The 72,089-nt window shown below is 37.4% G+C and overlaps 3 protein-coding genes across 9 annotated transcripts in view; 1 reads left to right on the forward strand and 2 right to left on the reverse strand.

Moving 5' to 3' along the window:
• The first annotated feature begins 2,836 nt into the window (after nucleotides 1–2,836).
• Nucleotides 2,837–12,142, forward strand: LOC122147690 (dual specificity protein phosphatase 14-like). Of its 3 annotated transcripts, none has more exons than XM_042771031.1 (2): nucleotides 2,837–3,095; nucleotides 10,431–12,142. In XM_042771031.1, the coding sequence occupies exon 2, from the start codon at nucleotides 10,549–10,551 to the stop codon at nucleotides 11,203–11,205; it is 657 nt and encodes a 218-aa protein (XP_042626965.1). In that variant the 5' UTR covers nucleotides 2,837–3,095; nucleotides 10,431–10,548; the 3' UTR covers nucleotides 11,206–12,142. The 3 variants fall into 3 exon arrangements, with proteins under 3 accessions (XP_042626965.1, XP_042626966.1, XP_042626964.1); XM_042771032.1 differs by lacking the exon at nucleotides 2,837–3,095 and adding an exon at nucleotides 10,081–10,329; XM_042771030.1 differs by lacking the exon at nucleotides 2,837–3,095 and adding an exon at nucleotides 10,273–10,370.
• An 824-nt stretch (nucleotides 12,143–12,966) lies between these two features.
• Nucleotides 12,967–56,264, reverse strand: LOC109103748 (synergin gamma-like). Its single transcript, XM_042771033.1, is given in 20 exon segments — nucleotides 12,967–14,086; nucleotides 23,036–23,146; nucleotides 24,020–24,168; nucleotides 25,549–25,645; nucleotides 28,178–28,231; nucleotides 28,402–28,565; nucleotides 29,927–30,445; nucleotides 37,273–38,229; nucleotides 39,102–39,164; nucleotides 39,451–39,569; nucleotides 41,108–41,244; nucleotides 41,328–41,567; nucleotides 42,483–42,679; nucleotides 42,777–42,851; nucleotides 50,471–50,582; nucleotides 50,957–51,062; nucleotides 51,140–51,267; nucleotides 51,373–51,509; nucleotides 51,626–51,666; nucleotides 56,155–56,264. Coding segments are annotated over 20 exon segments (3,573 nt in total). The 5' UTR covers nucleotides 56,190–56,264; the 3' UTR covers nucleotides 12,967–13,954.
• Nucleotides 56,265–63,080: 6,816 nt separating this feature from the next.
• Nucleotides 63,081–72,089, reverse strand: part of LOC109103750 (hepatocyte nuclear factor 1-beta-A) — a 12,069-nt gene continuing 3,060 nt past the window's right edge. For 2 of the 5 annotated variants that reach the window (XM_042771035.1, XM_042771039.1), the window contains exons 3-8: nucleotides 71,407–71,677; nucleotides 71,085–71,320; nucleotides 67,524–67,684; nucleotides 66,422–66,806; nucleotides 66,196–66,314; nucleotides 63,081–64,601 (exon numbers count right to left, since the gene is read on the reverse strand). In XM_042771035.1, the coding sequence (XP_042626969.1) occupies nucleotides 64,581–64,601; nucleotides 66,196–66,314; nucleotides 66,422–66,806; nucleotides 67,524–67,684; nucleotides 71,085–71,320; nucleotides 71,407–71,677 (1,193 nt within the window). In that variant the 3' untranslated portion in view covers nucleotides 63,081–64,580. The remainder of the gene's footprint in view (nucleotides 64,602–66,195; nucleotides 66,315–66,421; nucleotides 66,807–67,523; nucleotides 67,685–71,084; nucleotides 71,321–71,406; nucleotides 71,678–72,089) is intronic. The other 3 variants (XM_042771038.1, XM_042771037.1, XM_042771036.1) reach the window with 3 other exon arrangements.

Consider the following 72,089-nt stretch of genomic DNA (forward strand, 5'->3'; position numbering starts at 1 on the left):
TGCAGTGCTTTGTAGTCAGTTAACATCAGAAGGATCAATTAATCTAGAGATTGTGTTACAGCTGCAGGCAATGGATCTGTGAACTCATTTTCTCAAGATGTCTAGATGTGTTAGCAGATGCCTGAGGCAAGGCCAAACCTCCCAACTTCAGCCTGTCCATCTGAAGAGACATTGTGGAAGATGGCAGGGTGTCTGTCTCTGGAGAGCTGGGATACTCTGGATCTCTTCCAGCATGCCTGGCACACCATCTATTTCTGGTCCAGCTCTCACATAGGGACAGTGGACGGCTTTACTGCCATGTTCGAAATTCTTTTCCAGTGATTTAATTAGATATTGGCCTAAATACAAAAGTGATGAGTTGCCGTGGTCTTGGTGAAAGGATGGCATCTGAACTCTGAAGGTGTGTCATGGTTTGTTTTCAGTAGGTCAGATCTGTGTTTTTATTCTCTGGTAGAGTACGGCGTTGAGTAGCTCCATTTAGATCAGATTATGGGTTGGCTCCCCTGACAGCATCACAGTAAATTTTCTGCCTCCATTCAAGCCAGTGGAAATATATTAAGGCGCACTGTCTCACTGGAACGACTGTGACTCATCTGACATTTTAGTCTCGTCTCTGTGGCTCAGCTCACTCTCTCTCTCTCTATCTCTCTCTCTGTCATTTTTTTTTAAACAATGATCATTCTCATGCCAGCGAGTATCACATTCCTCTTCAGCAATCATGTTTCCTCTAAAACTGATTCTTATTAAGGTATTTGGCTTCTTAGATGTACAAGTGCACATTGGTTGCATTGTTTTGTGATATAATTAATGTAGCAACAGCTGACTAGCAACACTGAATTCTGGATGCCATAAATACTTTACAGTAATATGTTGAAGAAGTTTTGCATATGTCTGCAAATGTCTAACCATATAAATATTTTAAAATGTACTTCTGTGATGCAAAGCTGAATTTTCAGCTTCATTACTCCAGTCTTCAGTGTCACATGATCCTTCAGAATTCATCATTCTAATATGCCGATTTGGTTGCTTTTCAAAATTCTTATTATTACAAATTTTGTAAACAGTCGTGCTGCTTAATAATTTTGTGAAAACCATTTTCAGTATCAAAAACAGCATTCATTTGAAATAGAATAGCTTTACTGTCACTTTTGGTCAATTTAATGCATCCCTTGTAAATTATTTTATTTGTTTTATTATCTTATTTAAAAAAATTACTTAACCATAACTTTTGAGGATTAGTGTATATTTGCGAAATGTTTGTTAACTTTTAGTAGTATACTAGCATATAAGTGACCTTAGACCTAATAGACATGAATTTAGCCACAAACCTTTCATTTTACTTTCATGTGTTCTTTAAAAGAAATCGGAAGAAATTACAGTATCCTGCATCATCCTTTACACAAGCTGTTTTTTACCAGCAGTCTCGCTGTCTGTATTGTTTAGGGCAACAGAAAAGCAGTGACCCTCCCCTGGGCTTGAGCTCTCTCTCTCCTGCAGAGACTATCAGGTGTGCCACTGACTTTTTCAGTCTTTGTCCTCTCTCTTTTCAGATGGTTCCTGCCTCTGATGCCACTACAGTTATGCTGGAAATCCAAACAGTACAGCTCTGTGTTTGCCTCTGAGGTTAGATATATCAAATAAAGAGTTTGATTTCTGTGCATCAAATGCTGGCAGCACTGCGAGGGCAAAGCAAAGCATCTGAGACTGAAGCTTAGGATTAAATTGCCTGCTGTTGATTCTAGTGTTTTTACCGCGAAAAGCAAGATGTTTGTGTTTGAGATGTGATGCATTCCAGAAACTGCTCATGCCAATATGTTCTGTCTTACGTGTTAATGATGCAGTTGTAAAGTGTTGCACTTCCAGACATGAATCAACAGATGAAAATGAATTAAAATGATCTTGCATGTTGGAATTAGCTTCAGCCTCACTCTTTAAGCCCTCATGTTTAATTTCATAATTTATTTATGTATGAGTCAAGGATAAATCCATCCATTCATTCGATGGGTGGGCAGAGAAATAGGAATAATTCTTCTAAAAATGAATCTTCTGTCATCATTTGCTCACACTCATGTCATTTCAAGTCTGTATGACTTTATTTCTTCCACAGAACATGAGATGTTAAGCAGAATGTGCAGGCTGCTCTTTTTTTCAGCGTTCTCAGTAAAGGCCTGTTCATATTAGCTCTCCACAGCAACAGATGATAACATTCTGTTAATTATAAGCAAGTGTTGCAGTTTTGTCATCTACCACTGTAAATTCTAGAGCAGGATGGATTCTTATTGGTTGATGTTTTTATTGCTTATCAGCTGAAAATAAATTAATTAATTCTGAAAGTATCCCAAAAATATCATTCCTCTGTGTTGTTCTCGTTATAGGGTGGACTCTGCTATACTTTTACATTTAGAACCATTTTTAAAACTATATATTTAATCATTATAGTTATCGTAGGTGTGAACCGGCCTTAACACTTTATAATAACTTTCATTAAAATGACAGAATTTTAAATTCTGAGTTAACTGTTGCTTTAATGGGCTCTATAAATTGGCATTAAGAGGAAAGTTATGATTCCTTGCTTTGTTGTTTATCTGACAAACTACTGGCAACTCTAAATAATACATAATGAATAATCCAGCAGTAATTATTAAATCAGTTTAATATAATGATTATATTTTAAATTTCAGTCAGATGTTTATTTGCATCACCCTTATAACTATGATGCGACTGCTGCTCTTTAAGTTTATACAGTGGCGTCATGTTCAACTGCACATGATGTTTGTTGCTCAGAATGTCTTGTCATATTTGTAGCTGAGTGTGGATCGTGATGTGTCAGTATGAGGACTGGCTGGCTGTAGTGTTGGACGGGGGAGGCGCTTCTGTGCTCTTTAAGCGTATGTTTTCCCAATAGAAAATTTCCTGTTGTCATACGCACCATAGATACGCGCGCGCGCTCACCTCCATCACGGGGAAGCGCGTGGAGTTGTCAGAATTTACGGAATATTCCCGAAATAGCAGCTTGTTTGCGCGGAGATAAATTCTGCCTTCAGCTGAATGTGTGACCCGTGTTTAATTTCAGAGGACAATATTTTGTGTGTGAGGTAAGTTAAGTCTGTTCTTTGGGTCAGAGGAACGCGAGTAAACTGAACACTACGCAACAGTGTACTAAATACGCAGCTTTTGTGATGTTTTATGTCTTTACATTTCGTAAATGTAACGCATTTAGTGGGTTTGTCCGATATAATTGCTTGTGTTGTGCGTATTCGGGTTGAAATTGAAAGAAAAAGAAAATGCTCGTTACAATAACGTACGCAAAGTGAACACCAACAGTTCGCGTGCGTGGTGCGGAATAGTAGTAATTTTCCGCGAATTTTTTTATTTATTTTATTTTTTTTTTTCATGTTCTTAATGAATCTTCAATGATTTTCCGTCACTAGAGTTTGAACAACGTACTTCTTTTGTTGCACATTAGATAGCCAACAGGTTCACCATCGGAATCAGTTGTAGACATTCTGCATTATTTCGCATTCAGATGGCTTTTTGAATTTGTGCCATTGATGGAACAGTTTGATGTGCGTGACTGAGCAGACATGAAGCGCTCAATGCAACAAAATACGATCTACACTCAGTCACTGGCATCAACCTGTTCCTTACAGCACAGTGTTGGCTTAACCATTATTATCATCGCTTAGGTTCAGCCAGATTTCTTTAATGAATGTTTTCCATCAACCACGTTGTTCATTCTAACATATTTGCACTAGAGAAACTAATATTAGCCTAAATAAATAGGCTACCTTTGACATCTCAGTAGCCTACAGGTTTCTAAGACTTCTCACAACCATTAACACACGCAGGATAAACCAAATATGCAAGTTTTATTTCCAAAAATATTTTACAACTTAAAATCCCTATAAGCTGTAAACTAGCTATGTCTGATTTATGAACCAATCTTTGCGTTGGATCTTTTAAATGAATCGATTCATTCACAAAACAGTCCAAGTGTTTTTTGAATAGGCTATTTGAAAAACTAATTTTATAAATCAGTTTTTATGCCATCAACCAACCTGCTGCAATTGTAAAGCACATATTTGTCAACCACTTAAATAATATTTGGTCAACCATAAAATAAGAATTAGGAATGCACAGAATGTAGAAATGAACAGAGTGCAGTTTTGCGTTTTCCATGATTCCCCTAGAAAACCCATTGTTTTAGGAGGAACTGGGCTGATGGATAATCCAGATTTTATCTGTAGTAAATCAAAATGTAATCTTTAAAATGTTTGCATTTGAAATGCCACTAATGCTTTAGGTTGCAGCCACTTGTTGAATGAGCATGCTTTGTTTCATTAGGACACTGACAAGATTAAGCTGGTAGAATAAACAAGGCTAAGGTTCAGTTTCCTGTTTTCCACATTTGGTGTGGAAGAAGGGCTGCCATTTTGGGGCTCGAGTTTCTCAGCAGGTGTCTCTCGTTCCCATTAATGCTTGCGGAGGTGGAATCAGACTCTGGAGAATTTCTACACACGGCATCTGAGACCTGCAGCACTGAATCTGTGATGTGCACTAGTGTTGACAGATCCACAGACTGAGCGATGTGTGTGTATGAGGTTGACACAGCAGCCCATTACTGTCATGCCAAGAATATATTCATGCCACTCCACAGGTGGAGAAAATGAAGTACTGTTTGTAGCAGACTTGCTTGGCTCCCAAATCGAGAAGACATTCAAGATTGAGTTGTTGCATCTAATTTACTTGTAATATACAGGGTAATGTTTTTGTGTGTGTGTGTATGTGCATTTTTATAGACTTGTCCAAAATGTGTTTTGATAAAAAATAATAATAATAATAATAATAATAATAAAACACTAGAAGCAAACATTTGGCTTAAAGGAATAGTTGCAACTCTGTCATGATTTACATGTCATACCAAACCTGGATAAAATTCTTTCCCCATGGAACCCGAAAGAAGATACTTTATTGGATTTTTCCCCTGTACATCTGACTCATACACAAATATGATGCAGCAAATGTGAAAGTACAGAAATGAAAATCAGTTTTGAGAACCACTGCAGAGTATTGAGTCATATGGACCACTTGTGTAGCTTGTTTTTTTTGCATAGTTTTTCAAAATTTCTGTTGCAATATAAAAAAGAAATCTAGTCATATGGATTTGGAATGACGTGAGACTGTGTAGATGACAAGATGTTCATATTCCAAGATATATGCTATATGTTTAGAAGCAATGCACACAGCAAAAAAAATCAGGCCTCTGATGTTCCTCCTTTTCCTCTCTCATTCTTCTCTTCCCACTTCTCCACTCAGTCACTTGTATAAATAGCTGTGATAGTCAGCAGTGAGGCCTTTGACTCTATCAGCACTTTGTGTTGCTGAGGTTCATCTTTGCTCTTATATATCAAGCCGTTATTTCTCAACACCTACAGTAGTCACCGGGTCACGGCACCATAAATGAATCTTATAAACTGTTATACACAAAAAATCTTCCCATCCACTGTAGTTCTTAAAGGGTTAGTTCACCTACAAACAAAAATTCTCTTATCATTAACTAACCCTGATGTTTTTCAAAACTTGTATGACTTACATTCCTCTGTGGAACACTTAAGATGGTATACTGAAGAATGTTGGGACCAATTACAGTAGTTCTGCTTACTATTAACTTCAATTGTATAAACAGAAAATTCAATTCAATTTATGTTTGTGTAGCGCTTTTCACCATACAATTTGTTGCAAAGCAGCTTCACAGAAAATGAAAGTTTCTAAATTACAATGATTATATGTTGTGAGGAAAATGTGGTCGTTTTCTATGTTGGTTCAGGGTTGGCGTCATCTGAGGTCCTCAGAGGGGTTAGAATCTTCTTTTCTCAGGTGTCTGGTCATCTCAGATCTTCGTAAGGGCTCCAGAAAAAAATACTGAGACATTTTTCAAAATATCCTCTTTTATGTTCCACAGAAGGAAGAGAGAATTTTGGAACAACATCAGGGTGAGTTACTAGCAGAATTAAAATTTTTGAGTGAACTATCTCTTTAAAGGGATTGTTCACCCAAAAATGAAAATTCTGTTATTAATTACTCACCCTCATGTTGTTCCGAACCCGTAAGACCTTCGTTCATCTACAGAACACAAATTAAGATATTTTTGATGAAATCCTAGAGCTTTCTGACCCTGCATAAATAGCAACAGAATTACCACATTCAAGGCCCAGAAGACTGACATGGAAGAGAAGAAATTGTTGAATAAAGTCATTATAACTTTATAAAATTATGGTTGAACCACTGATGTCACATGGACTATTTATCGATGTCCTTACTACCTTTCTGGGCCTTTGACATGGTAGTTCTGTTGCTGTCTATGCAGGGTCAGAAAGCTCTCGGATTTCATCAAAAATATCTCAATTTGTGTTCCAAAGAGGAACAAAGGTTTTACAGGTTTGGAAGGCACGCGGGTGAGTAATTAATGACTGAATTTTCATTTTTGGGTGAATTATCCCTTTTAAGTCAAATATGCACCGAAGACATTAGTTCACAATATATGCAAGAACAAATGTCATCTGAACTTGCATGACCATGTCACCTTATTTGTTTTGAAAGCTACAGCTTTTGGGTTGACAATTCAAGTGGATTTCACACCAATTTACCCAAAAACACAGTCACAATGTCACTGACTGCCCTTTTGTGTTAAGCTCACAAACTGTGAAGAACAGTTTTTGGGGCACCACACATGGCATCCAAACTCCGTCATTTCAGTGTGAAAAAAATGAGTGACAGCCAGAGAGAGAGATGGTGTGCCCTGTTTGAAAGGATGTTAGAGACTGTAGATGTTATTGCGATCAGAGTCCCATGAGAGTGGCAGGCGGGCTGTTTTTCATTGATGTAGAGGAAGGCTCAGGGAGACAGCCAGCACGAACTGGGGCAGATGGGTTTTATTAATGCAAACACAGTAGCAGACTACTGGGCACAAGGACACTGCCATAAATTGATGGTCCTTTTACCAATGTGCACCAAATCTTTACACATTGTAGGAATATGATAGGGCTGTCAATTTAATGTGTTTATTAAAATATTACAATTATAAACTAATAACAATTAAAAACTATTAAAATACTACTAATAATAAGTAAATTATATTTTATTAACAAGGTTTGGGAAGAGCATGATTAGATTATCAACTAATTCGGCACAGGTATTACTCATTCAGTTAATCAGCTTAAATAGCACAATACTGTACATATATATATGGAGAAACGTACAGAAGATCCGGTCACATGTTGATTTAGAGCATCAAGCCAGCTGTAGCTCTGCAGAGGGTGGAGGAACTACCATCACAGGTTCTGTTTGCACAGACATCAGATGTAATTCTTATTTAACATGACTGTTTTGATATTTGTGGCATGCTAATAAAGGTCAGAGCCCCATGCATTATATTGAGAGGAATGAATGATGCAGAGCCCTCAGGCATGATGGGGAACAGTAAACAGCACACAAGCCATAAGTAGACCATCTGTCCTTCAATAAAAAATGCTGATGTATGAAAGGTAGGCGACAAAAACAGATGCTCTAAATTATTGTTTTTCATGCCTGCCAGCAACTCGACCCCCAGTAATCGGAGGAAGCAGATTTCAGCTCACTTGGAATCCACAGGGGCGTCTGAGGGCCAAAATTGACGGCTGAATGAACGTGTTACCTGAGAACATCACTGGGTCCAGGACACAAGCTTCAGCTGTGTGCATTTTTTTTTTTTTACAGCAATGTTCCTTTGCCTTTGCTCTAAACACAATGAAACATTTTTTTAGAGTAACAAAGTAATTTTACACATTATCTTAGTGTGTGTGATTTGAATATGGACATTGTAGAGTTTAAGCAAGGGTTTTAAATAGGTATATAAAAATGCATGCATTGTGATGCATCAATCTGACAAAGTGCATCAATTATAATATAGTATTCTTCAATTAGGGGCACTTTTGACAAGAAATCTTGAAAAATTAAAGTTTTTCAAACTGATGTTCATCTGTGTTAAAACATTTATTGCATATCTCTGAATAAAGATCTGATCATGACCTTGGCTCAACCTCAAAAGGAGGATTTTGGTATAATGTGATGGGAATGACGTTTTTCCCTCTGTGAAGAAAAAATGGATAACCTTGGACTTGCTGCCAGGTTAGCTAGCAGTTATTGCATTCATAACAATGAATTCATAAAATAAAAAGAAACAGACTGTATCTGAAGTAAAATTCTTTATTTTTATAAGTTCTTAAAACAGTTATAAAATGGATATTTCCCATCCTTGATTATGATTGGCCTAGCTGTATTCAAAGTCATTGTAAAACACTCTATAAACACACACCTGTCAACTCATTACATCAGTATTGCTTTGCCAAGTATGCTTTCCATTGATGCCTGTGTGATGCATGGTAAACATGAAAAAGAAAATCAGTAATTAATACATTTTTGTTTCTGTGTTTATTTTATGAAACCTTGATATGCATATGTAGTAACCTTATATAAAGACAGTAAGCACTGAAGCTGTGGTTTACAGTGATTCTCCACTCTCCATTGTGCCTAACAAAAACTTTTTAGGGCATATTGCTTTATTAAATGTCTGCAAAACAAAATCATTTAATTAAACTGTACCAAACCATGACAAAATTTAAAGTTTAGAATGCATGCATTTTTTTAAATAAATCATAATTCATAATTATTTTTAAAGAATCGGTTATTGTGAGAGCAAATTTTACAACCCTATTTTAAAACTGAACTTTCAAAAATATTTATTTCCTTCCAGAATACAGGGCTGCCCTCTTGTTCTGTGTGATACATAAAGCTTTCTGTCTGACCAAGAGTATTCGCTTATAACAGGTCCTTGTTTTTGGATTGATTAATAAGATTCTCCTAGGCTCCAGTAAACACTTGCTCCGCATGGCCCCCACACTCTCATGCACAGCTCAAGGGATGGGAGTCTGACAGAGGGGCACATCTTCTCGGTACATACAGTAATTAAGTCCATTAACGCAGTATTCAGCCATGCCAATGTTGTCTTTTACCATCAACAAGGAAGCTTCAGTCATCGACTCTGAAAAGGTCCTCAGTTTAAAACATATACAGTACTTGTTTCCATGGTACAGTGGGTGAAGTTCTGAAAATGTGCATAGAGTGATCCTAACTGAACGCTAGTCATGGACACTTTTTAAACTACTTCATTTGTTTGGAACCAGTGATTCAGAGTGCTTATCAAACTGCTAAAGTCATGTTATTTCAGTTAATGAGGATTCATTACAGCACAACTGTTTTGAAATTTCGATGGTTTGCTGCTAGGGGCGATCTCTGTGAACGCATGAACCAGTGTTTTTTCCTGATCTCGGATCAATTTTATAAATTTGAACAAACAAAACAAGCCCTACAAATGAATAAAATAACATACTAGACGCTTCGCATTTACTGGTATTACAGGATTTGGTAATTGCATTTAAGAGGTTACACCTAAAGCAAAACGTTTGCAATTGGATTATAAAAGGTGTTTTTTTAGCATGTTTGAGATGAGTTGTCATTGTGTTCACACCGTTCTGCAGTAGGCGTAAACATCACATGGCATTTCAAGCACTTTGAAAAAGTGAATCATTTTTCGAAGCAGTTGGTTGAATTAATTCAAAGTTTAGATATTGCAGAGGAGGGAGAATCGCGCATGGACTCAGTACAAGGCAACCGTGCCTAGTACACCCTTATTATCTGGTATATATAAGCACAAAAGGTTTGTACACATGCTCTTCAGTTGGCATATTCATAAGAATATTTATATGCCAGTTTTTTTTTTTCTTTAAATCCAGATTTGTTTCTCATTTTTGGTGTAGGATGAAATCTATGGAGTCAAGTATAAAATCCAATTGTACATGTGTTTTATAAATGAGGCTCCTGGACTAACCAGAAGGTTGTAGGTTCATAACACTACATATGCTGTTAACCAGGGGTCTCCAAACTCGGTCCTGCAGAGTTTAGCTCCAACCCTTATTAAACACACCTGAACCAGCTAATCAAGGTCTTACTAGGCAAACTAGAAACTTCCAGAAAGGTGTGTTGAGGCAAGTTGGAGCTAAACTCTGCAGGTCACCGGCCCTCCAGGACAGAGTTTGGAGACCTCTGCTGTAAACCAAGGTCCTCCAACCCTGCTCCTGGGTATCTACCATCCTGCATACTTCAGTTTCAACCTTGCTCAAACACACCTGCCTGTAATTATCACATAACCCTAAACACCTTGATTAGCTGGTTCAGGTGTGATTGATTGGGGTTAGAGTTGAAACCTGCAGGATGGAAGCTCTCCAGGAACAGGTTTGGAGACCCCTGTTGTAAACACTGTCTGCCTGTGCAAGGTACTTGCTCCAGAGGTTTGACTAGTTATTCCAATCAAACTGACTCTTGTTTTGTTTTAGGTGTACCCAATGATTTGTATGACATCACCATTCGCTTTGAGATGACCATGGAGAACTAAAAGACACCCTGGCGCCACCTCAAGGTTTCTATTTCTCTGTCTCCTTCCTCCGCTCCTCTATGGGTTCCCGAAGTCAGGGGTTCTTCCACCACCAAGATCACCATCACCACCACCATCACCATCACCAACACCGCAGTTCAGTGGTGCCCACGGCTGTCCCACGACTGCTGCCTGAGACCAGCAGCCTGTTGGGGGGCATCGCCCAGATCACTCCTTCCCTGTTCCTCGGCCGGGGGAATGTGGCGTCTAACCGCAGCCTTCTCCTGTCTAAAGGGATTACCTGTGTGGTGAATGCCACTATCGAGCTGCCCAACTTCAACTGGCCACATATGGAGTATGTGAAAGTGCCACTGGCCGACATGCCTCATTCTCCAATCTCGCTTTATTTTGACAGTGTGGCTGATAAGATCCACAGCGTGGGCCGGAAACGGGGGGCTGTGCTAGTACACTGCGCAGCTGGGGTGAGCCGCTCCGCCTCGCTCTGTTTGGCCTACCTCATGAAGTACCATAGAGTTTCCCTGGCCGAGGCTCACGCTTGGGTCAAAACCCGCCGACCGGTCATTCGTCCTAATGGAGGGTTCTGGCGACAACTCATTGAGTACGAGAGGAAACTGTTTGGCAGGAACTCTGTGAAAATGATCCAGACACCATACGGGGTCATTCCCGACGTGTACGAGAGAGACTGCAGGAATTTGGCACCTTACTGGGGCTTGTGAAGAGGGGTTTGGACCTTGGTTCAAACATAGAGGACAGGTCCCCTAAGCGATCTTTGACTCCATTGTCTTCCGGCCTCTTTGTGTACATCCATGTGTCCCTCTTGCCAGAGAATAAAGCCAGATGGGAGTGCTTATGTCTATTTTCAAGATGGAAAAAGTCACTTTGAGTCCATATTTTATAAAGTCAGAAGTGATAATCCATCCTTGAATGCTGAAATAAATATTGGCAACAATTATGTCAGTTTTAGGAGCACTTTGGGAATCAAGTGTGATGCTGGGAATCAGGAATTCAGTCCTTGGATAAGACTTACCAATCGTAATATTGTGAAGATATTGTTTCAGTTTAGCTGTCGTCTTTGTTAAGAGGCAGCACTCTGATTCTGATTACTAGTACAGTAGCATTTATATATATACATACATTAAAAATATTATATTCCAAGGTGTATTTAAACTTGTGCATACATAAAATTACAAAAAAAAAAAGAGAGAGAAAACTATTGGAAGGTTTTGTGAAGAGTGACAAAGTGTTTAACAGAAAGACGCTACAATATTATCTAAGTTTAGCAGATTTATAAACTATTTATGTAAATTAAAAAAATATATATTGAACGCCATGGAGGACAGTGTTGGTATTTGTAATGTTAGAACTCTTACAGAACGGGCTGTTTCACAAAAAGTAGAACAATAAATATGGCAAAGTAATTTTTTGAATGAATTATATTTTATCTATTTGGTAACTCAAGATGTTTCTTTCAGATGTTTTCTGCAGTGAAGCAGTAATTATAACCAGAGGACATCTGTCAGAGGACTCCTAGCAAAGCTTTTAATACATGTAAAAAAATAAATAAATAAATGAATTCATGTAAAAGAGTTCAAATTTAATTAGTGCGTTAAAATGAATAAAGGGTGGAATATTTTAATGTATTCCTTGTGCTTATTTAAGGCTTGGTTTACTTTTTTTTTCAAAGTAAAGATTTTTAATATGTTCAAAATAACAGTGAAGCTACATAGTAGTAATATTTGTACATATTAAAAATACCTTAATACTTGTTGATAAAAGTAATTTCTACTGTATATTTACTGTATATGACTGATGGGCAGGCTGTTGTATTATGGTTTAATGCATTTTTAATGGATGATAAATCCATTAAAAATAAAGGTTCTTTATTGGCATCAATGGTTCCATGAAGAACCTTTAACATCCATGGAATCCTTCCATTCCAGAAAATTGTAGAGAATCCAAATGGTTCTTCTGCAAAAACATTTTGAAAGCTTTATTTTATGAGTGTAGGATCATAAAAGTAGTATTAAATCTTCCAATGCATCATAGCACATCTCCCGTTCAGCGACGGCAAGGTGGATAAAGGTTGTTAATCACGTGTATAAAGACAAGGACAGAATATTATCCACTCTAACAGCCTGTCAAAACAACATCAAAATCGCAAGTCAGCTCAAATCCATATTTTAAACTACTTTTGCCTTTAGAATTTCAACAGGCATTTGATGAGCAACAGGGTGGAAAAGATTATCTGACTAAAGTCACTCCTCATCTTCTGTACGTACAGATGGGGACTAAATCATGATGTCTTTCAACAATCATACAAATTCTAAGTCCGGCATCCCTGGAAACCGTTTTCAAGGTAACACTTCTGTGAATGGCAGCTATTAGCGACGAGTCAGTGCGAGGGAAGTGCTGTGTCTAGCTGGCCCTTATACATGAACCAAACTAATGAAGTGGGACACAAAAATTTCACATTTGCATCCAATACTAACATTCAAATATTTAATTTGCATTTACCGACTTGAATCATAAACAGAAAAACATGATCATTTTAGTACAAAACGCTCATAAATGAAGTAGAATTAAGTTGAATGATACAATGACAACAATAAAGACATTAAGACAATGTTAAGTCCTCAGTAAAACACTGACAATGACAATCATGTACTCAAAGCCATTTAATCTCAGTTGGATCATTGTCAATTCATTACGAGTGCCTCAATGAAAAGAAATGAATTCATAATGAAAGCTTATGTCGCTCTTATAATAACCGCTTGGGTTGGAAGAAGGAAAAAGGCTTCGCTTTGCACTTCTTACATCCCCAGACTTTTGAATTTCCTTCAGTTTCACAAAACAAAGTCCTTCAAAAGAGTCACATCTGAATCCAGAATAGTAAATATCACAGTGTTTAAGAACATCTTCCAGGCTTTTTAAAAGGTTCTCAGAAAATCACAACCAGTCAAGAACCGTCTCCAGACCCACTAATAAAAGTGACTTGTGTTCCAGCACAACCATAACAGAAAACAATGACATAAAAGAAGATACCAGCATCTAAACGTTTGCAAAAATGCTTTCAAATATTTTACCTTTATTATTTTATAGATTTTATATTACAAGTCTGCGATTCGTAACATGAATAACAGCTCTGCAGTATTTACTTCACATGGTAGAGAAATCAACAGCAAAGAATCAACCAACCAGACACTTTTTTTTTGTGCTTGAGAGTCAGACCCAAAAAGGTAGAGACAAAGACACATTTACAATATTTAAATAAACTATTATTCAGTACTACATAATTTATCTGATCTTCCAACAGACAATGGCAGATCTAGACAGTTGCGTCCCAAATTCAAGTGATGAGAGCTGAACTGTTTCAAAGACAAAACAGCTAAAGTGACAAGAGTTCTGAAGGACTCCCATGAAGCTTCAGACAGCGGCTCAGGGTTCAGCGCTGCACTGCGCTCGGTTCTAGAGCAGGTCGGGCAGGATGAGACCTGGCGGTTTGGGTTCCACACAGTTAATCCAGAAGTTAGCACAGCTGGCGTGGTACTGGTGACCTCCATACATGAGCTTGAAGTTGTCCGTCTCCGAATTAAATGCCTGCAGAGGATATGTACAAGACAAGGTGAGAGAAAAGAAAAGAAAAAGAAAAAAAAAAAGATTTATAGGATAAAGTCTGATGTGATTGTAGGGACAGGTTGGGGTTGAACTACTAGGACTGAGTTTTTAAGGTGGTTTTATTGTGTTGTGTCTGAGTTCAATAATTTTTTTTTTTTTTTTTTTTTTACATAATATATTATTTACCATATTAGTTACTGGACGATATTAGATAAATGTTTGCGGTCATCTAAAACCCAATTTAAGCGAACCTTTAAAAACACTAGTAATTTAACATTACCGTTGAATATAATCTTTAGAAAATATAACATTTTCATCCTGTAGCATTTTACACAATTGGTTTTTAGTATTTTCAGTTTTATTTTCAGGAAAATAGTAAAAAATATAATTTTAATACCAGCCATTTATCAGTTTTCAGCTACAATATGAAAATAATTATCGGCTGTATTGTATTTGTTTGGGCCAGAATTTTAACATCCCTAGCTAATAGACTTCAATATTATGCTTGTTACCATAAAACTAATGTGATAAAGATCCTACTAACCTCTTTCTGATATAATATCTCAACTTAATCTCAATATTAAATGAAACATTTAGTCAACATTTCTTCGTTATGCGTTAGTAAAATAACTAAGACAATATAAACTATATAGAAATATATAAAATATATAAAAATAATAATAATAAAAATAACTAAATCTATATTAATAGAACTGTAAAATTTAATTCCAACTATGAATGGACAGTTCACCGAAAAATGAAAATTTTAAAATGAACATCCTTAAGCCATGTAGATGAGATGGTATGCAGATGAGTTTGTTTCTTCAGCAGAACAGATTTGGAGAAATTTAGGGTGTGTTCACACTTGTAGTTCGGTTCGTTTGGTTCATTTGGTCCAGACCAAAAAGGAAAATGATATATTTGGTCATGGTCCGCTTAGCGTTCACATTGGCATTTTTGACAGCGAACCTAAAGATACGGAACCTAAAGGCATAGTGATACGTTCACAACCTAATTGGTTGGGTTGAATGACATGAACTCATGAACACTTAGACTTAAAGCGGCACTCCGGGTGTATGATATCAAAGCACCCATTAACCGATCGGTCTGCTCAGTGCCACTTTAAGTCGAACGCACCTTATGCCATCATCTGGACTAAGCGCACTCATTCTTGCATGTACATATAATTTTATTTTCCTCACCTGCAAACTCACAATGAGCTCATAAAAGGCACTTTACCTCATCGGTGCTCTCTTTACCTCTGCTCATTTTGTTTTGGTTAAACTGCGTCTTCAAATCATGTCGCATAGCCCCGCACCTTGTCATTACTTACTGTTTTTAGTTCGTTTAGAAGTATTTGGTCCATGTTGCATTCATATATAATTCGAACCACACCAGAGTTTATTTGGTAGCAGACCGAGACTCTTCTTTTTAGCGGTCTCGGCCTGCTTGTTTGGTGCACACCAGGGTTCGGATGGCAGCGTTCACACATGCTCAAACGAACCGCACTAACAGAGCAATCGCACCAGGGTTCATTTCAATTGAACCACACATGACAAGTTTGAACGCACCCTTAGAATTATTGTAAAAGTGTTATTATGGATTACAGACTCATATTTTGGCCAGTAGTGGTAGTTTAAAGTTAGAATACATTAATGATGCATTTATTTCTTATAAACTTACAACTTTTCACTTTACAAGATGTTAACTGATGGACTGGCATCATGTGGATTACTTGTGGATTATTGTAATGTTTTTATCAGCTGTTTGAACTCAATCTGACGGCACCCATTCACTGCAGAGGATCCATTGGTGAGAAAGTTCAATGCTAAATTTCTCTGAACCTGTTCTGATAAAGAAACAAACTCATCTACATCTTGATGAAAACACTGCTTATTGAAGAATTCACATACACAACTTAAACAACCTGCTTTTGTTAGTGTAAAAAAAAAAAAAAAAAAAAACCATCAAAAATACCTTGTGGCATCTCACAGCACGTCACAGATGCTGCCGATTAAAGCTTAAACTGTATTGAACCCAGAAAATTACTACGTAAGCAGGGTCTCTATTAGTCACTGACTTGGCTCAACAAGTACTACATTCAACCTGACTGCAGTGTGGCATAAGAGAGACAAGAGCTCAACACCATACTGACATAATTTGTAGGATCAATAGAGAAAAAGAAGTGTGCAATCCTCCCACATACACCCTATATATAGAAAAGAGAAACAAGAACCTAGTGAACTTCACTCAAAATATCGATGTGCAGTGTGCGAGTGTGCTTTCATTCTGAAAGGCACAGCTGTAGTCGTGCATTTGTGATAAGGCAGTGATGATATGGATGTTATGCAGAATGAAGACCTAAGAAAAATCTCGGAGCTGATGCTGGAAGGAGAAATGACTCATGTTGTGAATCCCACACTTGTACTATGCGCGCACACACACACACTCCATTTCTTTCATATGCTCTTGACAATACTGTCCTCTTTAAAGGATTTGTTAAAATAGCAACATGAAGATCACAAGGACATTTTGAAATTTGTATCTAATTATGCATACTTTGCTATGTTACAGTTCTACATCGAGATCTGTTGTAAACCACAGTAAACTGCTAATTTATCTCACAAGTTTTGCCTTTACTTCTTGTAATTGCAACTTTGTCTCATAATTTAACAATTGCAACTTCTCTCATAATTGCAATATTATGTTTTGCAATATATATGCAATTATATGTTTTGCAATATTGCAATGTTACTTCACATCTTGCAAATGACACTATTTCTCATAACTGTGACTTATCTCACTGTGTGACTCTATATTCCACGATGTGACTTTTTTATTTTAGACTTAATTTCTCTCACAATTACTTTTTAGTTTATGTTCAGAAAGAGAAACAGGCATCCATAGTGCTACAGCTCTTGTCTAAAGTGCAAAATCTGAAAGCAGCATTTTCCGTGCGGTCAGAACTACTTCCATACATTTGCTGAATTATAAAATGCATTTTTTACATATATTTATATATATATATTTATATATATTTATATATATATATATATATATATATATATATATATATATATATATATAGTATATATATAGATATAATATATATACTATATTATATTTAGTAAAAAAGAAAAAGAAAAATACTATATTATTTTTAGGTCAGTAATCAATTAAGCACATTTTTTGCATATTTTTAAAATTCAAGTATATATATATATATATATATATATATATATATATATATATATATATATATATATATATATATATGCATATTTACTTTTCACTCAAACTGTTGTGCTGATACTATAATTTGATTCATATTAAATAATCAGTATTATAAAATATTAATAAAAAAATTTTTAAACTGTACAAATTTAAAAATAAAAACACATGCTGAAGTCTGTTTCAGAATACATGTAATGTAATAAACATAAAAGAATATGTGAACTGGATTGCAACGTTTAGGGTTCATTCTAACAATCTGAAATTGACTTGGATTGAGGAAAATTACTGCATGTAAACATACCTAATGTCAACTGTATTGTAAGGTAACTGGCAATATACCAAACCCTATGCAAAGTTATTTTAAAGCATTCAAGATAATATCAGATTTTGAGTTCTCTGTCAGTCTGTCTATCTTATGTACTTGCACTTTATCAATTACTTTTTGCCTGTCCTTGTTGTAGTACAGAGATGTGTGTCTGAGTGGACATATAAATAATGCTGTGTGATGAAACGGCTGGTCCCGTGGTGTGTGTGTGTGTGTGTAGTGCACAGAGGGGCAGCAGCTGCAGCACAAGCGCTGTTTCTCTGCAGATGAACAGGTGGCTCAAAGTCACTGAAAAGGTCATCCTTATTCAGCTGACCTTGTTTAGCTGGCAGAAAGGTTAATTACTATCTGACTGCAAACACAGAGGGCATCCTGCCTGCAAAGATGACAACACTTGTTAACGAGCAGAGTCTGAAGCGTTTGAAGGCCAGTGAGGGACACTCTAGCTTTACCTACATTCACTACAGAGAAAAATACAGTGGAATAGTTACCCTTAATTTGGAGGGACTGTCTTTTGTCAGTGCCTGCAAGTAGCACAAAGAAGTCTGCATCAGCACTGGTATAGAATTTGGTTTCTGGTTTTGTTAATGAGCAAAACTACAGCACCAGAAAGCCCACAGTGGAGGAAAGTGTCCATGTCAAAGCAGAGGCTTATTGCAAATTAGCCACAGTAGGAGACAAGAAGGGGCAACTGTGGACATGAAAGCATAAAAAAAGTTACTTAGAGTGAACAAGTGCTAGAAATGCATGTACTACTTGTCAAAGTTTATACGTTTTTTTTTGTTTGTTTTTTTTCCTGTAAGATAATTTATGTTCACCAAAGCTGTTTATTTGAGTAAAAAAAAAAAAAAAAAAAAAAAATATTAATATTGTGAAATATTATTACAATTTAAAATGTTTTTTGTTTGAATATATTTTAAAATGTTATTTTTTCCTGTGATGGAAGCGCTGAATTTTCAGCAGCTATTATTCCACTCTTTAGTGTCACATGACCCTTCAGAAATCATTCTGATATGCTGATTTAGTGCTATCATAATCACTGTTGAAAACAGTTGATACATTTTTTCAGAATTCTCCGCTGAATAGAATTCAGAGTTCAAATAAAGTTCAAAATAACTGCATTCATTTGAAATACAAATCTTTTCTCATATTAAAAATGTCTTTACTGTCACTTGATCAATGTAATGCATCCTTGCTGAACAAAAGCATTAATTTCTTTCAAAAAAAAACCTCACACTTGAACTTTTCTACAGAGTATTGTTTACATGATGAAATGGCCTGACTTACCTATGAAGATATTTTAACAACCTTTATGTATGTAGCAAATCAATAATGCATAATTACAAATGCATAAAGGCCAAATAGCCATCAAAGACTGATGAAATACAAGGTTATGTTTCTAAAAGCTGAAATACTGAAATGTAGTACTCTTCCTGAGCTCTTACTACATTTGAGATAGCCTGACTGCACTAATGGATGACTTTGCTTCAGTAGATACAGCTCAAAACTGTTCACATTAGGTGCATCCAGCTGTGCTACAGGTTCTTGAATTAAATAACCTGGCATCTATTCTAATTTTAGCATGGACGCCCATCTCACAAAGTTTGGACCTTTAATGGGATGCTGCATTAGGGTGACATTAATCCACATTAACACACGGAGTATAATCTAAACACTGCTAAGTAAACATTCATTATAACAGTTGTTTACTGCACAAACAAAATTGTCTTCTGAGAACCCATAACTACTTAACTGACTTGAAGTGTGCCATTTTAATGTCAAAATACTTAAATACGTCCTCCTAGTTTACAGTGCAGAGACAAGTATAAATATATAATATTTCAAAAACATCTTATAGAGTGTTTAATACAGTCATTTAATATTTTCTTATATGAGTCTTATAAAATAAGTTTCAAATTGGCAAACAAGGTTTTTTTTATGATAAATTGAAATTGTATTAAATTTGTATTTTTTGTGTGTGTTTTATTACTACTATTATAAAATATTAATTGTATCAAATATTTACATGACCATTTGGGGGTCAATATGTTTTTATAGACAATAATAATTAATAATCAGCAATAATACATCAATTTGATCGGTGACAGTAACAACATGTATACAGTTAAATAAATGCTGTTCTGTTCATTTCTCTTTTCATCAATCTTCCTGAATAAAGCATGTAATATGGTTTTCTGCAAAAACATTAATCAGCACTACTGTTTTCAACATTGATTAAAAAAAAAAATAAAAATACATGAGGGTGAGTCATTAATGACATAATTTTGATTTTTGGGTGAACTATCCCTTGAAGACTGGCGTTATGATGCTGAAAATTCAGCTTTGCATCACAGGAATAAATTACATTTTAAAATATTAGAATAGAAAACAGTTACTTTTAATTGTAGTAATATTTGTCAATATAGCGTTTTTACCGCATTTTGATCAAATAAATGCAGCCTTGGTGAGCAGAAGAGACTTTTTCATAAAAAAATACGTAACCTCAATCTTTTTAATGGTAGTGTATATACAATCTTGTTTTAGATAAACAGATATGCAAAGTGTTAAGTCAATACACTGTTGCCCATTCCTGTGGACAAATCCTGTTAGCAGATTCAGCAGGATCACATCCCTCCCCAGCGGGGACAGACACTGAAGACAGAAACTAGCCCAAGGTCAGAAGAGTGAATCATCCACAACCCAGTGAAATCACCTGTAGCCCAACACCACCACCTTTAAACACATCTCCTCTCAGAGATGCTGCTCCACCTTCAGAACCCTGATTTCAGTCCCACCCAAACATGGACGCTGCCCCCAAACCCCCTAAAACCATTAAAAAGTGGAATATTAATCGGATGTCAGGGGCAGACGGAAACAGCTCTATTAATCTGCAGCGGGCTGGATGTGTTCGGCGGATCTATTAGCACCTGTGTTTTTGGTCACAGTGACTGATGGCTGAGCTGCATCTGCTCCTCAGACATCCATCCCATGACTCCTTGCTGCTCTGAGCCCCTCCTTCCCTGATTGCATCTGAAGTACTACGAGCAATGTTTACACCCCTATTACATCAGCAAATCTTGCCCGTTGCATTAATACAAGGAAGATTTAGGAGGGTTTTAGTGAGACGAGGAATCTTAATGAGCAGATTATCCATTGTGTGTTAACGAGGTGAATGGCAGTGTGTAAATTACGTGTTTAAACCAGTGCAGGATTGGATTGGATTTATGAATAGAAGAGTTTAAAGGGATAGTTCACCCAAAAATTGTAATTCTGTCATCATTTACTCAAAGTTATTGTGGTCTAAACTACTTGGGTACCTGGCAGGATTATCATAGTTAACGAAAGTTTTTTTTTTTTTTTTTTTTTTTTACTTGAAATAAAGCAAACATTTTAGCTAGCTACATTTCTTATTTTCATTTAGTTTAACTCAATGTACTAAAAAACTACAACTGAAATTAAATTAATAAAAATTTAATCAACATTTTAAAAAAAAAACTAATAAAAATGACAAAAACAAAAAAAATTACTATAACTTTTAATTAAAATGGAAAATACAAAAATAAAAACTAATATTACAAAAACTGTAATAGCATCTCAATGTATCTAAAATAATACAAAAATACTAAGAAATGTAATGTCTGGAATAGATCAGCATGGACATTCTGTTAAATATCTCTATTTGTGTCCCACGGAAGAAAGAAAAAAAAAAAACCCAAAAAAACCAATGGTTTAGAGGAAAATGAGAGCAAATCAATGACAATTTTATTTTTGTGTAAACTATTCCCTTTATTATGATATTTCCTTTGCCCCATACCACTTTTTGGTTTGTTCTCCAACGCCCCGGGGTGCCAAAATGACGAATACGTCACCTATTTGTTGCCTGCCTCATGCTTTTTGGCCATCCGTTAGACTTACTCACCGATTCAGCAAGACAAGCTTGGATTAGGGATGTAGAATAAGGTCATGCAGAATAAGGCATTAAATATGTGCTTAATTAGCACTAATAAATGGCTAATATTCTAGTAATATGCATATGAATAAGCAACTAGTTAAGAGTCCCTAAAATAAAGTGTTACCGATTTCTGTAAATGCTGAGAAAACGGGAGCTAAGAGCTTGCAGCCAAATTAAACACCTAAAGCTACTTGAATGAAAGCGTGGCTTTGACCAAGCGTCTGTAGATTTAGATGCATGAGTCAGAGCGTGCGCCTCTGAGAGCTGTTTTTGGCAGTCTGTAAGGAGACAAGTGCCGAGAGGTGAGTTTTGGTCATTTTGGCAGCACAACAAGGGAGCGTGTGCCTGCCTGACCCCTGCAACAAGCTGCAAATTAGAGTTGAGGCAGTTTAGTGAATCCTACTCTTTTGAACAGGCGTCCAAATGTATTCTTGTCTTTCTTCTGCAAAATTGTGAAAATCAAAGTAATAGTCAGTAGGGATGTTTTTTGGTTTCTTTTGAACAGATTATTCATCTGTTTAATAATTTAAAGCAATAGCTCACCCAAACAATTTCTATGCAATTACAACGAATGAGGAATGAAATTTGAAAAGGAACATAAAAGCAAAAGTATCATAGAAGTATCTCAATATGACTCGTACTCTAGATTGCAAGTTTTTTTTTTTACAAGAGCTTATTTTATTAATAATATTCCTCTACAGTGAGTTGTTAAACTAGTGCAACCAGATCACTGATTCAGACAGATGGAAGTCGAGATTCATGAACAAATCAGTCTGACTGATTTTGAGAAATGGATCAGGGTATTATTTTAACTAAAACAAAACTAAATAAAAACATTTTTCTAACTCAAATATAATTAACTGAACTGAAATCAAATTAAATACAATTATTAGATGAAAAACTTCATAAAGTTTTTATTTACTAACTAACTAAACATTGAGGCACTAAAGATACTATTACTGATATTAAGTAAAAAATAATTAAAATCAATATTTGAAAAGATGCAAGTCAACAGAGCTATTATTTTATAAATCGGACATTGCTGCTACTTTCACGAATGACCAATGGAGAGATGGAGCAGATGTTAGCATTTTCAGTGAATAAAGACTTAGTTAATTGTGGCTTTTATTATGTTTATGATGCTGTTATAGTGCTTTTATATCCTTTTCTGGGAGCATGAAAACTCTGGTTCTCATTCACTGTAATGGCATGGAAAAGAGCAACCAGGACATACTTCAAAATTCCTGCTTTTGTGTTCAGCAGAAAGAGATTTGTCAAAAGAATTTGGAAGAATAAATAATGAAAGAATCGTTATTTTTGGGTGAACTATCCCTTTAATAGGCAATATAGTGTATGTGTTTTGTGTGTCAAAACAATGGTTGTATGCAGGTGTGTGTGTGTGTGTTTGGGGTGTACAGACCTTGCTGCGCGAGTCCACGTTGAGCAGACACACTCCACACGCCAGCTCTTTGGCGTTCTTAATGCCGTGCCTCAATATACAGGAGGAGAAGTCCAGTGAGCTCTCATCAGGCTACAGAAAAACACACACACATCATGAATGCAGTTCATAAAAAGCAATGGTGATTCCATTGCATCCTCCACACAAATCCCTGGCTGTCAGTCAAACTTCAGTTCACAGAGGCCACTGAACCTCACAGCGGATGATTGGCGCTGCAGATCAATACATCAGCTACAGAATCTGTCCTAAACAGCAGGATTCAGGTAGAGAGAAACCGTCAATGCTCTAACTACGTTCATTTTTATTATGCTTCAGAGCATTTGTGGTTTCACGGCAGTGTGCCGAGACTTTATTCTCCCAAGCTGATATTATCTGACCGCATAACTCTAATATTATCTGCTGACGTTGATATTCTCCCATGAGTACACTGCATGACAAAGCTCGGTCCAACACTCAGCAATCTGTTCCGTACTACTGCACCTTCCACAAATAATGTACTATTTGGTGTCTCATTACTTGTATCAAGATGCATGAATACCACATTTTTTGAGAGAACTGAGATATTATTTATATATTATCATCAGACATAAAATTACCCCAACAGGGAAGTCAATTAAAAGTCGGCAGGAAATGCAAATTTACCCCATCTATTTCTTAAATGCATTTTCATAACTTAAGCTACCTGTAAAAATTACACCAAAAAAATTGTGTACATACATAATGTGTATGTATCTATGTATGTGTGTATATATTATATATAATGCTGCCCTATTAGTAGAAAGTGCCTACTGCTCCAGAGCTTACAGCTCACATAAACCACAGTTTAACTCCTCATATATAATCATAATTCATCATAAATAAACCAGACTTTTCTCTGTTGCACTGTAATAGAAATACTATTGTACTTAAAAGATGTGGTAGATGTTTATTTCATTAAAAACTCACAGTGAGGTTTGCCAGTGACATGAAGCCCATCAGGTTGTTCCACACGCGGCTGATGTCTTTAAGCAGCTCCTGTAGTTTCTCCGAACAAACAGCCGTGGCTTTGATACCCAGCTCTACACGCTTGGTCACGCGATACACCTCCACCACACCTATACACAATATACACCAGAAAAATCTTCTCGAAAACAAGAACACAATTCAACGTAATTCAAAGCCAAGAGATGACAGCGGATATCAAGAGATGCAATGATAATGAGTGTTGTGATTGTTATGGTACGAGAAAAGGTAAAGGCTGTTCATCATAGCAGCCAACTCACAATAGAAAAATTAAAAAAGATGCTTTTTTTTTCTCCATAAATTAGACACTAAAAGAAAAAGTGCAAGTACACTGTGGCTTTGTTCAAACAGAGAGCAAAATGATAGATGTGTAACATGATGGATGTTACAAACACACAGCTTTTCACTGTACAAGATTTTAATTGATGGACTGGAGCCGTGTGGATTTCTTGTGGATTTTTCTGATGTTTTTATCAGCTGCCGTTCACTGCAGGATCCAGTGGTGAGCAAGTGATGTAATGCTAAACTTTTCTAAATCTGTTCCGATAAAGAAACAAATTTATCTATATCTTGGATGGCCTGAGGGTGAGTAAATTTTTTTTTTTAGCTAATTTTCATTTTTGGCTGAACTATTCCTTTAATAAAAAAAACATTTCAAGTCACCCTTTGGGATGCAACACTTAGGTAATGTCAAGCAAAGTGTGCAAAATTGTCTGAAGCGGTGTCCACTAATATATGTCTTTATCTCTTTTCATATGTGACATTCACCATTTAGTGAACAGTGAGTCAGTTGTTGTGGAAACAGTATTTCCATTTTTCTCTTGGCATCATTACTATAGCAACCAAAGGAAAAGTATTACGGATATTAACAACACTGTATGAACAAATGGATCAGTAAAGACAATGAGTTCTGAAGATCAGATCTGAAATCCAAACTGGATTTGTGTGCAGTGCGAACAGAGCCTGTGTGTTCGTGCTGAGAGAACCAAACAGGAGAAACAATAACCCAGCTGTACTGTTCCCAGCACACCTCAGTGCTGAACGTCCTTTTACACTGAACCCATTAGAGTGGCCCAGAATAGTTGCTCTGCTCTGTAACAAACGCCTCACCCGGTCAGACCCAGAATTCTCTGCTCGGTCTCCAGTCACAATTGCTAGAGCTGGATCAAAGAGCTTTAACAGTTTGTTTCTACGTAACAACAGCACCCCATGTTCCCCTCCCGCTGGCATGAGCACATACAGCTCATTAAGCCGCCCTGTATGAGAGAGAGAGTACAGAAATAGGAAGCAGATAACCAGAACACCTGGCCTGTCTGTTTGACTGAAGACTGCAGGGGCGCATGAGGAGCAGGTATGAATGTGGATGAAGAGATTGTGTGACGGAGCTGATCTGGAGTTTTACGGATGCCTGTTATGATGGGTAAAGCTGGTCTCTGACCAGTTAATAAAGTGTGACTGTAGTCTAGTCTCACCCAGCAGGTACTCCATCCCTTGTGCTGATTGGATGACCTCTGTGCACACCGTGGAGCTACTGATGCCATTAAGGGTGTTATTGGCAGTGGTGATGACCTGGAAAAAGGAAAAAATACAAAGCTGTAAAGTGATCATACTTTATATTATATTTTTACATTTAGTCTTATATTTTATGAATAACCACAAATAATTTCATATGTTAATATTTTCTGAGAAAACACCCCAAATTAATTCAAAGATATTACATAAGTTGGAAACAAGTAGATCTCGTTATTATGTCGTTATTATTAAACTTGCAGGTCCTGCACTTTCACTGGCCTACAATCTAGTCTGAACACAAAATTGCAACCTACATTAATTATTTGGAATCGGAAGAGATATTTCACCCAAAAATGTAAATTCTGTCATCACTTATGCATCATGTTCCAAAACTGAATGACTTCAGTGGAAAGCAAAAAAAAGAAAAAGAAAAGGATTTGAACAAATGTTTTAATCCATACAATGAAAGTCAAGGTGGTCATTGACAATTTAAAATATCTTGTTTCACAGAAGAGCCATGATGCCCAGACACACCAAACCAGCTGCACTTGAAAACACTGCAAAGACTGCAGCCAATGGCCAAAGAGCAGTATGTTCTGTACATGTGTGAGAAGAAATAACTCCATATCAGCAGATAGCAATAGTGAGTGAGTATTAATTTAAAAATGCAAACTGAACCTAGGACAGCAGATGTACAAACCAAAAAGCAGCTCTGCTAGTCAACAAACCCTCAAAGATGGCCCGACATTGGCTGACCATTAGCTTGGCATGTCACGATCTATACGGGTTTGGAGAAGTCAATGATAAAAGGAAATTTTTTTGATTAACTGTTTCTTTAAGTAAAAAAAAAAAAAAAAAAATCAGAAATTTGTATAAAGAATTTTAGTTAGAGAAAAGATTGTTCAGTGTAAATTGTTAAATTGGCAGATTGAAATATTCGGCAAGGTTTCTCACACCGAAACCCAACCTCCTAACCACAAGTTATGCAATAAAGCGATAAAAGTTGGGTTGCCCCTCCCACAGTGAAATCTCATTAACCCTAAACCTCTCTCTCAAATGGCCCATTAACACTCTATCTACAATCTCAATTAGGAGTGTCAATGGTCCACTTGAGAAATAGGTAGGGCTGGTCCGAATACCATTTTTTGAGCTTCGAAGCTTCAGTAGTAATCAACACCAAATATTCAAAGCTTCGGAGGAGAGGGGGCTGACCATATTCTTCTCTCTAACACAGTGTCTACACCGGACACAAGTGGCGCAGCGTGACAAAATACAATAGAACCTATTATGCTGTCTACACTCACTGCGGCGCGGCTGACAAATTCCCGACAGTAAACTGCTGCTGCGTTCTATTTACTATTTACTTTATGTACTGACACAAATTTCAAACGATTTTCAACGGTCGCTTTTTCGCATCCAGTGTAGACAGACTTTAGCTGTCGCGGAGCGTCGCGACACGAGAACTGGCCTTCGGTGTTTAGATTTTGCTGTTGCGGCGCGACACTATGTGTGTTTGTTTTTGTTTTTGCGTTTTTATTATGTCGGTGTATGTCAATCCAATCGACTTCACACGTGGCGGGTGTGTTGCTGTGGACCCAAGGGAGTGTAGTGTCGCATTTTGGTGCAATATGGACACACGACACGTTCAGAATTAATCGACTTTTAATAAACTACAAAACAGCGCGAGCCAGAAGCGGCGCGCCTCATGTGGGCAGTGCTTATATGCTCCGAAAATAGACACTGCATATTTGGCACACTGCCTTTGTCTTATCCTCACTCAATATAAAATGCTCTCATACAGCTGAGGTCTTCGGAATTTTTCTCTTCTCTTTCAGATGGACTGAATCATGACGTTCATGACATTCAGTCATAGGCGATTCATATTCAAGGGTGAATAAGAACCATTTCGCGGGGGATGCCAGGTGTAAAAAAAAAAAAATAAAAGATTATTTGAATCTCAAATTTGAAAATTGAATGCCAACCCACTGAACGAATATTCGAATAATCCAGCCCTAGAGATAGGTGGCGATAATGCACTTATAAGTCTGTGATCTGCCATAAAGCAAGAAGAAGAAGAAGATGCCTTAGGTGCCTGCTGCTGTGAATGCAAGTTCATCACAAGAGTTCTAACAGTTCGGACATTGCGAGAATCAGAGGTAAAAAAACGATTTAAATACTGTTCAGTTTCTTGCACAGACCGATCGTTTTGTCTTTACACATCAATGTATCGTCATGAGCTGCAGGGTTTAATTTGGATTTGTCTGTGCATGTTTTTTTCTCTCTCATAGATTGTTACCATTGGCCAAGCATTGTACAGCTGAGAGACTGCAACGCCTGAAGCTAAAAATCATAATTTGTGTTCTACTGAAGAAACAAAATCACCTACATCTTTGATACCCTGGGGGAAAGCTGATAAACATAAAATATTCATTTTTGGGTGAACTATCGCTTTAAGTGATTAGATCACACTTTTATGGTAGTATTGGTATAGTGATCATAATATGACACTTCTAAAACTATTAATAGACTAATACAATTTTACGTGGATGCCAAGCTCTTTATGAACGTGTGAGTGGAGGTATGTGTTACCTGCAGAGCGCTCTCCAAACACCTCTGCCATTCATACGCATATCGCTCACTCTCCTGCCACAAGTGTTTGGATGAGAGACAGTGGGAGAAAAAGAGAAAAAGATGAAACAGAAAGAGAGCTTTGTTCACTGAGAAACCTCAGGCTGTATTCAACAAGGAGAACCTGTCTGTGTGCTCAAAGAGAACGTATATACCAGAGAGAACCGAGAGAGTGAGTGACTGACCTCCACCTCTCCTGTGAGGTCCTTGTACTTGTCCCGGATGATCGGCAGCGCAGGTTTTTCATTTAGGGTGTTGGATCGGTCTCTGAAGGGCTGCTCAGGGGCAGGAGAGGGGATGGACCGTACAATTTCTTTCTCTCCCAGACTGTGGCTACGCTTATGGGAACCTTTGCACAAACAAATGGGTCAGTGATAAATGGGAGTGACCATGTTAAAGAAAATGAAACCTCTAGTTTAAAACATGGGACAAGCTCTTAGACACATGCTCTTGTCAGATTTTTTTTTTTTTTTAAATACTTAAGAAAAGTTCAAATTGAATGACTGTAAAACAATGTAGTGTAACTACCAAGTAATAACATTTTTCTTACACCTTAAAAAACATGTAAGAAATCGTTTTTAAATGTATTATCCAAGGAAATAAAAAAATATATATTTTACAAATTTTATCAACAATGTTCGGATTGTTAACTAAAACTAAAAAAAATATTTTAAATAGTTTTCAGTAATTTAAATAAATTTGAAATGAAATAAAATAAAATAAAACAATACTACATAAATAATTTAGAGATAGAAAAAACTATAAAGATAAACAGTAGAAATGTGGCCTTGTCAGCTAACTGTAATAAGTTGGAAGTACTAAAATTTTACATCACAATCCAAAAACATACGATGATTTGAAAAAGGGGATGACACGTCTTACCCCACTACTTTCTCTATATTTAATGTATGAGTTTAATTGTCGGTCCTGCTGTATAATTAAAAGCTCTCAAATTGTCATCGCTAATCCACGTGGGGCCACAACACAAACCACAAACACCTAATTTGCAACAAATGATAATTATGTGCAAAAGAGCAGCATAGTAATACAGGCATGCATTATTCATCAGGCACACAGTCAAACTGGCACAAACACACGCCATGCACACATAAGCAAGGAGATGGACAGCGGCACGACAAACTCATAAGACGCAACGTCAGGTAATCACGCCCCCGCTGGGAAGCACGAGTCTCTGCAAGGTTTCAGGCGCTAATCCATTCCTGCACGAAACCCTCTCCTCAGATTAGGAGTAAACCCTCTTTTGTTTGAACAAATCAAATTTAGTGGATGTGGGTGGGGATCAATAAGAGGCAAATAAGCGTTTCTGTTACTGAGTAAGTGCTAATACATTATTGGGGAATGAAGATGAAAAAGCAAAGGGGGAAAGTGATGAGGGATTTGGGTGGCAGTGTTTATCTATTGACGTTGCTATGTGCTTCTGACGCCACTCTGCCATCTGTTGACTTTCAGAGAGAATGCACCTGTGGACATGCACCGGATCCAATGCCCTCATTCACTAATAATGCTGTGGATTATTTTGTATTCGAGTCCTGATCACGAAAATAATTCCACCTACTGTACAACACGTGCATATGCACATTAGTTCTTATCTGTGTATTAATGCTAATGGATTTGGAGTATTGTAAATAATAAAGAATGAGAGCCATTGTCTGTTTATATCTAAGCATTAAATATTGCAATGACACTTACCCTGAACAGACAAATCAAAGGTGGCGAGTTCGTTCTTGATCATCTCTTCACTGGATTTCACTTTGGCCTGTGTGCTGGCTTTCAAGAAGTCTGACTTGCCAAATTTGGGCTTGTCACCTTGGAAAGCTCCAAACTCATCCGTCAATTCACCCTGGTTGCCCTCTGCTTCTGTGGTTCCAGAGTTTTTAGGAAACGTTGTTGGAAAGTTCAAAAGTTATTTTTGTTGTTTTGAGGGGTGTTCTATGTGGAGAAAATATGAGAGGGGTTTTAGAAGTCTTTCAGTGGTGGAGCCACCATCATCGATTGGGAAGGTGGTCACCTTGGCAACTGTGGTGTGGGTGATGTTCTCCGAACTCCCGAAAAATGTCTCTTTCTTCTGGACAACAGCTGAAGATGGCAGTCCTCCCTGGAGCTTCTTACTTTGACCAGATGAGAGTTCTTCCTTGTCGGACCAGTCGTAGCTGCCAAGACTGCTGACGGCGGATGTGCCAAAGGGGTCAAATTTAAAATCATCAGACTCTGTAATGACAACATAGGACATCCCATTAAAAAAACAAAATAATAATTTAGGTCTTAGCGCTGTAACAACTGTACTACTTTTGTTATAGTGCCTTTTTACAATTTAGTACATGTCTTAGTTGTAGTAAGGATATTCTGGGTTCAATAAAAGGTTAGCTATACTGACAGCATCTGTAGTTAAAGTAGCATTTTAATTTCATACATTTTCAAAAGTCTATGGAGCAAAACACTCCAGAGTATTTATATTAATTCTGCATAAAAAGGCATATTTGAGTGGTCAAGTTATATGAATTGCCCATTCAATGGTGGGACTACTGTTCTAGGCTGATTAACTTCTAATTGTTACAGTTTAATTCTTTCTAAAGCAGTGGTTCTCAACCAGGGAGTCTCAAGATGAAAAATGCATTTAAATTAATAAAAGTTTCATTCATACATATGAGAAAATTTCTATATATATATCTATATATAAATTTTTCTTGTATAATAGTTTATAAAAATAATTTAAATATATTTATTTATATATATCATTTTTATTTTTTTGATGCAGTTTTTAAAACTTCTGAAATCACAAAATAAATTGTGGTTAATTTATTATATATATATATATATATCCTAGTTTCTGTTAATAATAATAATAATAATAATAATAATAATCGTTTGAAGAAAAAAAAAAGCTCTGACATAATGACAATGGAAATACTGGAAATTAGATATATATTGAAGAACTTTTGAATATTGTGGGAACAACAGGGCTTGAGAATCACTGATCTAAAACCCCTTTTTGAAACCATTGCACATATCATGTGAAACTTACCATGTTTCCCAGCTTTACATGGTCAGCAGCCAAAAGACTAGATTAAAACTGCATCGAGATTTATTGACTTTGTAACGCTAGCTTCATGTTAAAGTATGAACGTTTTGTGGCTATATTTCTAAAACGTGTATTTTAATATTTTAAAAGAAGAACTTCAGAAGAATCTTTAAAGTAGAATTGGGCAAAGGGTCACTGGGCCTCTCTAGTTGCATCTAAACTCGATTATACTGTGCTGTTTTTTTTATGTATTTAAAAACCATTTATGTGACCGTTTTTTTCTATTTGTCTATTATTGATGGTATGGATCAGGATGACTCAATCTGTCACTATGTGTCTCAAGTGCTACTTGCTCTTGATGAATTATTCCTGATATTGTCATATGATGAAGCCCTGGTTCATTAACTAGACACTTCAGGCACAAAGCCATTCTAATGATTCCTGAGTCCTTATCTACATCCAGAAGTCATTCTGAGTCCGGGAGGAAACACTCGACTTACTGACTAGACTGGATGAGTGACATCTGCACGTATGGATTGATGAATGCTTTTCAGATTTATTACTAGAAGCAGAACTTCACTTTGAAGGTCAAAATGGCTGTCAGTTATTCTGCACCTTTCATTTCTCTAAAATGAATCACTGTTTTGACTGAAAATCACAACTGGGCTGTGACTCACCAAGAGATACAATTTTCTGCCTTTCAGTGTAGTGTTGACGTGCAATCATTCACACTCTCATACAATCAACCACACCGACAGACTGATAAAACATCTGCAACGATGCATTGTGCTGCGCTCTTTGAACCTACTGCATAAGCTTACTTCAAGTACAGATTAATTTATTATTTATAAATGTTTATAATTAAAAATAAATATGAATAATTCACATATGCATGAAAACATCTACTTCCCTCACAGCTGAGCGGGGCACGACTGTTCGCATAGTCAATCAATTTGTGAAATTGACAAGGACCCGGTGCAGTGTGATAATTCTGATGACTAAATCTGCTTTGGGTGGCAAGATTGAAGGATGGAGAGAGAAATCAAGACGGCACGCATGTCTGCTGTACCATTATTCATATTTATTACGACAACATTGGCAGAAAGAGAAAGAGAGAGAGAGGTCACAAAATTCCATGAAAGATCTTGTTACAATAGTCTTGCCAAACTATTTATTAAAATGTTTTTTTTTTTTTTTGCATTTTAGGAATACAAGGGCATGCAAAGTCAGAAAAAGCAGAAGTGAGAAGAAAACAAAAACAAGACAGAAAATCCCAAATCCAGATGCAGAACCCAGCATTGAGAAGGCACATTCACAGATTAAGATTTGATTAGTTCTCATTGATCAAAGACACACTGTAGTTGAACTATAAAGGAAAAAGCAATGAGAAATAAGGGGAAGTGATACAGAACATTTAAGCAAAGGTCAAGGTGATGCTACTATTGGTTTTTTGCAGCTTATTACAACCCTTTGAGAACCTGAGAGCTTTTATGGAGAGATTTTGTAAAATATATTAGCAAGCTTGCCACCTGCAACAGCTCATCAAAACTTCAAATGAGGACTGCACAATTAAAAAAAATATAAATTGATTACATTTAGGTAATTACATTTAAAGAACTCTAATTAATTGTGAAAAACGTCAATTAAAGTGTTTAATTTGCATCTACAAGTATTGAACATTGTGACCAGTTGCAGACATCCAAATGAATGGAAAGGGGAATCAGCATTAAATTACAATATAATATACAATATAATAATTAATATAATTAGTCACAAAATTCATAATAGCGATCTCAACATCAAGGTAAATGATTGACAGATTTGTCATAATTGTGCAGCATACTTCAATCCAAAACTAATTCTTCTAAATCAACCAGGGTTTGAATTGCTCTATTAGGTGCTCAAAGGGTTAAAAGAAACCAGAGAACCTATCCTAGAGCATTTATTGGTTTGAGTGACAGGCAAAAAAAACAACAAAAAGAGACAGTACCCTTTTTCTCTCGCCATCCTGTACATCTCGGTTGGAGCTATTTTTGACCCACATAAAAAGGTAACAATTTCATATCACGGCAAGCAGTATTCTCTTCATAAATTCAAATAATACGCTTTCTGGCATAAATGCTTCAACACAATCAGCAGTGCTAATTAAGTCTATCTATATTCAAAATAAATAAGAGTTTATTTTCCTGTAATAAAAATACACTATTAAATTTGCATGTATACATTTCCATTCTTGATAAAAACAACCTATTTTGTAAATATGCCAGAAACATGGACTAATCCTAATTGTTTACTGCGTGTAAATACTTGTCAATTTCACAAATTGAAGGCTGGCACATACTGGAGCACAGAGAAGCAAAGCTAGAAAGAGTTCCTCTTTCAGTGTGGTCTACGAGAGCAGACGTACCACAACAAACCTGAAACAATGACCTTCTTTACTAGAAGCGGCTCTGTCCTGGAAAAAAAGATACTCTAGGGTGGTTAGCTACACATCTAGGGGCATAGTGCAAATGTTAGGAAACCCAACACTCAACCTGCTACAATATTTATGCTTGGGTTTTAAAAGTGTCCAGTAACTGAACTAGAAGCATTTTATATAAGATGTAATTAGAACAGTGTTTGACAAGGTAATGCTAGTATACTGAAGTTACTATGAAAAGAAGGCAAAAGGATTCCTACAGACCTCAGTCGGAGTGGATGCCATGTTTAGTATGACGTAAATGAAAATGAGATTGTGAGGGATGGAATTACAGTTCATTAAATATGCTGTATTCTTATATCTGGTTACTGAACTTTCAGCAAACAAGAGTGAAAACTGGAGAGGACAAACATGCCTTAAAACATGGGTTGTGGAAATTAAAGGGATGCACCAATATTACAATTCTGCTTGATATGATGACTGATACTGATAATTATTTTTATCTTAGACAACAGTGTCAAAAAACAATTATTAGCCAATAATAAAATTATATTTTCCTTAATAAATTTAAAATAAAATACTACAATCAGTTGCTTTAAATACCATAATAATTATAATGTACAATGTACAGAGTAAATTATTATCAAGACTTTTCAGTGTTGTTAAATTATTAGTATTTTTAAAGACTTACTTTAAAGGGACAGTTCACCCAAAAAAGAAAATTCTGTCATCACTTACTCACCCACAAGTTCCAAACATAAGTTACTTCTGCTGAGCACTAAAGATGGTATTTTGAAGAAAGTTGGGAAACAGAAAAGTTGACGAAAAGAAATACTATGAAAGTTAATGTCTACCATCAACTGCTTGGTTACCAACATTGAACATTTTCATTTTTAGGTGAACTGTCCCTTAAGTGAACTGTAGATGAAAGCAAAGGTAGTTTTAGGTGAACTGTCCTGACTCTGATAAGTAAAAAAAAAAAAAATATTCAATAAAAAAAAACGGCCGATAACGATGATGATATAGAAAATTAAAAAAAATATTGATGTGGGCTGAGAAGTTTACAGTATATAACATACTGAACAAACTACTTCCATCACTCACAATCCCTCTCATTTCGTTCACATCAAACTAAACATGGCATCTAGCCTGGCTGAAGTCTATTGCTGCATTTATTTCATGTTAGAATTAGCATCAATATTACCACCTTTACTTGTTTTTGACTAGGAAAAAAAACTAATTTGACAGGTTTGACAAACGCATTAACTCAAACTTGTTCTGTGCAGTTGCAAATGTTTTGCTAGTCAAAACGTGTAATTGTGTTGTTTTGCTAGTGTTTACGTGTAATTTATTGTGAGAGTGTAATTGCTAGTGAGAAACATTTTCAGGTCTGGTTGTTGGCTCTGGTGAGACCACAAAAGTGTATGGGAACTCTTCCTACTGTGCTTCCTCAACATCAACCAGTCTGCGCACACGAGGGATGATATGATGCCTGACGCTGACTGAATGAAATACTGTGTTCTCACCCTGATACATGATGAAGATGAATGATAAAGTGAACAAGCACACACACTTGTGGGATTGCTTTTCATGCAGATCAGATAACATGAGAAGCACAGGATGAGTGTAAATAAATGGTGACTGATGTTAGGAAAAGATTACAAACAGGCCCATCAAGAGCTCTTGGAGGTCACTTAGGCCTCTAAGGAGAAGATCTTACTAACTGTGCTCTCCAATTTCTCAGCGAGGACTGGTATCTGATGCCCATTGTATGCAGCTCGAGTACAGGGCAGCCGGTTCATGCGTGTGTGGTATGACTCGGGTCAAATAAGGTAGTGCATTGTATTTTTTGCTCATGTATGCACTGAGGAACGGCATCGAGGATTCTCCATGCACAAGCAACACAGATAGCCATCACATGAACAGATGAACAGTTATGTGCAAAACAAATGTGACCAGGATGATATTACCTACAACACCTGTTGGTTATATCAAGAGAAGCTGTTATATGACTTTATATGACGGTGGAATTGTAGATCAGATAAAGGACAGAAATGTCAAGATCATTTATCATGCTTAGACAAATCTAGTTGCCTGCACTGGAAAAAAATGCCCAAGACTTGAGCGTCATTAGCATTTTAATCTGGCTATTTATATATTCCATCTGTAATTCTGATGAGCACAAAATGGCTCAGAGTCAAAAATCTGAAAGAATGTAAAGTCAGATGTGTCATGTTGGCAGAATTCAAATGAATATTGCCATCTTGAGCAAAAATATTGTCTTTCTCATAATCATCTAATCACAGATTTGAATGTTAATGTTATCAAGTCAAATGTTATCATTATAAAGTTTGAAATTTTTTTATGTTTATGTTATCAAGTCAAATGTTAGTTTTTTTATGAATTTGGGATAGGTACATAATGTCAATAAAGTCTACAGCTGTGTCTAAATAATTTTCTCTGTTTTTGTTTTTGTTTTTATTTATATTATATATATATATATATATATATATATATATATATATATATATATATATATATATATATATATATATATATATTTAGATTCATTTTTGGATTTATTTCCAAAATAACAAACAATAGTATGTGGCTATGTAGCAAACAGTATGATTTCGGACACAGCATACTATATGCATGAATGTATAAAATATATGAATGTATTCAAACTTATATTTTAGGCATTACCATAACACCTTTGTGTTGAGTTCATTATGTCTCAATGTAAGGAATGGACATGCGAAGCCAAATTTGAAACTTTCGGTCCAAATTTCTTCTCTTTCCACATTATTGTTCCAGTCATTCTCATTCTCCTGGCAATATGCTGCCACTTAACTCATCACTACGGAAAGTGATGTAGATATAACAATGACAACTGAACAAATGGATCTGATTTTATCAGTTGCGAAATGTCAGTGTGGATCTGAGAAATTAATCAGGAACAGCATGAACGGCTTTTCTGCATTCCACCAGTATTACATGCTGCTTTGGTCTGTGTTTCAGATACACTGACATAAAGCAAGGGAAACAAGGTAACTAAAGAGAGATGACATCAATGACAACATGAACAGACGAACGACAGGAGAGAAAACCAAGTCACGAGCTATAAGAATTAAATACTGTATATAAATGTGCTTTCGTAATTGCCTGATCACCTGATAACACTTGGCGTTAATAATATCAGGTATTGTGCTGTTAGCGATAATACTAATCTCATGAGATCAAAATTCACAAGCACAAGTTTTGAATGGTAAAAATTAATAATACTTAAGCTAATTAAATAAAAATAAATAAATATAAACAACAATAAATACTGTATGTTTACAATTGTGCATGATTCAACTGGAATTGTATATAACTTGAATGGGAATGACTACATGATAAGATGTGTAGCAAGTTTTTGATATGTAACTATAACTCAGCCACACTGAACACACAGACAGTGTCCAACTGGGCCTCTGATAGGGCGGTTGTTCAGCCTTTGAGAGGCCTGAGTGGTCCGAGCATGTGTGAAAGAGGGAAAGTGGTGACAGACAGAGTAGGCCAGACTTCACCAGAGCAAGCGTACTAATTCCTCACCTGCAGCTGGGGGTTGATGGGACGACAAACCAGGTAGATCTAGGGAGCTATCAGACATCACATGCTTCAGGTCTCCACCCATGTCTGACAACTTCATGTCTAGCTGTACTGAGAGCGCATCCTCCGAGTCCTCCTTCCCCACGCTGCTGCCCCCAATGGACGGGAGGTCCAGGGATTTCACAGAGGCAGAGTCCTCTTTGGTCTGCTTGAAGGCGGCTACTTTGTCCACCAGGCTCTTGTCAGATGCGCCTAGCGCCGTACAGAATTTGGACGACTGGAAATCTGCAAAGTCGTCATTGTCGCTCTTGAGCGACGAGAAGGAGCCTCCGCCACTTTCTTTGTTATCGTCGTAGGCCAGGCCACCTTCTAAGGAAAGCTGCTTGAAGATGTCATACTTATCAGTGCTGATTTGCTGCCGCTGCTGAGACGTCTCCGCCTGGCCCTCGCTTCCACCGTCTCCAGAGCTGGTCTCATTTCTCTGATCTCTCGAGCTCCCGAACGCCATGAAGTCAGCAAAGTCATCCTGAACCACTGTTCCAAGTCCTCTCCCCACTGTAGAGGTGGTGGGAGCTGCTTCAGAGGACGATGATGAGCCAAAAAGAGCAAAATCGCCAAAGTCATCACCCCTTACGCTGGGAGGTTTCACTACTGAGGTTAATACCAGGGATGGTGGCGCTGAAGGGAACAGATTGAGTTTGGAGTCAGCAGTGGAAGTGGGAGCGGGAGGAGCCACTGTTGTAAAGAGGTCCAGGTCTGCCATATTGAGAGGATTTCTAGGTTGAGCCAGAGAAGCTGGCTGTGAATGGGACAGAGACTGAGAAGAAGAGAAAGGAGGAGGAAAAGTTGGCTGGAACTTGGCCTGGTCTGGTGGGTCTAGTGGAGAGACAGTGTCGGCTGTTTTAAAGTCTGTGAAGCCATCGTCGGCACTGACAGACTTGAAATCAGCAAATGCCTCCCCTGCAGAAAAAAAAACAAAAAGAAAACAATTGAAGGGCATGGTGAACTGCATTTCACACCGAAACAACAAAGGACAAAGAGCTGGCACGGCACAATACAGAGTTTGCCCACAAGTTGCTCCATTTCATGGGCCTAAAAAGAGAAAAACGGATTAGCAATGCTTAACGCAAGCTTTATTTGACTGCTGAATTGAAATAAAAAGGTGGCACAATGAAACTGAAGACTTTTAGTGTGAAAATATAAATTACCTGACACAGAATATACAAACATACAAAAAAAAAAAAAAAAACACAATCAGGTTCAACCACAATCAGTCCATTCTCATGTCACTTGTAGTGAAGTGAAAAGTGGTAGACCAATTAAATGGACAATATTTGGATATTTAAATGTTAATGTAATTTTTCCATAACCAATTCCATTTTGCTATGACTTAATTATGTTACATCATAAATATTGCCAATGTATCATCCATTAGTCACTGTGCCCTGTCAGTATAGGCCAATAAAAAAAAAATAACATTTTGATCAACCACTTGAAGTGAATGACACACAGATGACAAACTTTTTTCCATTTCAGCTGCAGCCTATATAATGAATCAAAGGTAGAGAGAGGACAGAACAGAACTAAAGGAGTTCTGGAAAAGAAATCACTGCAACCACTGACTTACTGGCTCTCTCAGAGCTGTCGCCACTGGATTCTGCTCTAGTGAGACAGGGACACATACACATGCCTACATCAGTGTATGGAGCCCTTCATCAAACTAAACACACTATAGGCAGGTGCAACTGCTTTAAATTTCATCTTTTAAAGCAGATCTAGATTGTGTACTTGATGTGTTCATGCTGTGTCAGACACGCATCTGCTGTGCTTACCAACTGGCTTTCTGTCTGAAGGCTGCTCAAGCTCTCGGAAAACACTGTATTTGTCACCTGAATCTGGAACAAAACACAGTAAACAATGTCTGTGTGTAGAAGAAGTAAAGTGTGCTTTTTAAATAGACCATAATAATGACAGAAGGAGCAGGAGGAAGGTTATAAATAGCAGGATAAATTTATGCAAAATGCATCTGTGTGCCATACAGTCTTATCTGAAATGCATTTAGACAAGAGAATCAGTATAAAAAATTAAACCAATATGACAGCAGTCTTCTGAGAGATCTGCCTTCCTCAAAAGGCTAATGAGGTGTATAGAGCTGAATGGATGTGTTTCTGGGTGTTTTACCTGAGACGGGAGGTGTGGGCTCTGCAGGCTGCTCCACTGACAACTGTTTAAACACTGCATATTTATCAGAGGAGGAGGATGATGAAGACCCTGACACTGGAGTCAGCATGGCAGGAACACTGTATGAAGCAGACAAAACGAACACCAGTCAGTCCAAACAGATCAAAGTGCTTTACAAGCTACAAAGAGTTTACAAGCCAAAATATAATATGTAGTTTTGAGATACTTATTTTTGTTCTTTGATGCTCCTAAATGTAGACTAAATACATAAAGCCTGAGGCACAATCCTAATTTGCATACTCTCCCTGCTATAAAGTATGCTATATTAGGATTTGGTGTGTCCAAAATCAAAACAAACTTAAATAGTATGCCAGATATACTATACCCAGTTGATTTTCAGTATTTTTTACTTGTAGAAAATAAAATAAAATTTTAAAGGTTATAAATTTAGCTAAATGCTTATATTTACACATGAACCCAAACAATGTGAAAAACGGTGTCTGCAATATCAAGACAGGTTTGTAACAGCATGTCTCTATACTGAAAAGCAAGTACATTACAGTTCAAAAGATTGGAGTCTGTAAAACTTGAAACTGTTTTTGAAAGAACTGCATTTATTTTATAAAAATGACAGAAAAACAGTAATATTGTGAAATATTAACAGTTTAAAATATGAACATATTTTTCAAAATATACTTTTTTTAAGTTTAATTTTCAGCATCCATTACTGAAGTCTTCAGTGTCACATAATCCTTCAGAAATCTTTCTAATATGCTGATTTGCTGCTCAAGAAATATTTAGTATTATTATAAATGTAATATGGAAACAGTGATAAGTTTAAGTATTCTTTGATAAATAGAAAAGAACATTTTTTTTGGTAACATTAGAAATGTCTTTACAGTCACTTTTGATAAATTTATTGTATATTTATTTCTTTCAAAAAAATAAAAAATAAATCTTACTGACCCCAAACTACTTTCCCAATCATCTGCAAAGTACATGCTTTCAGTGTGTAGTAGAAATACACAACTTGAAACTCAGCTCAAGGTTTTTACTAAAAGTCTGTTTCTTTCTTCCCCTCCATCTGGGATCACTTCCCTCATAAGAGAGTGGTATTTCCAGCTCTGCTCTCAGCCTCACTTCCTGTATTATTCTCCACACTCACTTTCACTGATTTAATTAGCAAGCAATCTGACACATTCAAGCACCAAACTATTCTTCATCTGCTAAAGGCTGTGGCACTCAGCAAATGTACTTCCCAACCTCAATCCCTGCTTTCCATAATTGCCGTATTTTCCCTGGGAGCATAAAATTGTGCAGATGTGAATAGAAATAAAATGGAATGAGCTTATCAGCTGTCCATTGAAATGGGTTAATTAGAAAAGATGGTGGGGGTTTAATTGTTGCGCCGAGCAGGTTATTACAAGCCATTGCAAAGCGGAGAGCGATTCCATGCTCCAGATGAGCAAACCGAGTCTAGAGGAATTAACAAAGCATAAAAACAATATCAGAAACTACTAATGAGAGATGACAGGATGCCGCTTTACGATGCATTTCTACAAGCAATTTGCATTACATACAAAATATGCTTTCGCAGGGAAGTAACAATATGCCATGATGCATATGGGAGTAACTTGATGAAAATCTGTGCTCATACCCGCTTTGGGATGATGGTGTCATGCTGGGGAACCCTCCTCCTGTCTCTCCTTGGAAATCTGTGAATGAGTCCTCTCCAGCGCCGGCTTTGGGGGCTTCCTGGAAGTCTTGGAAATCGTCGTCATCAGTCTTGGTAGCCTAACTCAAGCCAACAGAAAAATATATCAGTTGTGTGAAAACAGAGTGCAGTTACTATCTGTAATAAAGTGTCTGATATTTACCTGAACAGGAGGGAAGTTGGTAATGAAGCTGGCTGGTTGTTGTGCAGGTGTATTCAGTGTCATGCCCATGACAGGTGGTGCGGCAACCGGCATGGCCATGGACACGGGTGGCTGGGTCATGATGGCCTGCTGGTGCTGAGGCAGGACAGCAGGAATGGCCATAGCCATGGCAGGTAGATTGGGCATGGGCGGGGAGGGGAACTGACTCAGTGTTTCCAAACTCATGACTGTAAGACCACTCTAGAGAATACAACCACATTATGCAATGTTTAACCAGTCCACCAAGACTCTTCAAATCAAGTCCTGGATGGTCAGTGGCCACAAACTGGAACCGATACTTTAAGTCTGCAGGACACTGGCCCTCCAGAACTAGAACTGAAGAGCCCTGTAGTACACCATACCATCCCATGTTAACCAAATATCTTTAAAGAGAAGCTATAAATGCAAAGTGTTAAAGCAGAATGATAACGTCAATGATAACAAGTAGCACAGAATCTTGAAAGCTGACTGATAAATGCTGATTACTGACAATCATTAAGCTGAGGAATGAGGTACTGCTATAAACATAAGACACTCAATTAAAGCTGATATTCTCCCTACACATAACAGTGATTAATAGTGACTAATAGTAAGCTATTAGACATAAGTGCTTCAACACACCTCATGCAGGAACACTGAATTTACGGCATGACTTTCATCAGGGAAATAAAATTAAAAAGCAGGCCTGTCAGACAATAGACCTCCTTCTCCATCCAGATGTCTATTTCCCCCTACGCCTTGAGGTTGTCTGATTTGTTTGCCTAAAATATTCATTAAAGTCAACTTCCATTTTCAATGCCATTTCTGGCATCCTCCAGAGCTTTTCCTTTCTTTATTGCTCTACAAAACTGAAGCACTGGAAGAGTGGCTCCTCATTGAGCTTTTCAATTTGCATAACAAATGCATTATTACTGGAAGGGATCCATGAGTTGCTAAAAGAGCTACAGATTCTACTCACAGGAGTGTAACTGCCAAGAGTAGCAAGGGAAGATAAGAAGATCCCCACACCTTTGACCTTAAGTAGCACCTAACTTCCCATCACTGCAAATCTACATACTTTTGGTAATAGAGTATCCACAAAAGCAATGTTTGAAATGATGGATTTTCGGCAACTACCTGGGCAACTCCAATCAAGGCCAGGACGGTGTACAGCTCTTCCTTGGTCAGCTTGCCAGGTGTGGTGCGGTTGGCCAAGGCCCAGATCTGTCCGAGAGCTTCCCGTGGCAGACCCGATGATATTAGAATTGGGTAGAGTTTGGCTGTGTCAATACCTGTTGGTGTCATGGTGAAGTCAAGGACCTTCTTGAACAACTCTGTGAAGAGCAAACATTTGGCATTAGATAGCGGGATATAAAAATTAACTTGCAGAACTATGAAATGATGCAAAAACCAATGATGCAATGCAAGTACCTGGGATAAGCGAGTCATTGTACAACCAGGATGGCACCATGGGTTGCATGTCTTGTTGGGGGTAGACGCCCACACCTGTTTGTGATTGGACATGGAGACAGTAAGATGTTGTTTGTGGACTCTTAAGCTAAGAGTGCCTGATCAAGCATATATCCCATGTGCCTACTGCACAGTCAGACGTCCCCCACACCTGCTGTTGGAAAAGCTCAGCACGGATATACTACTGACACCATGCACAGATACACTAAAGACTCCCACTGCTTCTGCCGTCAGCTTAGCTGTCTTGAGCCCGGAGCTGGTGGGTTTGTAGGACAAACAGATTGACAACATACAGAGAAGAGAGTTTTGCTTTGTATTAGCACTGACACTCATCTCATTACATGCATTGCCAATGTGTGCATTGGAAACTGTGCCAACACTGAGTCCTGTGGAGAAGTAAATTAGGCAAATGATTAAAATGGGGCTATGGCAATTAAACCTCCAACTAAGCAGTGAATCATGAACTTGATCCCCCATCTTTATACCAGAGAGCCATCTTTTTACCAAGTTTGCTCCAACCCTAATTAAACACACTTGAACAGGATAATCAAAGTCTTCAAGATGTCCAAAAATTTCCATGCAAGTGTGTCAGGAGCCAAACTCTGAAAAAAGATGGCCCTCCATGAGCAAGACTGGACACCCCTTGATTAAATAGATATGTAACCCTAAATAATCCAGAATCATCATTTCAGAGAAATTGGGACATAAAGTGTAGTGCAGATGGGAATACCATATAGAAGCGGATGAATTTATAGAGCAGCATGTGTTAAGAGATGAAGCCACATATGCAAGTATTTTAGTTCACATGCAAAATCAGTTAGATGTCCAGGACAGAAATATTGTCTTGAAGTGTAAAGCCTCTAGGCCCATATATTTTACCGTTTAATGCCTTGGCTCTGCTTTAGCATAGACAGCTGAAGTAAGAGGATGGATTTGGTTACTTGAATATTCATTGAGAAGTGTTAGGTATAATCACATCAAGATTTCAAGAAAGATTTTTAAAACAAGAACAAGATAAGAAATCAGCCCTTCAAAACCAAGTATATCTCATGATTAGCAAATAGAGGCAGGGCAGGAAGTCCCGAGCGGCGAGTTGTGTTAATTTTGAGAAGCTTGAAAAAGAGGCGGGACCGAAATCACAGACATTTTCTTCTCACCGCTGATGCTAGTGGGCTGGACAGGCGGGTGGTCCGCTGCAGGGGGCGCCTGAGTTGTGGGTAGAGACTCAGGTGCCATCTCTATAATGAAGGCTGAATTGAAGTCATCTTGAGTTTGGGCCCAGTTTCGGGCTCTGGTGCTGCTGTGAAACTGGGCTGTAACCTGAGCTCTGGAACTCAGCTCAGACAGAGCCTGACGTGGCTTAAAACTAACCTGGGCCTTCTTATCAGCTGTCAAATCACAAGATGAGAACATCTTCTCCTCCAGAGACGGGCCTGAATCAGTTAGGGACAGAGGCCATATTGTACTGTTGTAGCTTACATTTTAACTACGATCACCAAACATGACTGTGTGTATGTTTAAGACCTTAGCTCTAACTGTACGATGCAGACACAAAAGTTTTCCCATGAGGTAGGCAACATTATTCTGTCTTTAAAATAAGACATCACTGCATTATCATTTGCAGAGGATAGAATACAGAATCCCAGAGTACACTGCAACAAGATTAATGAAAAAACTAAAACAAGACAGTGGACAAAGTCAAGAAAAGTGCTGAATAAAAAAAATTCTTAAATGTCATTAAATAAAGTATAAATAAGTTTAAATAAAAACTAATTTATCATATATTTTATACTATTTAAATGTTTTACTTTTTAGAGTACTGAGCACAAAGTATGGAGTATGGCACACATGCAATCCAGGAAGTTGCTTACTATGTATATTACCATGTCAGAGTCAACATAATATATTCTATTGTCTATGTAGGGAACATACAGCAAGGCCGCACACTAGCTTTTGGAGCAGATATACTATCCTACTATGACTTTTTTGATAAAATGTCTAAGAGAGGCGGGTACGTAACCACTTCATTATAACAATTTATTCACTTTCCTCTGACTATTCTAATCATTGATCCCCTTCACAGTGCCTGAGGTGGAACAGGAAATGTTTGGCATGAACAATTTGCTGATAAATGTTGTTCAAGTAGTTGAATGCATCTAATTTTATTTCAACGACAGTGTGTTGATGGTACAAAATATTATGAGCCACAGTCAGTTGTAGATGCCCCTCAGAAAACACCATCTCTAAGTTCAAATCAATTTTTTTTCTTTGGTAATAGACAACTTGGCAAAAATTCTGTCAAAATGCTTTTAACACTATCAATCACACGCATCCATGCAGACTTCACTGTGAGCTCCTTATCAGTACGCTGTCACAATCAGCATAGTGTGCATGTGTGGTATGCTGATAGAACTCCAGCTTAAATTATAAGAGCATATGGGACGCCATCTGCAACCTGACAAAACTGAAGGGAGGTGGAGGGTGACAGTTGAGTCAGATTCACTGTGCAAGTCTCACAGATGGTGACCATCATATCTGAATCAGAAACCTCGACAGACTTTTGACTCTACGTCAAGAACACAGCAAGACTGTGGTAATGGGCAAAAAGGTTTAAAAGATCTGAAGGATATCCATTACCATTCATATTTATGTCAATGGGAGTTGCTTGGCTGGCTCACAAAACCCCAGACATGTGCTACTTTTTTCTCTTACATGAGCGTAACTCATAGTTCAATATAAGAACTATTTTTTTTAACAGAATCTACCAGTTTACTGAAACCAGAAAAAAAAAAGAAGATTCATTCATTGATGTGGTTTCTGATACTAGTTGCAGTGGTTCTCAGAATAATATTTTATTAAAGGGAAAGATTATGCCAACCAACCATCAGCACCACAACCCTCCAAAAAACTATTTATTAAAAAACGTATTATTAAAAAATAATAACAATAATCTGTCATTTGTACAACATCCACTATAATATAAGAATAAATCTGCAATATATATATACAATTTCAATGCTGTTTTATACTGTTCAAAAGTTTAGGGTCAGACTTTTGTACTGTTATACAGCAAAGATGCATTAAACTGATCGAAAGCAACAGTAAAGACATTTATAATGCCACAAAACATTTCTATTTCAAATAAATGCTTTTCGTTTGAGCTTTATATTAATCAAAGAATTTTGAAAAATGTATTACGTTTATTATTATTAAAATTAATAAGAAGAAATGTTTCTTGAGCAGAATATTAGAATGATTTCTGAAGGATCATGTGAAGTAATGATGCTGAAAATTCAGCTTTGCATCACATAAATAAAACATATTAAAACTAATTTAACACAATATTAAATTAGAAAACAGTTGCTTTAAACCGTTACATCATTTCACAATATTACTGTTTCATCTGTGTTTTTGATCAAGTAAACGTGGCCCTGGTGAGCATAAAAGACTTTTCAAAACATGAAGAAAAAAAAAAAACATCGAACCCCAAACTTTTGAACGATGGCGTATGCTGTTGCTGCTTTCAAATAGGCTACAATGGAGAAACATTACTAAGCAGTGTAGTTATGGCATCTAACCTCTGATTATGGGTGCTAACAAGTCATGGTATGACAAAGTGAGAAACTGTGAGGGGGCGTTACCTTGGAATGCAGATTGGGAGCTGGAGATGACAGAAGAGTGTTGGATGGCAGGTGAGACAGGGAGAGATGAAGGGACAGTGTGAGGGAGAGGGGAGGAAGGGGGATGCTGGCCAGGCCCCGTCTCTAATGGCTGGCTAACGTGAGCGGCTCTCAGTGAAGGGGAGGACGGAGGGAGGGATGAAGAGGGGAATGAGGAGGCGGCATCGAAAGGGCCTTGCACAAAGTCACTAAACTCATCATCGTCATCAGAGAAAGCAGGAGGAAGGGAGTGAGAGGTGACAGAGGAATGAGATGGCGATGAGTCTGCAAAAACCAAACAAGAGAGTGAGACAGACAAAACAAATCATGAGCTATGACCACACAGGCAGACTGAAAAAAAATGATAAACAGTTTTATAACAACAACAGGAGGGTACTGAATTTCAATAGGTGTGGTGCTGCTGTTTTAATTTACAAAAACAAATGCAACCTTTCAATGAAAATGTCAATGGAAAATTACTTGTTTATACATTTCTCAATTTCTTACTATATTTAATATTCAAGTCAACATGAAAGCAAAATTGACCTTATTCTCTTGACATTCTTTTCTGGTTTTACCATGAATGATTCACTAGTGAGTATTAGTCCAAAGAAAATTCTTGTCTTTCCTTTTCTGCTAACATCACTTAACTATTTAAGCATTATTTTAGCAAAGTCTCATTCTATCTGACTGCAGCCAGGGATGCAACATCCATACCTCACCATCCAATTAATTTCTGCTAAAATGTTTTTTAGTTTTTTTTTTTAATATATATATATCCTGTTATTTTCAAATGTCACATTCTGGACATAAAACGAGATGTGAATGTTAAAACCAAAGCAGAGTAAAAATTGGCTTTGGTGAGTGAATAAACAAAGGTACTTGCCATATAGCTGGTTTTAACAAACTGCAACATTACATGGTTTAAGTCCAATTTTAAGAATGACAATCTGACCTCCGACTGATGATACATGTGATTCAAATCTAAGACCAAACCATTCTTTAAACAGGTTTCATTTCAAAAGGAACCATTAGAAGTTTATATTAGATAAGGAAAACCTTTTTCTAGATACACTACCATTCAGAAGTTTGGTGTCAGTAATATATATATATTTTAAAAGAAATACTTTTATTCAACAAGGACACAATAAACTGATCAAAAGTGACCGTAAAGACATTTGTAATGGTACAAAAGATTTCTGTTTTAAAATATTAAGCAGCACAATTGTTTTCAACATTGATAAGTTTTTTAGCACCAAATTAGCAATATTACAATGATTTCTGAAGGATCATGTTACACTATAGAACAGAACAATGATGCTGAAAATTGCATCAGAGGAATAAATTATATTTTTAAATATATTAAAACAGAAAACAGTTATTTTAAATTGCTATAATATTTAATAATCTGTTTTTGTATTTTTTATTTAAAAAAATGAAGCCTGATGAGCAAAAGAGACTTTTCAAAACCTTACTGACCCCAAGCTTGACATTAAGCTAATAAATATTTATGATCAGTTCATTTTTTTCTCAATTCACCTGCAAATGGCAAAGGTGGTTTTGAACCCTGACTACTAGTCTTCTTTCCAAAAATAAACAGTTCGAGCAGAAACAACTGCAGCAGTTGACTAAACACAGTGAGTTATATTGAACTTCTGCACTGTTATTCTGCAGGTGTGAGGGGTAAAACTGCAAGAATATGAAAGCGGAGGATAATGCGTTACATGGAAAATGAGGAAACAGCAAATACTCAGCAGAAACATCTCAGACCTGCCAACCTTGGAAAAAAATGTGAAATGTCCAAATCATAATTGCACAATGTGCAAAATACAAGATTTAATCTTAAATATTTTCCAACGGTAAGCAGGTCTGCACTCATTCACACACACCTTCAACAACGATTTTCAGTTCCGATGGCTTGGCACATCAGAGTATTTTATTTATTTATTTTATTTTTTGCGATTTGAAATTCTATTTTAAAAATCTCATGTTCAAGTTCACTTTAATTAAAACTCCAGTACACTTCTGTACACTGTAGAAAAACACGGATTATCTAATATCTAAATTAAATTTCTTTTGAGAGAAGTATTTTTTTTAATGGATTGGCCATTATTACCGGACTATAAGTCGCACTTTTTTTCATAGTTTGGCTGGTCCTGCGACTTATAGTCAGGTGCGACTTATTTATCAAAATTAATTTGACATGAACCAAGAGAAATGAACCAAGAGATAAGTCGCAGGACCAGCCAAACTATGAGGGCGCTTTATGCTGCTCAGTGCTCCTGTAGCATACCCCTGAAAACATTAACTGAAAACAACTGAAAACTGTTAACTGAAATATTAACTTAAAGACAACTGAGAAAGACTGAATGCAAGCAAAATGCCCCCAAAAAGAAAATCCTATTCTGCAGATTACAAACTGCAAGTAGTAAAAAATGCAGCCGATCTGATATACAGGAGCACTGAGCAGCATAGAGCGCCCTCTCGCGGCTGTAGACGGTAATGTTTTCTCTTGGTTCTTGGTTCTAAATAAATGCGACTTATAGTCCAGTGCGACTTATATATGTTTTTTTCCTCGTCATGACGTATTTTTGGACTGATGCGACTTATACTTAGGTGCGACTTATAGTCCGAAAAATACGGTAAGCACTATAAACATGTAATGTCTGATCATTCATACTGGAAGCCAGAGGGCAGCCTCGAGCAGAAAATCCACATATGCATCACAGAAGTAAAAAAACCTATGAGTTCCAGGAAATCCCTAATATGGACAAAGCCATCCAGCTATGGCTGTAGCTGAATTAAAAGATAAAAATGTTTTGAATGATGAAACATTAAGACAATAAACACTTGACTGCGATGATGTATAGTTTAAAATTTCTTCAAGCCATCTTGAGTATTTTCATAATAATTATGTTTATTTTGTAATAAGATGACATATCAGATCACAAAAGGACGTTATTTCAAACACTCGACTGATGTTGTGGATGTTATAAAGGCATGTTATAATGTTCTCTTTTGTTGGACAGCAGGTTTAGAAACACTTCTCATTACAAGTCATTGGTCTTTACTGCATGTGTTGCTTTTTCAAATGCACGTCATAAGCGGGGAGGAGTTTCCTCATCTTAGCAATTAGGCTTACGGACACACAAACAGGGCCAGTTCAGTGATAAATAAAACAAAAAAAATTTTAATGGAAAACTGAAGGAAAAAAATGACTACTGTAAGAAATCAGATGGCGGGAGTGGAGGAGGAATCGAGTGGGATTTTGTGTTTCTGTCGATTTGCATTCTATTTTTAATGACAGGCATTACACATTTATCAATCCTCACCACTTGTTATTTGGGGAATGAACTCAGCACTCTGATTGGTTGAACTCTTCTTTTGCTGTTGCTTGGTTTGAGTACTGTGCATGCACAGAGGTATCGCCAGGTTTTAGCATATTTTAGGGTGACAATACGCACCAGTGTACTTTGAGGTTAAAATGCATACCCGCTACACAAAATGCATACAGGTTGGCAGTTCTGACATCTGGAGGGACTCCTGGTAGCTGCTGGGGGAAAAAAAATCTATTTGGCTCTATGATAAAGATGTGGTGTGTTTGCGTTGTGACAATAGAATTCTTTAGAGGGATAGTTCACCCAAAAATGAAAATGTACCCTCATATCAGCCCAAATCTGTGTGACTAGCACAGAAAACAGCATCCAGTACAATTCTACAAAATCTTCCTTTTGTGTTCCACAGGAAAAGAAAGTCATGGGATTTGAAAGAGATGAGTGTGAGTAAACGATGACAGGATTTTTATTTTTGGGTGAACTATCCCTTTAACAGTGTGTGAGTGTATCACTGGTAATGTCCTTCAGCGCTTGACAGTCACAGTGGCCTTGTCAGAAGCTGTCTGGGCCACTGATGTTGACCCTTGACGTCATGAGCAGGGACTTGAAAAGCAAATGGCCAGAAGGCAATCAGGCAGCTGGAACGTGTCACTGGATGTACCTGGTTTCTTAGACTGTGAAGATGGTGTTGGATGCATCTTGGCATCTCTGCTGAACCCATCCAGATTTCCCTTGATGGCCTCTAAGGCATCGTCACGACTCTTCTCCCCAGTCTGTACAAAAATAGCAATTTAGTTTGGAGTTTGGTTGGTTTTGTGTTTGGTGCAAGGTTATTATAGTTAAGTAATACTAAAAGTACAAAAAACATATATTTTATTTCAAATAACAGAAGTTTTTTATGGTTTTAATTTTAGTATATAGTAAGTACACTTCAGTATGCTAAATCTAAATTTAAATTAATTTTAAAAAACTATATAGATATTTAAAAATAAATGACAAAATAACTTAAAAAATATTACTAAATTTATATGGATTGATGATGTGAAAATGAAAATAGAAAATTGAAAAGTGAAAAGTTCATAATTAATTATTAATAATCAAGTAATTATTAAAGACATCGATTACACAGAGAATCATTTTTGCTCACTTTGGGTTTGACACTGCTCAGTAGGCGTAGTTTCTGTTTCTGCTCCTCAAACTGTCTTCTCTTCCGGTCCTCCTCCAGCATCCGCTGCTGCTGCTCCAGACGTTTCCTATGGACACACACTGATCAGAGACGAGTTCTGGTGTACAAACAACTTTACGGCAGTGTAAATATGTAAAACCTTACTGATGCTCCTCCGCCATCTGCTTCTGTAGGTCCGCAGGGAACTGTGGCCCTGGGCCCCTCATGCCCATGAACTGAGGCTGACCCATGAACTGCATCCCAGGAGTCTGCATGCCCATCGCCATCCCACCCTAGAAACATGAGAGAAAATCAATGATGACACCTCAGTGATAAGAGTGCTTCTGGTGTCCAACTTTTTGATGGCTAATATATCTTTAGGTGCTTCTAAGTCAAACCTGTATTGGCATGGCACCAGGCATCTGTGCTCCAAAATTCATTCCCATCATGCCTTGCATGTTGTGCTGCATGACCTGGACCATGGGGAAGCCCTGCTGCTGCTGCTGTTGCTGTTGCTGCTGCATGGGCATCATTCCTGCCATTAGAAAATGACAAATTTAACAACAAACATTTTTTCCATTTAAATGTTATACTGGATAAACTTATCCAACAAAATATAGGCAAAATATAGACAAAATGTCAGCTGCTTACCTTGTGGTGGTCCAATGCCCCCTCCTACAGGGTACATAAAACTAGAATAGAAAAGACACATTCAATATTGTAGTCATTTAGCAGGCTGCCTATTTCAAACCCCTGAAGCTCACTTCAGTGTGAAGTTAATGACTTTACACAATTGCCCTCCGCATTCAAGAGGCAGAGGGAAATTTTAACTAAAGGCATCCAATTAATCATACAATGGAGAAAACATTTATGAAACAGCCCAAGTCCATTATTCTACAAGGCTCTTCAAGTCGTTGCACCGCAGTGAAAATCAAAATCATTGCAATATTGCCAGTCCATTATGTTGTTTTCTCAGCTAAAAAAAAATAAATTATCCTTATCCATATGGAAAGAAGGCATGAAGTAGAATTTAACAAACACACTTATCAGTGGGAGAAGCTACAAAAAGTAATATAAAACAAGCAAGGCTAAACTTTAATGATACTGGCAAAGGACAACATTTTTAATCAAAAACTGACAGCAATGTGGATGCACTTCACATTGACCAAAATTATCCTAGAGTAGCAATACGTAAAATTTGTTTGGATGAAATATCGAGAGGCAGCTTGTTGCCCCTTAGGTGACTATCTACTGAATAATTACAATATTAATTTAAAGATACTTAAATACTATGGAATTACTATGGTACATTGTACATGATAAAAAGGTACTCCTTTTATTTAAGGGACAAAGTATTCAAAAAGCACTGTTGAGGAAAATACAGATTTCTTGTTGTATTAAAACTTAGGACTCTTGTACTAGCCTATTTCATATTTGGTGTCTTAACTGAATACTTAAAGAAGTAACTCATCCAGAGTTTGCATAGTTTTGTTTGCTTTGCCAATAGTCTGAAATGTGGGCTAAAACTCCACTGAGGCTCTCTGGCTCAGAGCGATCTGTCTGTCTGTTGCATCTGTTCGCCTGCAGGCTCACGACTTTACAGCACTCACAGACACTGAGATACAACAGAGGGAGAAGAAAAAAATAAAACACTGGATTAAAGCAGATTAACATTCAAAGAGAGATCGGCTGTGACATCAGGCTGGGAAGATCACGTCTATCCACCATTTTTAACTGTTACTGCGTGCCAACATTCATCCATCCATCCATGAGCAAACCCTGTTATCCCCACAAAACCTGACAATGAGCTTTACTGACAGGAAATGTCTTTGAGAAACAAATGTAAATACAGCTTTGATACAGAATATCAATGACTGTATAACACTTATACAGAGCTATTTACCCGATAACAGACTAGGTACACCAAGAAGACACTACAACATTTTATTTATAAGTCTTTCAACATTATGCAGATTGACAATAAACTGGCATAAACTGCAAACCATTATATATAAAAAAAAAAATGCTTTTCCAAATGGACTTCCACCAAATATCTTCCTAATCTCATCCTATTAATTCATAATAGTAAAGTGCTGACCATCAAAACTGATTAGGCAATCAAAAATCTCCTAGTCTTTGATTCACAAACGTCTTTGATTTTAATTCAGACTAACTCTCCATCACAGCTCTCAAATGTAACTGTATTGCTTGAACATATTCAATTTTCATGTATTCTTATTTATTAATAAATAAGAATTCAATCCACTAGTTAATTGTAATAATAATTTAATAAAATTAATCACATCAATACTTGCTGACAAAAGCTTTCAAATTAAGATAATTTGACATTATTACGGCAAATTTGCAAATTATTGAACGTAAAAAAAAAAAAAAAAAGTGTTTCACAAAAAAAGAAAATAATATGCAATCAATGATGTTAAGGTGTTGGCAGAATTTTAATTCCAGTGAAATAAATGATGTTAGTGTTTTGGAAGAAAAGAAAATCAATCAATGATGTTAAGGTGTTGGCAGAATTTTAATTCCAGGATGAACAAGGCAATTTTTTTTCTTTCACTTTTTCATAAATCACTGTATATTCGAATGTCATGACTCATACCAGAGCGCTCCTCATCACAAGTGCAATGCTTTACCAGGTGAGGTATCAAGCAAATTTACTACAGACAAGCCATAAATATGGAGCTGGTTATGTGTTGCAATCATCAAGAAAATATAGTATTGTGCAAATAAATGCAAAAATAATCTCTTCCAGTGATCACAATTTGTGAGAAAATTAATAAAGGCTGTTGGTGTTTTACTTACTCTGGTGTTCATTTCATTTCAACTGCAGTGAACTGGGTGCATAAATTTAGGTAGAGGCACATTTTCCCAATGAGCCTAGCTTGAATACTTCACATTCAATCCACCTTTTTTTAACCAATGAATACTTTAAATTGGATACAAACCACAAAAATGCAAGAGTCCCTAAATACTTTTTATGCTGTCACAGAAAACCAGCTCTTACCTTTGAATTTCAGAACTGTCAAAATCTTTGTGTTGGGTCCGTAGGCTTATTTATTTAGTGACTTTCAAACAGAATAACAGATTGCATCTCTGACATTGCAGTCTTCAGTCCTTTTTTCTGAACTCTCAGACCTGATAAGCAACAATACAGTTACACCTGTTCCAATAAACTCCCCATGCACTCCACTGCAGCTGTTTGAGAGACGCAGCCATATGCAAGATGCCCATTACAGCTTTAGCCACCAGACCGAATCTTCAATAGAACTTCATAGAGCTGTTTCTTCCGCAAACTGCTAAATCCTGTTTATATAATTATCTTAAAATTGCAAAGAAATCTAATTCTTATACACAATTTACAATTTTATCCTCTTTTAATATACAGCTTAAGCAGCTAAACAGCATTTCATATGTCACTGACATCACATGAGCCCGTTCCTCATCATTTAGAGAAGTGCCAAAACACATGACAAAGTTATACCAAGTAAATTCGGATTATGCTGTTGAACTTTTATAAAACAGCCCTGTGTAGAGTCCTGTGGTTATTTAGTTTCACCGCAGGTATCAGCATTACCTAGTGCCGCACCGTTTGAAACTACACATTCATTATTCAAGCAGTTCAGCAAAGACTAAAGCCCTTTAGGTAAATAAAACATGAAGCTGGCCTTTTGATCCTTTCTGACAGTTACGTGGTCTACTTTATGATACATTCAAAGCGCCTTCCTGACCTGACATCAAAATCTGTAAGCTCAGTGACACCCATGAGGGTGATACGATGTTGATCCAGTCACCTACATAAGCAACAAAGAATGCAGCACTGCAGTTCCAGTACAGATATGAATAATTATTGGAGCTGTCAAGATTCCCATCACAGTCAGAACCTGATGTCTCATCTGCAAACATAAATCATGCTGGTCAGGATGGCTCTGGTCTGGTCTATCCTCCCTTTTAACCTTGATATGAATGTGCAGAATCTGAGATGTTTATCACCTTCCAGGAAACAATGAATAACACCCTCCGAAGCTGCTTACCATCTCAACGGTAGAGTATACTGGTCTTGCAGAGACATTATCAAAACCCAGTGAATTGCCAACCTAGACAGCACTTTTTAAATCAATTTTTTTGGACATCATTACAATTTTAATCAAATTTCGGACACATATGAGTGTGTTGAATGTTCGAATCTGATTACATTTTTGCACATCAACATTCAGATTTAAGTTTTTGGGAGCATGGATTAACTGAAATGTCTGAATATTCAACTGAAATGAAATTTTCTCAGAATGGACACTTTCAAATATTCGAATTGAATATTTTGGGCATGTTAGAAGTTTAGCAGTGGTTCCTCACTTTCTTTGGGTTGCACGCAAAAACAAACTTTTTTGGGCATGTTTGAAGTTTAGTTGTTGTTCATATGTTTCTTTGGGTCCTGTTCTTTTAACTAACTACTAAAAAACACAAGTATCAGCTACCAAACTCAGAAAGCTTTACGAATCAATAACAGATTTAACTAAACGAATCAACACTTGACTCACTGAACTGCAATATTCGCTCGAAATTGTGTGTAGCCAGGGTTTGCGAAACTTATAACATTATCAGTAATTATACTGCCCAGTTTTTCATATAAAAACGTGACGTTAAAGATGCTTACAAGAGGGGACAAAAACACATTAATACGTGTACGTTGTATTATCTACTATATAATAAGGAAAGGCTGCAAAACATTTGGTGTGGACTGGAAACACTGCGAGTGAATATATTATTAAGGCGTCATCAACGATTAGAGCGCTCGAGCAATCCTATAAACCCCAAAGATGCTGTTTATGAAGGCAGTTCACTAGGTTTTGAGACTCGGACAATAAATGGGCCATTTCTGGGAGGTTGTCAGCCGGTTGACAAGCGGTTTAATCATGTTTGAGCGTCAATATCGTTATGTATCCTAAGAAATAGAAACGGATATAAATGTGACGGTTGGTCATTCTGACGTCACATGACCATCACAGCCATTAACACTGCAGACGGAGCGCTAAATAAAGTGAAGCTGTGCGGGACCAGCGGCTACATTTCCAAACAGACTCGCAGATTAACATGTACTGACTTTAGCGGGTGTATACATACAGCGACAAATAGATAGCAAAGAGTAAAAGTGTGAAATTCCGTACCTGCCACCTCCACCTGATCCGGGCCGAAGCGCCATCTTACACAGCTCAATGAAGTGACGTCACCCGAGAGGCGAGACGTGCGCAACTTCCGGGTCACGCCAACAACTGCGTCACCTTAACGTGTTATTGCGTCTTAATCAAGACTGAAATAATGATTAAAAACATTTAAACTGGTGCATTGCATTTAATACTTATTATTTATTAATTAATTTTACGATTCGTCTTATAGTTTAAAAATATTGTTTTCTTATATTGTATAATGATAAACGTTGACATTAGTCCTTTTCGTCTGTACAGATTTAAGTTTTTGTACTGTGTGTATCTTACATGTTATTGTCATTTCAGTGTTTTGTAAATAGCACAGTTTGGTTCGCACACTTGCGATCGTTGTAGTTACTATATTGCACAGGAGATGGAGCCATTGTAGTGTTTGTCTGCCTGAGTTTTATCTTTGTTTTTCAACAAATAGTCAGCTGCATCCATTCTCATGGCAAAATCCACAATGTGGGTCTGTGTAGAGAATCGATCAATAAACTACCAAAGCATCACAAAGGCAGGAATGATAAATTCCTCTCACACAGTTTGTGGGGTCGTGAAAATGTCTGTTTACATACAGTTTCTCAGCTGTAATGATTTCATCTGAATGCACAGTGCTTCCCCTTAATAGACGTGGAACAATGAGTGATTAATAATGACTTTTTTATTCCTCTCTGCCACCTTTGCTTCAAGTCTTCCAGCTGCTGTCAACCTGTCAAACCAATAAGCAGTTTATGGTTTGTTTCACTGACTGGTTGTTTTGGATATTGATGAACTGTGTGAATGTACTATTTCTATTTATAATGTATTTATTTTTAATTTTTTTCCGTTTTCATTTTATATGCACTTGCTTATAAAATGAAAACAAAAATATGGAACATGACTAAGTATAGTTTAAAATTCTGCTTTATGTGATCAGGTGTTATTTTATTATCATTGATGTACTATCATAGTTTTACTAATATGTCAAGCTAGTTTCTTCTTCTTTATATTTTAGATTTTTATTTTACTTAACATTTTAGTAATTTTGTTTTATTTTTTTAATTTTTAATTTTTTTTTAAAATTTTTTTTTTTTTTTTTTTTTTTTAAATAAAATAAGTTGTATATAATGGTATCAATAAAGTAGTTACCTAACACTGGTTGATCAGTTTTGTAGTAACCTATGTATGTTATATCTTGGTGTTATATATGTATGTATATATATATATAATTAAAAATATACATTAAATAAAATACAATATACAATTGCCTTTTGTGAAAATAAGTTGACTATAAAATAAACTAAAATTAAACAAATTGTTAATAACTAACATAATATTTACTCTATGATATGTAGTAATACAGTCAGGGCTGGAATTGAGGGGGGATGGCATCCCCCAGGTTGAAAAAAAATGACAAAAAGCATCCCCTCAGTAAAACCACCATCCCCCTTTACCATCCCATTTGGATTAATAATGTGTATTATGTAAAACCTATAGTGTAAATGAAATGTTAAAATTATCTACTTGAGATAATTCACGAATAACAGCGACTGGCTAATCAGAACTCTGTAACAAGCTGCGCACAAACGGAAGCAAGTTTTCGTCATTTTTCGTGCAAAATGGTTCAAGCGCAACTTTTGAATTTTTGAACAGAAAAGGTATGATTTTTCCTTCATTAGAAACATTCCCCTGACATAATGTTATTGTGCTGTATGCGTAACAGTGACGGATTGAGGGATGATAGGAGAGCTGACATCGAGTCACAGACCTTGCAAAAAACACGTCTCGAGAGTCCAAAAGCATTCACTGCGCGATGAAGCCTATTAGAATACAGGTAAATAACCTTATAATTAAAGCAATTAAAGAAAAAAAAACCATGTATGAGTTTTTATGTTTTAATATTCATTGCACAAGCAATGTGCTTTCGTTCCTTGAATGAATCAGTTTTTGAACGAATCAGTGAGCCAGTGATTCATCGGCCCGTTTAGATGGACACTTTCCCTGCGTCCCAGTGTGCATACTATCCAGCCTGTCTGCCCTAAATAGTATTGAAAATTACTAATATCCCATAGAATTTAGGATGGATATTATGTACATTGGGACGCAGGCTTGTTGCGTTTCTAAATGAATCAGTCGTTTTGAACGAGTCATTTGATTTGAACGATTCAATAAATCATTTATCAAAACTAGGGCTTGCTGCCACATACTGATGGTTTTATTGTCATCATTATTTATCCATGACAGGCCTAAACCAGCCAAAGTTTCAGCACAAAAGCACATTTAGCAAAATATTGTTTCATTATCAATATTGACCAAAATTCCTCCATGTCAGGCCCAAGAAGGGGGGACAAAAGCGTATAAATTCTATTTAATTTAACAAGGCAGGTTTTTGATTGGGTGAAAAAAGCGTCAAATTTTTCATTAAATAAAAAACATTATGTAATGATTACAAAAAAAAAAAACATTGAAATTGACATTTTTTTTACAATTCGACCACTGAATACAGTTCATAAAAAAAAACTTTTTTTTTCTTTTTTTTTTTTTGAATAATAGTACCATGGAAAGGGGAGGTGTAGTGAGTTTGGCTGTGTTAATGCATTGGACAAGATTGATATTTCTCTTCTACCCAAGCCCATTCAGCTTTCTGAATAGCCACCTTACATAACCATTAGGATCCATTGAGGAGCTATGAAGGATGCTGTTTCCCCACTGAGAGCAGCGGGTTTAGCTTGAGGCCAGTCTCATCAGAGGGCCTGATGTGAACACAGGCAGGTTCCAGCAGTGGCTCTGTGACCCAGGTGAACATTAACCCACAACTGACTCAGAGCATCCCACCAATCACCATAAATCACCAGATCCAGCACCAGCATCAGCACAGCACAGCTATCTGTCAGGACTCCCTTTTACAGTAAGATCCGTCTCTGAGCTGAAAGGCCGAATGTATTCACTCCCATTTAGACACAAAGCCCGAATGCATCCATTCTCATGCCAAAATCCACAATGTGAGTCTGTGTAGAGAATCGATCAATAAACTACCAAAGCATCACAAAGGCAGGAATGATAAATTCCTTCACACAGTTTGTGGGGTCGTGAAAATGTCTGTTTACATACAGTTTCTCAGCTGTAATGATTTCATCTGAATGCACAGTGCTTCCCCTTAATAGACGTGGAACAATGAGTGATTAATAATGACTTTTTTATTCCTCTCTGCCACCTTTGCTTCAAGTCTTCCAGCTGCTGTCAACCTGTCAAACCAATAAGCAGTTTATGGTTTGTTTCACTGACTGTATGTTTTGGATATTGATGAACTGTGTGAATGTACTATTTCTAGTTTCTTTTTTGACAGTGGAATCTAAAATTAATGTTTATGACTAACAATACTGTAAAACCTAATTATTATTTGTAATTATTGTCTATCTATCTATCTATCTACACGTACATGCATACTGTACATACATATACAATACCGTACAAAGGTCTGGGGTCAGTAAGATTTATTTATTTATTTTGTAAAAAGTATATATAGAATGAAATACTTTTATGCAGCGAAGATGCTTTTGAACTGATCAAAAGTGACTGTAAAGAGATTTATAATGCTGCTTGTCCTAAAAAAAATTGTAGGCTACACAACTGTTTTCAGCATTGATGATAATTGAGGAGCAAATCAGCATATTACAATGATTTTTGAAGGATCATGTGACACCAAAGACTGGAGTAATGATGTTTAAACTAAAATATAAAAGAAAATATATGAATGCATACATACATGATGCAACAGTAACTTTGTGCACGTGGGGTGTGTGTGTAATTTAAATAGAAATAATTTATTTGATTTAATTAAATTAAATTAAAATATAAATATATACACATATTTTATTTGATTTATTTATGTTATATATATATATATATATATATATATATCACTAACTAATATATATAAATATATATATATATTTAAATTTTTTATTTATACAAAATACGACAAAATATATGTATATAAAACATAATGGTCTTGTTTTGAAAAATTATAAACTTCAGAACTTCAAAGGCTAATTTTGATCTCAGTTTGAAACAGTGTTACCAATTAGCCCTGGCAGAGATTGGCCTCCTGACCTCTGACCCCTGCTGGGTTCTCCTGCCCATTAAAACCCTTTGGGGCCCAGCTGGAGTTGATGTAGTGCCCATTCTCTTCTGACCACTAAACACACAGCTACATTCAGTTTGTAACTTCCATTTTCTGTCCCTTTGTCCCTTCTCTCTGTTCTCTGTGTGTCCGTCTTGCTCTCATGTTGACCTCTGAGTCTTGTCCGGAAGCACAAATCCAGTCCTTCCCTACTGTGTCTGTTGAATCATACAATATCTTACAAGAAGAATGTGAGAATATCAAATGGTGCTCCATGGCATGTTAAAGCTGAAAAACAGCTTTTTTCCTTGACAGAAAAAAGAAGATGTTTTCCCAAAATCTCAAAAATGTGAGAATATCAAATGGTGCTCCATGGCATGTTAAGCTGAAAAACAGCTTATATATATATATACATATACAGAACACGCACAATTGGCTGACATCCTGACACATCTCATCATCATACACTGAATTATATAAAAAAATAAAATTAATTATAAAATATATATATATTTAATAGTTGATTGTTGGTTATTTTTAATATTAAAGTCAGTAAATGTTTCAGTACCACGAAATGCAGCACTTACAACATCATTAATCATAAGTAATTTCCCCAATATTAGCACTTTATTGTTTATGCCATTAGTCTTGTTAAAATGCAAGAATTAAAGGCAAACATTTACAAAGCTTTCCTTGAATTGAACTAAAACAATAGTTATAATCATTGTTGTTGCTGCTGTATTGTTGTTGTTCCATTGTTAACTCAGCACCTCCTCAGAATGCTAATAAGCATTGCGCTCTCTCTCTCTCTCTCTATCGCTCTCTCTCCTGCTCCTCTGCTCTTTTCAGGGCAGCGCAGTAAAAGAGAGCAACAGTAAGATATTTAGTGGCTCCCTGGGAGCAAAATCAAAGGCCTCATTGATAACCAAACAGGGCAACATCATTGGGTTACAAGTGTATACCCAGCAGGACGCTCTCTTTCATAACTCTATGAGTGTCTTTAAGGCACATTCAAATGAAGATATAAAAAAAAAAAACAGAGAACAAAGTTTTCAAGTCACAATAAGTGTAACATGACTACAGCTTGAGCTGCAATCAGCATGTCACTGGCATCAGGATTACAGAATTACACAAAATATGCTTCTGGGTGTCTCTTCAATTATTGTTATGTGCTATTGGCTGATTATTACAACTTACAGACTCAGTTTATTTACAGAATTAAATTTATTAAATTATTTTAGTTATATTTTGCCTTATATTTAATTGTCACCCATGTCCTTTTTTATCTTAAAATATGAAAAATCCAATACAAAATTTTTCAGCCAAAAAAATAAACTTAAACCATTGTAATATTTATTGTGTAACTGATTTATATCAAATTTAAAACAAATATCTGACTGTCCCACATTCGTCATGTCAAACTTTCAAAGGTTAGTAGACTTCATTACCAAGGAGACAGTGTAAGTAAAGAGACGTGAAGTTTGAAGAGAACAAACATAAGAAAAAATTATTCATAAACCTAATTTTTTAATGAGCATAATTTCCAGTCAAGCTGTATATACAAGTGTTACAATTATTTTTATTTAAAAAACGCAGAATGCTAGCTATGAAACAATTTTTAGAGAGACAAACGAGTCAAATTATTTCAGAAGTTTGACATTTTCACCACCATCTTTTCCTTCCAAAGAAGGTTATTAAACAAAATTCTAGTGATGGAAATTAAATTTCTTAGTCTCGACATACACAAAATGTGTAATTCTAAATGAGGAGTTAATTAAATAAAAACAGAACACTTGTTTTATTAAAAGAGGCCATAGTATAATAAATAAATGTTGTGCATTTTGTTTGAGCAGAATGAGGTAAATCCACCTAATTAAAGAATCATATATTGTCTTGAGGGAGCTATGTTTTCCCAGAATACTCTTCCACCCTTACAGCAACAATGTGGTGACTCTCACCGTGTGGCATTGGCATGAGTTTCATTCCCATCAACAACATGCGGCTCATCCTCCAATCTTAGTAATAGCCTATGTGGGGAATTTGAAAAATTGTTGTTTCAGACCTGTAGGAGGAAAACAAAAAGCAACAGGGAGGTTTTCTTCCAGACATGCATTTGATCCTCACTCATGCGCCTGAACAACAATACAACATATTAGAAATATCCAGCATTTTTCCCAGACTCAATCCCAACATGATCCCATGTCGTTCTAATGAAAAGCACCTGGACATAAAAGTGTCAAAATCTTGTTCCTTTTAATTCTTAAAATGGACTATTAAATTGATAGTTCACCCAAAAATGAAAATTCTGTCATCATTTACTCACACTCAGTTGGTGGTAGCATAAAAATAAAAAATACAATAGAAATCAATGGCTACCATCAACTGTATGGATACCAACATTCTTAAAATTATCTTCCTTTGTGTTCAGCAGAAGAAACTCTTGCAGGTTTGGAACAAGTGGAAGGTGAGTAAATGATGACAGGATTTTAATTTTTGGGTGAATGATCCATTTAAGTTTGAGATCACCTAAGGTTTACATGATTTAACAAGACATATTGTCTCAGGAAGGAGAGGTTGGTAAAGGGTTCTTGCTGAATGGAAACACATTCCAACCACCCATGTCATAAAAATAACTGTTGAAAAGAAAAACTATGCAAGAGACAGTAAAATTGCATAATAGCTTGGTAAACACTAGTATAATATATACTATGAGGAAATTTAGAAGAAATACAGAATATGATCTAATTTCACATTTCAAATCAGAGACAAACCACTGTTACCAATATTGAGGGAAGAAAAACTTTACTTGAAACTTTTTTCGTAAAGCATAAATAATGATTTTAAAAGATTGATTTCATTTTATACAAAAATAATACAATGTGGAAAGAATCACATTTTGTATAAATCCAGCATTAAACAGGAGAATAAACCAGCACTAAGGTCAACCGGCAGTGGGAACATAGTCAACAACATTAAAAACAAACATTGAAATGACCTTTTGATAAGTTTTCAAACTTTTATATGGGGACGTGTGCACTAGTTTCTTCAGTTTACCAAAATGATAATGTCAGTTTTGAAACTGCGGACATATATGCCAGCAAATGTGTAAAAAAAACAAAGCCAAGAGCCACAATAAAAGCTACTTCGCAATGTTTCCTGGTAGTTCAGAGTGGCGTGAGCAGGTAATACTGTTTAAAATGGCGAATGGACTCAGTTTCCCAACTTTTATGAAACTCCTGATAACCATTCTGTCGTCCATTTTGACCGTATCTCTCCACCATGACAATGACAGTTTGATTTTAAGTCAATATTTAGTTTAGTAAGTCATGATTCATGGCCGTTCCCGTCGATATCGCAAAGATGGTGACTGGCTATGCGGATGGAGTTATCTGTCTCTCTGATCTACCATATCTTAATCCAGTATTTCTTGGATGGGAGTCTGTCATACTCTGGACGTCCTGGCACAGAAAGATGACTCTTATCTATCTGACGACACTAATGCTAATAGTCAACACTGACATTAGCGTCTATTTTAAGGGAGATCAATAGGTTTAGGTTTTGTTGAATGTGCTTTAACATTTATCTCACAACAAAGTCGTCAAAAAAAGTTGCGACACATTGCATATTCCAATACGTCATACCTGTTCCATAGATTGTCACATCCTGAATCACAGTTTACATGTTTAGACAGAGAAAACAGCACACATGGACTATCGAATATTTACATCCTTCATACTAATGATATAATAATTGCTTGTTTTTACATTCAACTGTACAGAACATTGTCTAAGCATTCAGATCTCACGGAAGACGTCTTTGCATCAGTTACACATTACATAAACTCCATCAGATGCTTCTAACATTGGCTGATTGTCATTGTGTCCACACAGTTCGATTATAATGTCTTCACCAGGCACATATGGACACACACTGTCCTCTTAGTCCAGGAAATCAGGTCTCTCCATTCCTTTCTAATCTTTTTATCTGTAGCTTTGTCTTGTTTCCTTTTTGTTTGTTCTTCATGATCACCCATGTTCCTCAATATGGTTTGTCCATCACTGAGAAGTAAAATACTGTCACTAAAGTGTGTACCCTTGTTGATCGAACAGCCTAACAGTGTCCACTCTCGTCAGTCCTGTATCCCCTGGTTTATTGACTAACTCATCATCCAGCGTGCCGCTCGCACTTAATATGCGTTGCCATGGATACAGGCATGATGAGGGGGAATGGAGGTGGGGACGATGTGCTCCTGTTGCTAGGCATCGAGGAAGTCAGGTGTACGTGCTCACCAGGCCTGCAGTGGACACTGCAAAATAAATAAAGAAAGAGGAAACGGTCATATAAGCATTCAGTATGAGTGCGGAATTTCCTTATCAGCCACACCTGACCAAATATACACCTCATCCGTGTGCATTCTTTCCCATTGTAACCAAAGTTTTCATATTGTTTGGGTGTTTTTACTCTTTCTTTGGAGAGGGAGAGGCAGGTGACCCTGTCGTGACCCACTGGCCGACAAACAGCCTCACCTGATAAAGGTGCCAGCCAGCTGCTCAGACTACACTCATTAAATGCAGGTCTCTAAATGGAGGTGAGTTTTTGTTGTTGGGCTGGGAAAGCTCGGCAAACAGGAGGGTTATAAAGGCCGAGCGTGGTTTGTAATGTCCCCCTGAGCACCCACTGCACCGCCCAGTCCAAATACAGCAAGCTGATAAGAGTTTGAAATTGCTCTCCCAGTACTGGGGGCTTGAGGAACCACATACCTGAGATATCTAAATGCTTTCAATCAAACTAAAAAGTGTTTCCATTTACCTCACACAGGAGAAATATTTAGGATATTTACAAGTTATCCACAATTAGAGACAAGATCTTGATAAGTGGAGCATATGCTGGTAGGAAGTTCAAGCCGTCAGCATAGGTGCTGCCAGTGATGTGGCAGCATGGGAAATTGGGCATGTGAAAGCGGTGACTGCAACCGCATTTCAGGCTAGAGCGGTCAGAGATCAGGGGAAAAGGAAAGAGGTGTAATTACTGCATACACTCCCGTCCATGGCAGGGGAGCCGAAGGAGCAAGATGGCTCTGATTAACAGTGAAGATTATTTCCTGACCGCACTGCTAAACTGGACTCAAGTGTGACATTACATTGCGAGTGAGGAAAGCAAAAAAATGAAAAATAAATATAAAATATAAAAAAATTAATTATCAATTTTATTGAAAGAAAGTAAGAAAGAAAGAAAGAAATGACAGAGCGAAAGGCGGTTTGATCAATCATGGCATGCTCAGACTGGGATCACGGGTGACTGATTGGTCAAGCTGTTCAAAGGAAATAGGAATTCTGAGGAGTATCCACACATTGGCTCGCTTCACTGATTGAGATGTACAACAAACCCAGATAAACAAAAGACAGTGAAGCAGATTGGGTTTGTACACAGATTAAAACCACGTTGACTGAAAAACTCAATAAAAGTCATATTCAGCCCTCTCTAGAAATTTTACACTGATTACAGAAATGCTAGTGATTAAATGTAAAAATGTTTTCTGGACATTTTTTGGTATCACTTTTCATAAGTATTTTTGTATTCGCCTCTATTACTTTGCCCCAGTGACGGTCAAAAATACACCAGACAAGCAAAAAATTAAACAGATTAATAGAAAATGGCTTAAAAGGTTTGTGGGTCATATGATTAATATCTTTTGGAGCATTAATGAAGCTAAAAGTGATTACAGTTTACAATTCCATCCCACGTGGCTTTATTTCCCAATAAGAAGTTTGCAGAAGCCTCACTTTCCATTTGTAGGACACGCAGATTGACCTGAGCACTCACTGAATAAACCAATCAGCTCTGTTAGAGCAGATCCAAGAGACGTTAATGCATGTTGGTAAATGTTGTGGATGACTGACCTGTTTGCTGGAGGACATTGAGCTCAGCGTACTGAGGCTGTTGGCATCTGTCACCACCATGGTAGGGGGAAACCGAGACGAGTGAGAATACTGGGGCAGCTCCTGCTTGTGTGGGTACACTGTAAAGATAACAAACAGACGGTCACATCAACTGTCATTTGAAGGTCTTGAAAATGATTTGATCTTGACTAGATCAGTAGATTCTGGACAGCGGAAGTGGACTGACTGTGTGAGTGTGAGACAGAGGCCATGAAGGGCTGCTGGCTCATGTGGCTGGGTGACTGTTGCATGAGCTGCTGGTGAGGGCCATTGAACTGCTGCGAGAACTGCACCGGTTGCAATGCTGCTAGACTGCCTGCAACGCTGTTGATGACAGGTACCGTCTGTGCCTGTGATGTGTTTAAACCTGGATGCGAGAACAATGAGGTGTCAAATGGAGAATGCATGAAGAATCTGAAATGGAACAGGGTGGTTGGACACTCACTTTGTGCAATGGCCATGACTCCAGAAAGGGGCATTATGAGGTTGTGGGTCTGTTGGTGCACATGGTGGGATGCATGGATGTTGGTCAGGGTGCTGACTGGAGGAAGACCCCCGCCTGATACTGAGATCTGTGAAGAAAATGTTCAACAGAATGACTAGAATGCTTCTGTCACAACTGTTTCAACTGTACTCTTATCTTAAGAAGGTATCGGAGCCCTGACAGAGACACAGAGCTTTATTTGAATAAGCTGAGTAGAGAGGAGGCCATGCTCAGACAACCGTCTGACTGCTCAGATAAGCAGCTGTCATACTTCCTTTCTCCTATGCTAACTTCCACCCTCCCATTGACAGAAGCACACCCTAAACCATGATGAATTTGACCTGTAGTAAAACACCTCAGCCTTTCCAGAAAAATTAATGCATAGATAATTGTCCTGAAACAAAAAGCTTCATGAACATCTCACCCAACTCAAACATTAGTATTCAGATAACAACTTAACTGAGCACCGGTGTCACTCAACCGAAAGGGAACAAGCACAACTCCACCCTTCTCCTCGTCTGCAGGGCATTTAATCAATACAAACAGAGTGTTTCTTTGTCAGGTTTGTTGGCACAGCCATGGCCATGCCCCTTTCTCACTACCACTGGCTAACATTTGCTAAGTTTGGCCCTGCGGTGCGCTATGGGCCAAGGCCTACTGTCTGCTTCTCGGTTTAGCACTGGGAAGCACAATGCAGTGTTTGTAAGCTCACTTTGATTGAAGGTAATATTTATCAGGCCCTAATTTGTGTTTCTGTGTCAAGACCAGACATGGTGTTATCTTATCTGGGCTTAGAACTGCTCACCATCTTGGCGTCAGGTGACAGGAGGCTGTGGCTGGGGTCCAAAGCCCCCGGAGAGACCTGCTGTAACACTGATTGGCTGGTTGCCATGGTATTGCTACTATGGTGATTGATCGTTGTGGAGGAACTGACTTCACCAGGACCTTGTTGGCTGTACCGGACACCTGTTGAAGGAGAAAGCAAGAGAGCAAAAGGTCAGATTTAGACTCCAGACTGCTTTTTAAATTTGCCCCAGTCTGTATCTGTTAGCCGCAGACAAGTTAGGGTAGAGCAAACAAACTGGGGCCTCTGCACCTGGTCCTTGAATGGTCAAGGTCATACAAATGTGCACATGTCGGTGTCCGCAACTCTAAAAACTATGCCGCACTGACCTTCATAACTTTGTTGGAATAATATATGTCAGGGTCCAAACCTTCTCTTGGAGGGCCACCTTCCAGCAAAGAACTCGCACATTAAGGTCTTCTGGATTATTAGAAACTTCCAGGCAGGTGTGTTGGAGAAAGTGTGGTGGCCCTCCAGGAGCATGACTAGACACCCCTGATCTACATGAAATAAGGCTTTATGGGGGAATTATACTCTACTAAAACTTAATTCTCTGTTTTATCTTCTTTGGGTATTCTTAATCATTCTGGGACACAGGAATCCAGGCTATCTCCTATCAAATGGATACAGTATTTACCGACCCTAAGTGCCACAGATATGAACAAGGTAAACATTACTCAATTAATACTAATGTTAGATGCATTTTCCAGCCCAAAAGATCATCACTCCCACATTCAAATACCAGGGTGGCCAGCCAAGCAAGATGACGACACTAGCAGAACAGCAAAAATAAAAGAAAGGTCTTAGAACAAAGCAATTGATCCCTCTGTTGTGTTTCATTGTGCAGGAGTGCTATGGATATGAAAATTTTATACATTATTCAATTTTTAGTAATTTTAGTCTCTCTGCAGTGTCTTGTAAACACCAGCGCAGGACAATAAAGCACTCCATTGGGCCTACAACCTGCTCAGCACACAATAGGCTAGCAACCATAAACAGTCTTTACTTTACTGCCGCGCACCCACTAAAAGTGTCAGGAAAAGAGAAGGCTATTGTCTGAATCCATCAGGTATTCACTTGGACTGCAGGGATCTCCTCTCATACTCAGTCATTTAGGTCTGCGCTGTCTGGGCCATGCTGACCAGCAGGAGGGCTCAGTTTCTCAGGGAACCAGGAACCAAAATACAACCTCAGAGAATGCGACATAAAAGTTACATGGAATGGTATCATAAACTAAGTCTTAATTACACTATTCAGAAAAGCAACCAGCGACCAGTGCTGATTGCAATATCTAGACTACGTACAAGGTTACCGGCTAATGCGATATTCTCAAAATAGCTAAATATTGACTGATCAGTTGCCCTGGGGTGCATTTCCCAAAAGCATCATTAGCTAAACTATGGTCATAAGTTCTAGTAACAACAGAACTTGGAACCATAGTTGCTTTTGGGAAATGCACTCCTGAACAATATTTTGGTCTGTCACTTTTTATGAATCTGTTTTCTTTCATTTAACAATGCGCTTTGTAATCGCCTTTTGGTAGATAGATCAATGCATAAATGTAAAACTTGCTACCTCGGTTAACCTTGGTTAAAGGGCAGAGGGTGGTGGGAAATCCTAAAGGGGAGTGGTAGCAGTAGACTTCAACAGGTTTTAAAAGGTTCAGCTCTCCCTGGGACGCATGTAATATCAAAGCCCTGCTCTTCATCCCCAGGCAGTGCTCATTATAGCATTGTCACATATGAGAGGCCTCCTGGGTCTTAGCAGGACGTACGTGGCCTTTCAGCCTTTCTGTGGCCTTCAATTGACAAAGCAAGGACAGTTGAACTCTTCTGTCCTCTGCTTGTCCTTTGCTATTACATTATTACTTAAAGGCTAAATTTTCTGGTTTCCTTGGTCATGAGGTAACGGTCTCAAATGAAAGTTTCTTTACTAACAGTTTTAAAAATTAATAGCTACCGTTTTGGTCCTGATGACAACCACTCCAACATATTTAACCTAAATAGCATCAAAGATCATTCTGGAAGCAGTTTGCTTTCCCAACGGCACAACACAAACACAGGGAAGATCACAGCCAGCCCCCAAAAGCACATATCGGTTGACCTTCCAGCAGCAGCAAAATGGCCGGTCTGTTATCAACAGGCAAAACCAGAATCAATAAAAAAGTAGTCTTTCTCTGATCTGACCTAGTAACGACCTTTTTAACAAAACCTGGGCTTGCATAGTTTCCGAGAGGGGGGCTGAGAGCGGGAATCACTCAGTACCCTCCATACCTTGAGCAGAAGGGGCTCATCAGTCCTGTCTGGCCCGAAAAGAGCCAATAGTCCAGCGGACAGCTCCTGCTGTTCTGCTCAGAGCCTAGCCACTGCCTCTATACAGCCCATAAAGGTGAGAGGAGCTTCGAGGTGTCCTTCCCCCTGGCCCAGCACAGATAAATGAACCTCGGTTACAGTCACTACAGTCTTCTAATATGCCACAGACAATAGGATTCCCTGCCGGGAGAGGGTAAAGAGATCAGGGAAGAGGGGAGTCCCTTATCAAAGGCCTGGGAGATGTAGTAGCCAAGGATTTTAATTGTCAATTAAGCATGCATAATACAGGCCGTGCCCTGGCAACGTGATGAGAGGTCCTGCTGTGCCATTATTGTCAGGCCAGCTTCTGACACCAAAAAACAGCTGATGCTGCTGGCAGGGCACTGCTGGGACACCTTGTAAGTCCCTCAACTAAGAGCATGGAGGAGAAGACCGACCCCATCCCATTCCTCCCCCTTCCTACCCAAATTAACACACAACCTGAGGTCACTGACTGGTCAGGTGTGCAGAGGGAAACACCACACGCAAACAGACAAGCCACTCATTGCTGTGCCACAGGTCCAGAAACAAGCAACACACCCACGAAAAAGCACTCGGACACTTTGGTGCTCAAACATGAAAGAGCAACAATAGGTAATAAGCTGGTTGAGTCAAAGAGTGTGTTTCTTTTACTGCTGAAGTCTTGCCATATCAAACTAAGTCAATAAATCTTTCTGGGAATACAATTTGTTAGATAACAGAGGAGTGGGACCTGCAGTAAACCGCAGTGAATCTACAGGTATAACTAGGCTTCAAGAGTGAGTTGAGCCACATGACCCGAGGATGACCCACAGTCCTGTCCAAGGGTGGCTGCTCTTTGTGTCTCATTCTTGCCTGCTGACTTCAGTAAAGCTGAGATTGCAGGTACAATGCAGATTGTTCTTGGTGTGTGTTTCAAAGCTGGGAATAACAATGCCATTTGCTCAGCTCACTCTGTCAGTCTCATTGATCACTGCCCTGCTCTCTGCTTTCCCTCTGATCTCACCAACTATGTCATCTCTCCTTCAACTGCTGGAATGATGATGATGAAGTTTGTGCTAATTATAATTGCCAGACTAAACCACCAAAAAGGCCAATAATCAATGATTGTATTTTCAGACCCTAAACCACATTCACAGGCTAACAGAAATATCAAATAATATACATGAGATTACAATTAATGTTTCAGTACCTTGCATCTTACTTGGTGGGGAGCTGCTGGTTTGTGGATGATGCGGGGAGCTGTGTGTAAGAAGGGAGTTCAGATTGTGCGTTGGCCCGCTATAGGCATCCATAGCCAATTTTTGCCTAAAGGCCTCTTCCTTCCTCCTGTTGGCAAACCAGTTGTAGACTCGCACCTCTGTGACCAAGTTGGAGCCAAGCCCATGAGCTTTGGATGGCGATACTCCTCTCTGGAGGCATTCAGCTCTAAATATAGTCAAGAGAAACATATTAGCATAACTGGGATGAAAGTGAGGAAGTAGTTTTGACATTTACAGCAAGTCCATCTGTACCGGTTGCACTCCTCCACCAGTGCCTCCCTCTCTTCTTTGCTGGGGTTCTTCTGTCGTTCGTAAGCCTGATAAAGGATTTGTTGGGATGCAGGCCCCCATTTGAAGCGGTTGCGTCTCATCTTCTTGCAAGCAGGTTCAATGCCAGCATCATCCCCTGACTGCACCATAACCTGCCCGGACTGACTGAACTCAGAGAAAAAAAGTAGCACCTGATCCTGGTTGGCTTTGTCTGACATGTTGCTGCCAGAGCCTTGCGAGGCCTGGTTGAATTCTGAAACATAAAAGAAAGGGATTTTGGTGTTGCTTGCGGAATTTTCATATAAACATGCAGGGTGTGATGTTACACCAAACAACCATGGATGATGACCTTTGGCCCTTGCTCATAATTCTATATGGCTGTCTTCTTTATATGTCATTGTGCATTTATGATATCATAAAATAAAAATGGCCAATCTTCTAAACATATATATATATATATATATATATATATATATATATATATATATATATATATATATATATATATGTGTGTGTGTGTGTGTGTGTGTGTGTGTGTGTGTGTAGTAGGTAGTATAGTAGGCATATCTCTAGAAATCTCTGTCTGCAATGCGCAGATCTGCATCTATCTAAAATTAAATCATTTTGAAGAAATAAAAAGATTGGAAATCATTTTTTGTTGAGAA

The sequence above is a fragment of the Cyprinus carpio genome, chromosome A15, assembly GCF_018340385.1.
Source record: "Cyprinus carpio isolate SPL01 chromosome A15, ASM1834038v1, whole genome shotgun sequence".
NCBI lineage: Eukaryota > Metazoa > Chordata > Actinopteri > Cypriniformes > Cyprinidae > Cyprinus > Cyprinus carpio.

Bases quoted from the DNA above. Each gene is read 5' to 3' on its own strand.
- LOC122147690 (XM_042771031.1), top strand. From the start codon at position 10,549: ATGGGTTCCCGAAGTCAGGGGTTCTTCCACCACCAAGATCACCATCAC.